Genomic DNA, 60,948 nt, shown 5'->3' on the forward strand with positions numbered 1-60,948 from the left:
ACAGACAGACAGACATTCATGTTTATATTATATAACATATATAGACTACTTATGTATAATTAAATACAAGCCAATTTATTTAATTGGAAACGCTTATTTTAAGCATTTATTTTTTTCAAATTTATCTTTTTATATTTCGTAATGGAATCTATGTACATATGTATGTATGAAGTTTTAAACACAAATTTCGATACTGTGTAACACAATTTATGAAATACATACGATACGTAACGCATAAACAAATGCATTAAAATCGCACAACTATTTATAATATATTTAAAATTCCCAAAATCACACTATCTAGGATAAGAAGTAAATATTAATATGAACACAGATATGAATATTGTAAATACAGATATGAATATTGTAAAATGATGAGCTTGATCTATGTATTTAGGAAAATGTTACGGGGAAAATAATTACAAAGGGATTTAAATGGAATAATGAAGGGTAACGGAGACGAAATATGTAAGATCTTATTTAACAAACACTGCATAAAAGTCTATTAAATAACATATTTAAAAGCTTAAGCACAAATAAAACTTGTCTCGCCAGAAAATAAAATTGTGTTTATTATGAGTAGTGCTCTTTCTCGAGAATTTCTCGAAAAAAATTCCAAATTGAGAATTCTCATTTCTCGAGAAATTCTATAAAAAAAATTTTATTATATATATACAAAAATATGTTTTTGTCGAATATTTTCAAAAAGTTTATTAATCACTGCCCTTTTACAGCTGCATTTGAAAGAGCGGGTTTATACCTATGTAATGTGTAAAGCCCGGACCCAGAGGGTGCCGCGTATTGTTCAAATGTTGTAAATGCATTGTTAAAGGTTTGCCGAACCTTTTTTACAAAGGATTTACAACAATGGAACAATGCGCGGCACCTTGGCTATCCTACCTCTAGTAATGTGCATACTTCTTAGAAGGTTTTAAGTAAGAGGTCTGGGAATCATGAAAAATTGTTTATAAATTTTTAACTTCTGAACGTGCCTTATCTTACATATGTATGTTCTTTTCTTATCATATTTTGACTACATTCTGAATTGATCTTTATCTCATTTTGACCTGAAAATTGCAAACGCGTCAATCCCTCAATTATCCTCTGAATAGATTTACCGTATTTTTTACCTGACTTTTTTTCTATTACTATTTATTTCTAATGGCCTATTAATATATATTTCTACACCTCTCTTGACGGTGTCATCTTTGCTTTGGAGAGTATAGACACCTTTCCGATAAGAATAAGGCGTGGGAATCGGCAGAATGCAATACAAAAATTACATTCAAATAATGCGAAAACATACATTTGTATTATTAAATCCAATTTGTATTTCGAATAAACAATATTTTACTGTGTTATATACATTTTTTAATTTATCGAAATTTCTTGAGGATTCTCGAGAAATTTAAAAAGTTAAATTGAGAATTCTTATTTCTCGAGAAATGAAAATCATCGAGAAATCAGAATCACTACATATGAGATATGAATAGTCACCGGACCCAGAAGGTGCCGCGTATTGTTCAAAGGTTGTAAATGCATTGTTAAAGGTTTGCCGAACCTTTTTTACAAAGGATTTACAACAATGGAACAATGGATAGCACTGAGACTATCCTACCTCTAGATTTGAAACGTTTCGAAATCTTTGTTTAAAATAATGATTCTCGAAATTATTAAAATATGATTTTTCTTTTCACATAAATGTGTGTGTGTGTGTATATGAATAATATTCATTACCTAATTTCATACGTATATTATTTAAGTAATTTTTCAAACACAAAACTTATGTAGTCTTCACACGAAAGCATCCTCGATGATATTTCCGAACCTTTCAACATTTCAAAGCCTTATTTGACTCACTGGTTTTCAATCCATGCCCTAATGGAATCGAAGGGTGGCCCAAGAAAAGCCTGCAACGGTCGGGCAGGGGAGGTTGAGGCACTTAAAAGTTATTGGACTATACAAAGGGGTGATTGTTAAAATGACTCGCTTTTGAGTTAAACTATACAAAAGGCCTTCTGCGTGTCGATGGTTATTGTTTTAGTAACGGGTGCGTATATCGATTTTAGTTTAATTATTTTTAAACTATCTTACACGTATAAGAAATATGTATATGTATAATGGCATTCTTCGTGGAATGAATTTTTCAGAAACCAAACACAAGTTTTAGTTTTGGAATAAATTACGTCGAATTGTATGGTATGGTATGTATTCAATAAGTGAAAAGTAATTACATAATCTGCTTTAAAATGCGAGAGAATTCCAAAAACAAGCTCAAAGTATGGTAATTAGTTTGGCTGAATTTTAGAAATAATTTTAATGTTTTATTTATTTACATTAAAAAATTTTAGCAGTTGGAATTTAGGTCTTTGTATATGTCTTTGTAAATACGTAAAATTTCCATCAATATTAAATTGTACAATTTTAAGTTTAACATTAAAACATAAATAAAAGATGGGACATATGTACAATATGGCTGTCCAGAAAGCACAAATAAATGGTACATATATGTAGATACCTATATGAAATATAGGAAACTAAGATTTATGTACCTATAATAATATTTTTTTATGACTTTCGTTATGAGAATGTTCGATTTGGATCGAGGACACGTAATATTGACAGCATCTCAAATACACTCGATTAACTGCAATTTCTGAAGCATAAGAAGGAAACAGGATAAGACTATCAATGCTAGAGTCATAAAAATGAGATGAAGCAAATATATGTACATATATGTGCGTGTACTTTCACATGTATGTGTAGGAAAAATTCGATCCGAGCAGCGGATCCATTAGTTACATATAATTCAAAGCTTTTTTGATAACTTTTGAAGTTTACGATTCGATATATTTTATACGGCCCATTAATGAAACAAACTTTCATCATTAATATATGTACATAATACGGAATCGATCGTATTCAATTTTGTATTTCCATATTTGTGGTTCGGTTTGAAACGGGTCAAACTGTGGTAATATCAAAAACAAACTTTATCTTGATTTGTCCTTCAAGGACTTCTCGAGCTATTTCTCATTATGTTATGATTCAAATTCCTAAATGAGTTTCTCATTTTGACTCTAACACCAGCGCATGCTATTTTAGACCCAATGTCCATTTTTATACGGAAATCTTTGGGTACTATGTATGTATATGTACATACATATATGTATAGGAAATCGGTGCTACTTTAGTATGCGGTTTACCTTATCATGCGATCTACCTTTGAATCGCAGTCGACTATTTTTTTTAATCTGTATCGTAGCAATGAAATGTTTATTACAATTTTTGTTTTTTCCTGCCACCGCATAATGTTATCGAAGCATTTCTATCAAAATATCGTCATCAGATACATACATATTTCTTAACCAAATCTTAAATGAATAGGGTCAACCTTAACTTAACCTAACCTATCCTGACCCTTAAATAAATAGGCGTTGGCTGCTAAGCTATGTTTTTTTTTGTGAAAATATTGATGAAATAAAACTTTAAAAAAATATATCTAATGGTGCTTACGGACTAAACCAACGACGATTTTGGGCCAACTTTTTAACCAACAGTAGCGTACAAAATATCGAAATAAAAAATTAAATTTTAAAATTGAAATTAAATATCAAAATCAAGCTAAAGAGCGAGATTGAGCTAAAATTAGATCATCGTTGATGTTTTGAATTACAACAATGTTTTGAATTACGACGATTCGCATTTAAAACCAGAGAAATATTATAATTTCTCTGCTTACGAGCGAAAAAAAATATTGTTAAAGTGGTCACGAGATGTTACTGTATTTCCACGTGGATGATCGATAAAAAAAAACAATTCATAAAAAAACGCGGTGTCGGATGTCGGTGATTTGTCAAAGGGTTTTTTTCTTTCGTCGAAATAAAATTAATAACCACACATTATCCGATAAATTTTACCTCTGAAATGATTTAATTACTTGATTTATTTCGACGAGAGAAACAATTGAAGCATAAAAAAATCCGTTTGATGTGACCGACAACACCCCGGGTTAGCAAAAATCGTTGGATCACCCATACTAATACATGATATATTCTCAGTAACTGCGCATTACGGGGAAGTAAAAATTATAATTCTTTGATTTTTTTTCGATCTTAGTGCGTATCTTCGTAAGTCAAAACATCTTCGACAAACAAAAGTCGAGGATTACCTGTATGTGATTGTTGATGATCTAATTTTAGGTCAATCTCGAAAATTTATTTAAATTGTGCATGTTCTGTTTTAACTTTCAATATTTAATTTTAATTTTAATATAATGATTATAATTTTATTTTGATACTTGAATTTAATTTTAATATAATAATAATAGTTTTAATTTTGATATTTAATTTCAATTTTTAAATTTAATTTTTATTTCGATATTTTGTACGCTACTGGTTTTAAAAGTTGGCCTGTGGGCCGTTCGTTGGCTTGGTGCGTACGCACCATTAACAGCCAACACCTATTTATTTAAGGGTCAGGATAGGTTAGGTTAAGTTAAGGCTGGCTCTATTCATTTAAGATTAGGTTGTTAGGGTCGGTATTATTCAGTCTTAGTGTCATACGCGAGAACTGAGACACTGAGACGGCATATTAAAGTAAAAAAGTGAAGGTAGATCGCATACTAAAGTAGATATGTGAAGGTAGACCGCATACTAAAGAAGCACCTAGGAAATCTATATGTACTGATGACTTTTCTTACTTTTTATAAACATCAAAACATTTAAATATTAAAATTTAACATATAAAATTTTCATAAATATTAAAACATTATTTTCTACAGGTAACTTTATGTATGTAAATCATTAATTGATGATAAACTCTATATATGTATGTATATATTTATGTGCATATGTACTCAAAGATGCCCTGCTAAATTGTTACCAATTTCCTTGCACTGAAGTTGAAAGGTGATTTAAATTGTAAATATACATGTTAATATGAATAAAAAATGCTTACAGGTAAGCAATCTCCGTGGGTTAAATGTCATTTCCTACCCTTACTGGAATCTGAAAAATTAAATATAATATTTAAAATTAAAATACAGACATTATTATATAAAGTCGTACAACATAAAAAACAATGTGAAATTCACCAGCCATATGAAGTCTCCATGGCAATAGTTTAAGCGCCTTTGCCAATCATCTTCTTCAATACACATTAAAAAAGATTGCACATTATTTAAAAAACACTGATATTTATTTTTAATACCGTTTAGATATATCTATGTTTATTTTTTTTTAATTTGAATTCATTTTATACGAAAACAAATGAATTTATTTTTCACACGCGAAAGAAAATTTCAACACGACTAATTAAATAAAATTATTAAGAAACACACGCGTTGAAATCATTTTGTATTACCATCCGTAGTAAATAGTCACTATTAATCGATGCTAATAATTATTTATCTAAATAAAATACGCGGATGCTGCGTACGAAGTACGGATTCGCATTGGATAATTTTCAATAATATTAGACACCTAAATTGCAATTAATTTTCTTGGAAACTTTAGCTTCATTTTCGAAGGATATTGTCGTGCTGATTGTTATCTTTAATGATCAATTGAAAGGTTAAATATTTACGTACAATGTTTGCCTACTGTGAGGCTCGACCGTTATTCGTCGACTGAAAATGAATGAAAATAAACAAGTGAATTAAATTTTACAAATTTGAATGTATATTTTATGTACATATGTATTTAGCATTTAAAACTTTATTGGGTTCAAAAGGGACTATAGTACCTATATATAATAGGACATACATATACATTTTATTCATAATTTAGTATTAAGCTTAAACTTCTAGATATGAAATTTCAGTTCAAAAAACTAAAAGTTTTCTGAGAAAAACATAAAAAACCTCGATTCTCTAGAGTAAAAGTACTACTTCCGGTTCAGATAATATCACGTTATAAAATTTACAATTTATATTACATGTGAAAAAATTTCACCGCTAAGCACGTCTGATTGGTTTAGCGGTTTGGGAGATACTTGAATTAAAAAACTTAAAAAAAATGACGTCTATGTATAAGGGGAGGTACCATTTGCGGTCAACTTATCAAATCAAATATTTAAAAAAAAATTTCGTCGTGTCCATAAGAATTTCAGTATCCAATACTAAGTTTCAGTTCGATAGGACTAACGGTGTTCAAAAGTTCCCTAAAATACACTGACAGACACACACATTTTTCTAGGTCATGAAAACGTGATCAGTGACCGAGTTCGAATTTTCGCATGATCATAAAACTTCATCTATTGTTACTACGTACAAAGATAAAGTATAAAATGAATAGGCCTCTGGTGTGCGTATGATGACATAAGCGATGCGCAGTCGCACATACTGGTATTTTGCCTCAAAGGCTGGCCAAAAATCAAAAATTCAAATTTTCACAAATTTAGTTTATGTTGGGATGCCAAAGCAGGTACATATGTAGATAAATATGACGTACACTGTGGAGTCCTTACCTGGGTTAAGCTCATAAGCTAAATGTAGTCGCGGTCGAATCCTGTCATTTGTGTGATACGCTTGTTTTTGTTCGCGGCATTTTGTTGTTTTAGCAACAACTTTCCTTGTGATTATTTTTATGCTAAAAGTGTTTTTGGTGGAAATAAATAGTATAGACGTTGAAGAACTAGATATATACACTAGATTAAACTAAGTTACATTCCTTTCAAAATTTTATTTTATATTTTTCGACCCGTCAACAAACTCTACTATTTTCACTTAGGGTTTCTTTACTTTTTTGTAAAAATTGATGTTTTTAAACGTATTGTGCTTATTTTAGCCGAATAAAATTTACGTGATATGAAACTTTAGGATCTTTACATTTATTCTAGCAAAACAAAGTTTGCACTAATTTGCACTTTAAAAAATAATCAATAATAATTAAGCGTACTTTTGAACTCGAATTTTTTACTTATTTTCACTCTTTATTTGTATCCCAGTTTTTGAGGATTCTGTCATCTACATGATCTTACCAGAAGAAGCACCGATAGGCTTTTAATTAAAAAAATAAAAAAAATTAGAAGAGAAAACTAGTAATTATTACAAAGTGCTCTCCTATGAAACTTGATGAATGTTGAAAAATTATCAACAATTTTAAGATTGTTTACAATCGTCAATAGCTCGCATATATTTTTTTACCAGAAAATAGCTTTCCATACACGCGACATGCGACCTATTGACGATTACAAACAATCTTAAAATTTGATAATTGTTGATAATTTTTCGAAATCGTTCAAGTTTCGCAGGAGGGCATTTTGTAACATTTAATAGATTTTTTCTTCTCAATTTTTGAATTTTTTGAATAAAAACCTTTCAATTCTTCCCCTTATTAAATCATGTAGATGTTTTCGAGTAATAGACATGACAGAATCCTCAGAAGTTGGAATATAAATCAAAGAATGAAAATAAGTAAAAAAAAATATTTCAAAATTACGCTTAATTATTATTGATAATTTTTTTAAAGTGCAAATTAGTGCAAACTTTGTTTTACTAGAATAAAATTGAAGATCCTTAATTTTCATATTACATAAATTTGATTTAATTATATTAGTTACAATACATTTAAAAATATCAATATGTACAAAAAAGTAAAGAAAACATAAGTGAAAATAGTAGGGTTTGTTGACAGGTCGAAACATGTAAAATAAAATTTTAAAATGAATGAAACTTAGTTTATTCGAGTGTACATACCTTGTTCTTCAACATATTTTATTTTATTTTATTGTTACAATCAATATACACTCGTCATTACAGATTGCTCCAATGCGACGAGTGTACGTTTTAACGGTCAGAAATAAAATATACATAGCATATAACAATTAATCATATAACAATTAATCAGTATTATTAATCATAGAGACATCTATGGATTATTTTTAGATTTTGTGTACAATTTTATATATATATAAAATACGAAATTATAGAGATGCATAATTTTTATAAATTATACACAGACAGATTTTTGTGACAACAGGAAATGATCTAATACCAATTTTTCAGAAACGATTTCAGCAATGATCAGATAAAATTGGCAAACTCTGATAGAGAAACGATCGATTTGGAGTCACAAAACCCCCAAACCTAACCAGCAGTTTGACGATGACTCGAACCTTCGGTCTCAGTGGTGCTAATTATATACGCTACCATTAAGCCGAACTTCTGGCTATAACTGCTGTATAACAACATAAGTTTTTCCACCAAAACTCATTTTTAGCATACAAATAATGATAAGGAAAATTGTTTAATAACAAAATGTCGCAAGCTTTTCGCACAAGTGACAGGATTCGACTGCGGCTACATTTGACTAGTGAGCTTAAGCCAGGTATGGACTCCACAGTGTAACTTCATATTTATCTATCTGCTTTGGGACCCCAACATAAACTCAATTTGTGAAATTTTTGATTTTTCGCCAGCTTTTGAGGCCAAATACTAGTATGTGCGTCGCCTGAACTGTACAAGCGTGAATACCGATTTCGACAATGGATATTTATATATAAAATTTATGATTTTTTGTTGACAGGTGAGAGCGGAAGCAGAATGTGAATTATGAGGTGGAAAGAGGAGACAACGGAGATGACAGTCGCGGTGAATTCCACTCTACTATGGTCGGATGAAGCCAACTGGACTGACTTGCCGTATGATTCAGGGCTGTCACCTGCGGAAGCGAACACCAGCAGCGAGTACGTGCCGTACTACACGCGCCCTGAAACGTACATAGTGCCCGTGGTGTTCGCCATCATCTTCGTGGTAGGAGTCCTCGGCAACGGGACCCTCATCATCGTATTCCTCAGACATCGCGCCATGAGAAACGTGCCGAATACGTAAGTAAAGAGACGATTATTTGCGTTGACATGACGGACGTGTGAATTATTCATGCCACAAGTCCCCTTGGCAAATTGTAATCTAACACTAGTGGTCAACTTTTTTTTATCGCCGCTTTTATTGCCTAGAGTGTGATCAAAAAATGCCGTGAATGTAGTTACTGTAAATTTATATGTATCATACATATGTTGAGCATCCTCGGTGGCAACCTTTAATATTCTAAGGTGATAGATACCCTACGGCAGCGGTTTCCAAACTTTATGCTACTACGCCTCCCTAAAAAAAATTTTTTTTTCCGCGCCTCCCTACCTTTTATTTTTTAATAGATATAATAATATTGACACGTTTTAAATAATAAACCTTTATTTAAAAATAAAATACTGAACTCTACAATAGACAGAATAATAAAAAGGTTTTGCTATAACATAAATTTATACGACCACGTACATACATATATTTATTTTTATGTTAAATTACTAATTAAACTACATCTAACACATCAAAATTGAATGCGAAGGATGTTGTTGTTTATTGGCACAAAGTTTATCAAATCTTGGGGGCAATATGGAGAGTGCCACTCGTAACTCCTTTTCGACTATTAACCTGGCTCGATATTTGGTTTTCATTGCAGCTACTGCCGAAAAGCCCGTTTCGCATAAATAAGACGTTACGAACGGTAGCAGCACTTGCATTTCTTTGCAATACAAAGATTCATACTCTCCACTAAGATTCATCCAAAATTTAATTATGGTTTCATTTTGAAACTTTTGTTTTAGTGAGCTATCGCATGATAATTCTATCAATTTTTATTTTTCGATGGTTGTCAGCTCGAATTCGTCTTCTTCATTGTAGTTAAATGGATTATGTATCCACAAAAACTTTGAGAAATCAAGGTCTTTGAAATAATTGGAAAAATGCAGCACTAAAACATCCAAGTGGTCGGTAAAAATATTTTTACTTGCTTCAAGGGCTGTGGCCCGGAAATCTTTGGAAAGTGAAAACCTATCCAACTCATTCTTTTGCAAATTTGATTTCCATAACTTTAATTTTTTAATGAAAGCTTTTACTTTGTCTTTTTGAACAAGTGGGTGTATTTGTGATCCTGCATTGATTTATTTAAACCACTCAATTTTCCAAAAATTTCAACCAAATAGGCAAGTTTAACAATAAAATTATCGTTCGTCCACAAATGTGCCTCTTCATGTTGGTTTTCTTCGAGAAAGGTTGCTATTTCTTCTTTGAGTTCAAACATCCTTTAGAATCATTTTTGCACGAGATTGCCAGCGAACTTCACAATAATACAAAAGTGAGGTATAATTAGCTTCCATATCAGCACACAGCTTTGCAAACAGCCTTGCTCTCAAAAGACTATGCTTAATGTAGTTTATAATTTTTATAACTTTTGTAAAAATGCTGTTCAGTTCCTCGCTCATATTTTTTGACAATAGAGCTGCTCTGAGAATCATACAGTGTGTCCAGATAGCATGTGATGCTTTCTTTTTGACCAATGCTTTAAGACCTGCTTTGTGTCCGGACATTGAGTGAGCTCCGTCGGTACACAGTCCAACGCAATTATTTCACTTTATGTCGTTTTCTTCAAAAAAACTGTCTATTATATTAAAAATTTCAATGGATGTGGTCTTCCCAAGAATGCGTTTGCAAAATAATATATCTTCTAATATATTATTATCCGCGACATATCGAACATATGCAATTAAATGGGCATCTTTAGCTAAAGCAGAGCGTTTGCAAAGGCGCAATTTTTAAAATCTTCTTCTCCGGATAATTTTTTATAGGAATTAAATGTATATATAAAAATGAAAGAAAAATAAAAATAAACATTCATGCATTGAATTTTCACTGTTAAGCTACGATATGAAGTTTTATTTATTTGTAGATATTATGGTATGAAAATTATTTTTTTATTAAAAAGTTTTGGCGCCTCCCCTGGCAATAGTCCGCGCCTCCCCTGGCAATAGTCCGCGCCTCCCCTGGGAGGCGCGCCTCCCGGTTTGGAAACCGCTACCCTACGGGGATAAGGATACGTTCGCGTTCATTTCACCATATCAATAGTTCAACTTTAGACATTTCCTTTTAACTGAATATATGTACATATGTACGGGTCTACGTGACGAGCCAGAATTTTAAATTACATAAAACACAAATATCGGAAGTCAAAGATCGAAAATCGAAAGATCAAAAAAAAAGGGTGCATGGTAAACGGCACATACTCACGTACATACTCACTTAATTTGCGCGAGCAGGGTACAACAGGAACAAGAGGAACAGGCTTTTTCTCACGTATTCTGCGCGCGCACATTAATACGGGAGGAAAAGCCTGTTCCTCTTGTTCCTGTTGTATCCTGCTCGCGCAAATTAAGTGAGTATGTACCGTTTACCACGCACCCTTTTTTAAATCTTTCGACTTAAGATCTTTCGATTTTCGATCTTTGCCTTCCGATATTTGTGTTTTCTGTAATTTAGCATTCTGGCTCGTCACGGAGACCGCATATGTATGTACATACATAAGCGGTTCTAGCACAATTACCCCCTGGACACATGCCCCCCGGACACATACCATATAATATAATAAAAATATATGATAAAAATTGACAGTATCTTTAATAAAAAGTCAGTATCAATGCTAATTTATTTCAGCCAGAAAAATACAGATTCAGAAATACAGATATTAATAATACATATATCAGATTCTTTATAAATAATCAATAATCAATAATAAAAATCAGTAATCAAAACGTAAACAAAAAAAGTAAATAAAAGTCCAAAATCAATTGTATTTAAATGTATTTTTCATTTCCTTTTCTCGATTTTACAAATTCCATTATGGATAGTCTAAAAATATTTAAAATATAATAACAATAATATATACTCATATTGAAATTTACTTTAAATACTACAGAACGCAAATGCTTACTGGTGACTAAAAGTCTTTTAAATTGATATTTATTTCATTTACAACAATAAATTGAAATCAAATATTGTATTTAAATTGAAATTCAATATGCTCTACCACACTTAATTTATTATTATTTATTACTTTACTTTATTATTAATTATTAATTATTTATTTTTATTTTTAAACAATTTTTATCCATGGCGGGGGGATATTTGCACGGGGGGTTAATGTCCGGGGGTTTTTGGCCGGGGGGTACATGTCCGGATCCCACAAAAGCATGTCTATAATATATGTTGTTTCATTAAGTTTTAGCTTATGACCAAGTAATATATAAAATCCAACCGGAAGTGACAGTTTACTATTGTTTACATTTTAAACGACACTTTAAATATGTGTGCTCTCCTAAAAAATCCTCGAATGAATTTCAAGTTAAAAAATAATTTACAATTTTTTTAATAAAATTATAATTATAATATAATTTATTTATACATATCTACATCATAAAAAATGTCTGCCTTGAATCTTCATATCATCATTCTTAGTGTTTTAAAAGGTTTTTATTAGCTGCACTTCGACAATTGGTCTGACGAATTTACTATATTCTTCCGATCGCTTTGAAACTTTACCATTTTGCGAGGCTTGGCCGCCAATAGAGATTTCAATAGGGTCCGCTAAGTTGATGGTGAAATGTAATCGTAATAAACACGTATAAATAAAGAATTTTGGATAAGGTGACAGCTCACCCACTGCCAATAGCCAGTAGTTTTGTTTGTTTTAATTTCCGTTACCCACTCGTTTTGTCAGATTTTAATTGTTTAAACGCCTATAGCTTTATGATTTTTTAACTATATCTTATACAATTTGCAATTAGGCTCTCTCATCATCTCGCATATATACTTTTACTTCGCCTTTATCATACTAGTTGTTTTACCCGGCTTCGCTCAGTATTTGTAATATAAACAGCTTAAACATGGCGAATGTGATAGTAAATATTCATTTGTTTTTTTATTAAATTTATTTGAATCGAAAAAATAAATATATTGAACCTTCGTCTTAGAAACTTTGATTTGTTTTCGGTGTTACCAACCAACATTATCTATATACTTACCTAGTTACAAAGTCTCTTTTGAAATTATATATTAACCAGCAGCGTGGTCTAGTGGTGAATGTTGAACCATTTCGTACTTGATGTTACGAGTTCGATTCCCCGCTAAGTCTCGCTGTTGGCCAGACCTTGATTTGTCTAGGTCGATCGTTTCTTATCAGAATTTGCCAATTTTTCTGATTTTCATTGAAACGATTCCTGTAAAATTGGCGTTTCCTTCCCAATTTTCTGTTGCGAACCTTTAGTTATTGTTATATCTCAGGTTTCGCCATATTGCTCACCATAGATGTCTCTGTGGTTGTTTATCGAATATAAAATTCGTATTGTTACATGAAAATTATTCATCGTTATTTATCGTATTAATACGATGTTTGTAATATATGTACATATACTGACCATAGATGTCAGATATTATTTAGATTGACATGTATCTATGTAATAATAATTATGTGGACCAGGAAGGTGCATTTGGGGTTTACCTGGTATATTTGTAAAATAAATAAATTATATATTATGATGTATGTATGTATGTCGTTTTCCGCCACCCAAGGTTTTAAGTATGTAATATATTTAATTTCATTAATCCTTTACGTTAATCATCTTGTATACATATTAATTTTGATTCATATAAAAAAAATTCTGTAAGATTATCATTTAAGCCGGGACTATAATTTTTATATTTTTTGTATTTATTTTTACATAACATACATTTTTTATATTTATATTTTATATATTGTTTAAACCTTGTTTTATAAAAAAAACTCTTTTTGATCACTTTTTCACAAAGATACATCTCTATTTCATTCATTTATTATTGGTAACTGTTTAAAAATATAAAATTTTGTTTATTTGATTTCTTTTACCTCACATACACTACACAAGAACTTTTCACTTGACATACTTTTCTTATTAAAAGTCTTTTTCAGGATTTCAGTGTTCTACTTCTTTTTATAAGGTTAATAAATCTCATTGTTGTGATGAAGAAATTTATGGAGCATGTTTAGTAACTTTCCCATAAAAAAATTGGCACAGAATTGAATATTTTTTTGTAAACCCCTGCGAAAATATGATATAAATATATTTGAAAGAATTGATGGAAATTTTTAAACCGATAACCTACTTAATTAATTAACTAAGTATTTTTTTAAAACATTGTATTTATATTATATGTGTTATATTATATGTGTTGTAGTTGCAGAATAAACAAATTCCTAGCATGTACAAAAAATCCATTCACTTTGGGGAATTTGTATGCAATACGTGTATGCAAAAATCAAGTCATTTTATTATTTACATACATACATATGTATGTATATATACAGAATGCATATAAATAAAAAATTACGTATGTACAAGGAAATTGTTTCATCATATCTACACATATATGGTCAAAGTCAAGCATAGTCAAAGTTTCTACAGATAAAAATAATATTTTATTTAAAAGCAAAATTTGTACATTTGATTCGGTAAAATCTTTATACACTTGGGTATATCTTAAAGGCTGTTTAAATATTTATCAAGTTTAAAATCAAAAAGATATGTATATAATTTCAGTACCTCCTATAGAAATTTTGTGCTCGAGTGTACATAGAAGCCTCAATACACACTAAATCATAAATGTATGTCGAAATATTAATTTGGAATATACATATGTATATAGGATATATCTTAGTGATAATGAAATGATGTGAATATTGTATAATGGGCTCGTTCGGATTTTCAATTAAGAACACTCCGGAAAAGTTTTCCTGTCCCTTCGATCGGAGTTTCACATTGAATCTTTACATTTTCGTCCTCTATTCATATCTACTGAGCCCATACGTCTGCTCGTAAAAGTTTTGTCACTCGTTTACAGGTCAACGTGTTCTGATCGACTCGACTCGCTGAAAATTGGATGCAAAGACTTGTCAAACGACCGCACACGAATAGAAAGATAGAAAAGTGGACGCGGAAAAGGAAATGTGACTGTAAATTGTTTTCTTTTTAAAGTCACGAGCCTGCATTTTAATCATTTTTAATTTCCTATATACATATTATATGCATGTAACTAATATCCTTTAATCATCACACTACATATGTAATTGAGACGATGTTCGGTGTATTTACTTGTGTTATAAATATAGAGATAATAATATAAAATTTAATATCTAAAATGCAATTCCGGGAGAGGTTTTGTAATTTTATAATACATTTGCAATTTCGGAATAGACTTTGTAAGGTTTAATGTAACTATATGTATGTATTTAAGGCTTTTCGATTTCGCAAAAACAAATTTTAGCATGCCAGGATGTATTATTAATTAATATTATATAATCGATTTCGATTTTGATTTTGATGGGCGGCGGCCGCGTTGGTGCCGGTAGTTTTGGAAAGGAATTTATACACGAATTAAAATAAAGTTGCATGTTATATTTAAATATTAAGTAAGGTCATGTATAGGCACGCGGGAGCGCGTAATATTAATCGTAATAAAAAGTGCGCGAATTATTATAGTTCGTAATGAAGAAGCGTGTGTGTATGTGTGTCACCTGTGACTCAGCCTAACGTCGCATATGCCTGTCGTTAAATGACGCTCCACACCCTCCCTACTCCACTTCCCTGCTACCACGCTTCCCCGTGTCTCGAATACGTTGCTCTGATTGGGTGTGTGTCCACGCGTTTGCCATTTACCCCCATAGTCACATAGTCACATACTCACACACGCCACGTCTCTTTTTATATATGTACATATATATTATAATTAATTAAAGTTATTTTATACAGTTTTTATGCAAAGAATGCATTTAATACAAGTGGAGAGTATTTTTAATTTAATAAATTACCCGAAGAGTTTGATGGAGTCAAAGCAATTTCATTACAGAATGAAAGTTTTTCACATACGGTAAATTTTATATAGCAGGTAGAATATTGCTCGACCTTTTCCATGTTAGAATTATTGAGGATGGGGTTACAAAAACAAATTAAATATACAAAAGGGTCATAAGTAAAAATTGAATCAGCTCTGGTTTTGTAAAAGGATTTTTTTTAACAGCAACGTACATACATATCATTCAATGTTATGAAAAATTAATATACCTAGCCCTACAAAAATGCGGAAATTTTTATTTTATTTTTTGAAAACAATCTTTCGTTTTTATTAAAATATTATCATTGCGTAAAGCGTAAAACTACATATGGACTTATTTTGAATTTTTTGCGGAATTAAAATACCTTGCCTTATTTAATCAAAGACGTATTCATAAAAAAGGATATAATATATATCTTTTAACATTGGAATTATTTATATAAATTTACGGTACCTTATAATCATTTATGAAACTTATTACAATTTTTTTTGCTTAATTTTTATTGCTTAAAATTTTTCATAATAATTATTATTTCTTCTCTTTTCAATTATATAAGTTTTAATTCCATTTAAAAGACAAATATCGTATTTATAATAATTTATAAGACATAAATCTTCCACCACCAATTTGTAGCCTCACATTAAATGTAGCTTTAAGACAAATGCTGAAATAAAATGATCAGTTACTGCTTTAGTATCACCTCAATTTATTTCTTAGGGTATTGAAAACCATTACAGTTATTGTCGCTTCAACAAGGCGAAGAAGATTTAAAACGTATTTACTTTATATTGCTCACCTTCGAAAGGAGATATATTGAGAATTTTCTTTCACGCGTCGTTGACTTGTTTTCCTCGACGTCGGCAGTTTTTCACCTCGTAAAGTCAATTTATAGAAGCGTTTTCCTTTAATATCCGTCGGATGTTGCATCTAAGGTTTGCCTCTCCGTATCGACGACATCTTTCAACCGAATGAACCGAATTAAAACCGATTTAAGATCTTATCGCCGGTTACGAAAATAAACTCAGTTCGATATCGAAAATTTTCGAACGAAGATAAACCGTGTGATAGATGACCGTCATTTTTCAGCGATACCATCAGAAGTCAATAAATCTCCTAGTGCAATCTTTAGGGATAATTTACGATCAGTTTTTTTTTCATTTTTACTAGCCTCCTCTTATTCATAAATTACCTGCAGTCATTCTGTATATATGTATATACATATGTTCGCTAATTACTTAAAGTACATTACTAATAAGTTAAAAAGTATTCACATATACGGGTTTAGTGCAAACGATCGAAAAGCGCCAGACAGATTGAACCACAGATTAACTGGATGGCTGCTTTAAACGCAATTCTCGACTTCACGAATGAAAAATTGCACATCAGATGACGAGTAACCTTTCGATGTGCACAGATGCAATTATTAAAATGGTAATTATTAAAATTGAGTTGGATCTTTCTGGCGAGTTTTTAATAATTTAATAAGGAAAAATTCGGAACTAAAGTATCAGAAGCACAGAACGTATACAGGGTAGGTATGTCGGGACTTCGGGTAGATTTCGCTTAGTATAGGTGCGAGCAGTGCGCACGCATAAGGTACACTTGTCGTTAATCTGTGGTTCAGTCTGTCTGGCGCTTTTCGATCGTTTGCACCGCATCGACATACATATGTATACATATGTCTGTATGTGTATGTGCTTAGTAACTTCCCAAAATTATGACCAATCCATCACTTTTGATCCTCAACTCACTTTTCACAATCACATCAAGATGGTCACTGACGTTTACTTTCGTCGACTTGGATTTGTCTTAGAATATGCTAGATTATTAAAAATATTCTCCAACCTTTCGTCTTCTCGCTTGCTTTTCAACTCGATTGTGAACAGCAAGCTAGAGTAGAATGCGATTGTGTGGAATCTAATGATTGAGAAAGTGCAAAAAGCATTTCTTCGTTTTCTATATAGGAAAGAGTATGGGTATTACTCTTATCTCTACCCTACTCATTTTGGAAATGCTTGGGTATAATTCCCTTGAACTTCTCATTAATTCGTTTTGTTCTCCAGCTTAACGTGGTAATATGTACGCCATGCAAGTCATTGCTGAAAGCGTTAAGACTTTATGGCCCTAACAATTATGTGCATGATAGACATCATTATTTGATGATTGTACCTGCTGCTCGCACAGTTTTTTATTGAATGGCTCCTATTCCAAGAGCTATCAGACTTCTCAATGAAATCGTTGCTGCTGAGCCCGAATGTCATATTTTTCACCTCAGTGAGTATTTTAACATATTTGTCCGGTAGCCTGCGCTCATCATTATTTTCATAATTGAATTTGATGCATGAGTGAAATTTTGATCTTCTCTCTACTATTTGGGCCTCGCAAGAATGTTTTGTATTTGCGGCTAGTTCTTATATATTGGTTCTGGCTATATGCGTAAGACATTCCCTCCTTTGTATTTTATATTATTTGATATTTTTACTTTATCTGCTATTATTATAATTTAATTGTTTTTTATGATTATGTATACATGTACTTTTTTCCTGTACATCTTTGTATATATTTTTGTTTTTATCATCTCTCTGTATATTTTCGACCATTGTGGCGCATTAGGGACTTATGTAATGCCACAATGGTTCAAGCTTAAACTTAAAAGCCAGCAGCATAGCTCGGTCGTCAATCTTCTGTCTAACACCGAGAGGCACCGGGTTCGATCCCATGAGCTGACCTCGATTGAAAATAATTTTTCTGAGTATATCTGTAGTGCTGCTGGTCAGACCTGGATATTTGTGACTCCGGGTCGATCGTTTCCTATCAGAGTTTGCTAATTTTATCTGATTTCATTGTTGAAACGGTTCCCGATTAAAAAATGCCTAAAATCCTTCCTACCCACTATGTCACCACTATTTGAGTATGATTAACGTACAATCAAATTTGTGTACAATTCATAGATGTCTCGTTAATTTGCGAGTTTTCAGTGTCTCGTAATTCAGCGACTTGTATAATAAAAATTCTGTATTGTTTGAAATTGGCCAGGAAGGCGCATTGGGGCTTTCCTGTAAAGCCTTCCTGGTATAAAATGTAATAAAAAAATTAATGAAAATTGCTCGACCATGCATCCCATGCACTGCATATGCATGTACGTACATTCTTGAAAAAATAAAACCACACCAAAAGCACAATCTTTTGCAGTTCAAATTTCCATAAAGATAAAATGGCATGCTATTTACCGGCTGTTCAAATGAACGATCAAATAAAGGGAAAGAGTTTTCGTTGGTTTGTTTAATTTTGAAAATCGTCACAGGCCTCGCCCTTTGCGTGCAGATACAGAATAAAGGCGGGCTTCTCTCGCGTATTTATGTACACATCTACGTCGGTTTTGCAAACTTGTGGGTGTTTTCTAATTAGTACGATTTCCCTGCACAGTCGAATGCGGGATTGAAAGCGTGATTGTTACGAAGACAAATAATGATGCGACATTACAACAACAACAAGTCTCAGCCGTAAAAGAGAACATCTAGCCCATACATGTGTCGAGTTCCTCGTAGAGTTGAAAATACGAAGCGTAGCTCGAATAATCGAGTAAAGAAACGGCGCATATATTTTGTGCGCGGAAAATTTTCCACGTTGAGTATTTTCACAATGGACTACTCTTTGTCGAAATTTGAATAACGTGTGTGTGTGTGTATATGTTCGTCTTTTATTTACGCGGAATGCTTTTGTGTAAATATATACATATATATATATATATATATATATATATATATATATATATATATATATATATATATATATATATATATATATATATATATATATATATATATATATATATATATATATATATATATATATATATATATATATATATATATATATATATATATATATATATATATATATATAGATGTATGATGCATTGATTTACGAGATATGTATATTTATCGTATACATTTTCTAACTGTTGAATGTTGTAATATGACCATCTCTATTATATAACTAGTTTTGTGCCCGATACCATCGCATGGATTATGGCATATTAATTTATTAAATAAAAAAAATTAAAAAAAATGTGCCGGTCATGTGTTGGATCCGCATCATTTTTTTCAAATAGCTTAAAAGTATAATTAATTTATTATTTATATTTTATTGTTTAATATGAAAAAATGGTTCAAAAAAGCGTTAAATCAAATTACCGTTATGTATTTTTATATGGCGTGATTTAATCAATTCTATTATAAGTCTGTTACTGAGAGTTGGCGCGAACAAATGCGCTTGTGTAGTGTCTGTGAAAAGGTAAATAGGATGCTCTCACACTGCATTCAATGATGAAAAGACTCTCCGTCTATTTCACGTGCATAGTCATGAGTAAGAGAACGCGCCAACTTTCGGTAACAGACCTGTAATATAGTGATAGACCCGATGAAAATTTCAGGGTGTATTATAAGTAAAAACTATCCACCTACATATAAACAATATAAAACACCAATAGAAAAAATAATTTTCAATAGATGGCGCTATATGTTCGTGAGAATATTTTCCTAGAGGAAATATTGGTAGCAAACAGTATATTTACATTATATGTACATCGAATTCCATTTTTTTTCATATAAATCATTATCATAATAGGGAGCAAATATATGTATATGCGTAATTCTTTCATTCAAATATTTTTTTTCCGTAAATTCCGTAAAAACATTCCATTTATGAAATCGAATTAAGCTTAAAAATTTTAATATCACAATTGGAAAATATTGTAACTTAGGTAAATTTTCAAATAAAAATTTTCAAATATATGGCAATCACACGAAAAGATTGCATATATATAAATATATATATATATATATATATATATATATATATATATATATATATATATATATATATATATATATATATATATATATATATATATATATATATATATATATATATATATATATATATATATATATATATATATATATATATATATATTTAGATTTTAAAGTTTTCATTAAAAAGGATTTTACCTCAGTATCCAAGGCATTTTGATTCATATTCATATAAAACACAAAGCAAAAACACGAATGATGCATGTTTAATGTACCGAACCTCGCGTTTCTGTTGGGTAACGTTTTCAAAAGAAAGTATACATATAAATACAGTTCAAATAATATATACAACTTTTAATTTATCACCGGAACACTGAGAATCCGACGAAACGAGAACAATGTTGAATAAATATGGGAGCCGTCATTTAAACAAATACGATTCGCTATCCTGAAGGTATTGTTTGCTCGCAAAGGAATACTTTTAAAAGGGAATGAGGGCTTTCTACATACATATATTCGTATACATATGCTTAATACTGGAAAGATGTTCGTGTTCCGTAACGGACGCAAAATATATGGTCATCCTAGCAGATTCTCATTATGTCAACTGAAAAGATCCGTCTGCTGGAGAGTAGAGAATCTTATCCTTCAAATCGGTAGACTTGTAGACGAATTAGTCCATCGAAACGGTAATTGTATTACCGAAATATCAAAACATTGACTCGGAGTCTGCTCTTGTATTTTCTTCAGTGCCTCCTCTCGAGAAATATCGAGGAATTGAATTTAAACCAAATTATTATATTACTATAACAACGCGTTCGACTATCAAACTTGAAGAGTTGTACGTGAAATTGAATTAAATCCCCCTTTTGCCGACAAAAGACGAAAATTGTTCAATTTCACAAAAGAGAAAAACATCAAACGTACGATTCGATCTACAAAAGACTTTCCATATTTTATTATATCTGCAGGCTTCACCTATACGACGTAAATAGAATATCGTAGAATGTAAGCAGGAATGATTTTTCACGATAAAAGTGAGTCTCCTTGAATGCAGTGTCATGTAATATATATAATATTACACAATATTATACATATATAAATAGTTCAAAGACTTATTTTAATTTATATATGTACATCTAAGAATGTTTGGAGGTGAACAAAATTCCACCCAATTATTGTTTTTAGTTACATACATATATTGAGTGACACCAACTATGTATTTCTCAAAGGAATACCATTTATATTTCATCAAGAGCGATGTTAAGATGATTGAAACTATTATATGTAATAAATTTCACTTAGTAAAGGACGATTTAATATGAACAATAATTAATTGAAATATTCCTTTTGATTTATTGTATACAAATATTCGTCGGTTGTTCAACATCATTCTCTCAAGGGGGAGAAAGCTAAATGAATTACGAGATAAATAGAGGGATTAATGAATTTCATCCGAATAAAATGTTAGAATATTAATCAAAATTATAATAGATTTAGATCGTCCCTTTGTATTGTATTACTTCAATCACTACTTTTGTTCATGATTAATCTTTTCGCTCAAAATATAAGGATTTTATTTAGATATGTAGGTCAAGTGTTTTTTTTTCCATATATATCGTATTTAATGAAGTGAGAAATTCAACGTTTTATCAAAGGTATTTTCTACCTTTGCTTTTTTGAATTCTTTTAAGATCGGCGACAAAGTCTTTAGGAAAATATTGCCGCTTCGGATTTTTCCGAAAAGTCTCTTAAAAATTCAACAAAAAATGTGCTCAAGAAAATAGTCGGAGGGTTTTCAAACCCACATTTAAGTGCTGCTCGATTTGCCTTTTTGGATTTTTCCTTTTTTCCTCTAAATTTTTTCAGAGGGATTTAAATATTTTGTTCGCAGACTTCAATTGTGTTTTATTACAATCAATGTGTATGTATATATTTAAATATATATTATATTCAAATTAATTTAAATTTGAATTCAAAGTAAGATGTTGTATCTCTAATAAATAAGATAAAATGATAAAACTTTAGGAAAGATGAGGAATTAAAAAATATATCAACAAATGTGTATATCTCGCCGTTTCTGTTTAACAGTCACTTAAATATCCGATATTTGCTTTTAAATAATTTATTTAATAGTTTTGTCCCATTGTGGCATTACAGGAAGAACCTAATGCGCCACAATGGCCTACATTTGAAAAAGATATAAAAACATGATATAAAAACATGATATAAAAACATGATATAAAAACATGATATAAAAACAAGTAAACTGAAAATAAAGGAAAAAAGCAAAAGCAGAAAACATGGTAAAATAAAATAATAAAAAAAAGTAACAAAAGGAAAATAATACATCATTCAGAGAGAAAAAAAATAACAAAAGTGTAAAAATTAAAAATAAAATCCATAAATCCCATTCTTTGTTTACTGAACAAAATTAAAATAGTATATAAAAATATACAAAGGAGAAAGTAAAGGAAAGGAAAATATACAAAATATAAATAAAAATAAAATCACGGTGAGGCCCAAATGGAAGAGAGTAGATTAAGATTCCACTCATTCATCAAATTCAAATTAAGAAAGTAATGATGAGCGCAGGTTACCAGATAAATATTTTAAAATAATATCCGATAATCTACGCTCCCCAAGGTGGAAAATATCACATTCAGGGACAGCAGCAACGATTTCATTGAGAAGTCGAATAGCTCTTGGAATAGGAGCCATTCTAAAAAGAGCTGTGCGAGCAGCAGGTACAACCATCAAATGATGATGTCTACCACGCACATAATTATTAGGGACATAAAGTCCCAACTGTTCCAGCAATAACGGGCATGATGTATTACCACGCAATAGCTGGAGAACGAAAGGAATTAACGAGAAGTTTCTCCGAAGTTCAAGGGAGTTATACCCAAGCATGCCCAAAAGGAAAGGAGTAGGATAGAGATATGGGTAGTACCCATACTCTTTCTTATAAAGAAAACGAAGAAATGCTTTTTGCACTTTTTCTATAATAAATAAATAGTCGTTATTTTTAAAAAATTTCTTCTCCAATTTTATTTATTCATTATTTTTATTTTCTTCTCGGGTGGCTCTTTCCACAAAAATCCTACTTTTCATTTAATAACCTTCCTACTAAAAAAATGACACATTTCTTACATTTTATCGATTATTTTTCTCCCATTAGTAAAGCTATAAATTGCATGTTTTGTTATAAGATAAATTGATCAATATCTTCTTCTTCTTAATGCCTTGTCCGCATCCGGACGTTGGCGACCACCTCGTCGATTATTTGAATATATCCGCATCGGTCTTCAGCGGCTCGGAACAGATCTTCGGCGCTCATATCGGTCCACATGCGCATGTTTCGAAGCCAAGATAACTTTTTCCTGCCAATCCATTTTTTTCCTTCTATTTTCCCCATGGTTATCAAACGGAGAAATTCGTATTTTGGACCCCGTATCATGTGTCCGAGGTACTCCATCTTTCTCCGCTTGATGACAGAAACAAGTTCCCTGATCAATATGCCATGTGTCAATTTTCTGAATATAATAACATTGAGTTGATCTTTTTAATAAAACTTTGTAATGAGTTATTCTGAGATATTTTCATATGTTTACCATATTTTTCTAATCTTAAATTAAAAACTATAGATTTTCAAACCGCACACACAAATAAACATTCACCTCTTTACCTACATATATATGTATATACGTAGTTAACAGCCATTTGATTCAACTTAAAAAAAATGTCCCAAAGAGAGTCAAAAAAAATTTTATTTTGAAATGCAATTAAGCATCGTTCGTCTATTTTAATTGCACCATATAATTGAAGGCAATTTTCCTTAGAAGGAAAGGCAAATCTTTAAATAGAATTCCACGATGAAATTTCGCCACCGAATACCAAAACATCTATAACTACGTATAGCACTCGGAAAAGGTACGCTCGAAGGTGAAATTTTCCGCAACAGAGCCTGGAAAATCGCTCTCCATCGACGCGTTTCTCAAGAGAGATACAATTAAATTCCAACACAACACGAAAACAACGAATTTCAATTATCGCCGTCGGCCCAACTAGCTAAACTTTGGCGGGAAATTCCTCAGAATTTAAATTGCTCAAAATACATCTGTCTGTATATTTTCAGATATATCCTGTCTCTGGCTCTAGCCGACTTATTGGTGATCATCACTTGCGTGCCCTTCATATCCTTGGTGTACACTTTGGAGTCCTGGCCCTGGGGCGAACCGATGTGTATAATATCGGAAACTTCGAAGGACATATCTATAGGGGTGTCTGTGTTCACCCTAACGGCCCTCTCGGCGGACAGGTTTTTCGCCATAGTCGACCCTTTGAGGAAAATGCACGCGGCAGGTAATTATAATCTATATATAAATGCTTTTAAATTTATTTGATTTAATACTTAGCATGTATTTATATATATTTTTTATTTAAAAAAGAATCACTTCACTTTGTGTGCTTCTTAAAAATATACCACAAAAGTATCATATAATGTAATGTTTGTAAAATGAATGAGTATTTATAACCCAATATGTATGTATATTGAAATGGCCCGCCTTTCTTAAAATTTTTCGACAAACTTAAAAAGTAATTTTTTCACATTATATTTTCATATTATAGTGTAGTATTTATTTTAAACTTTGGATCAACAGCGTCATTCCTAACTCAGATCGGTTTTAAAAACAATGATCTGGATGACTAAGCGTTTGATATATACATATTTTAATGAAATTCTCAGAATATAATAGAATAATTGAAAATAAAATATTACGCTTTTAGTTACCGAGAGATTAAATTCAAATATTGAGTGAACGTTTCAAAGTTTTTTTTCTTATATTGTAGATAAGTACATATATAATTATAATTAATTAATGTACCTACATACATATGTATGTACATATATGATTATAATTAATTAAAGTACATACATATAGTGCATAGAATTAGCTTAAGAAGTGAAAACAATGTGATTAATTAATTTCGATTAATTTCTTAAAAATCATATGTATTTTTTGAATCCTTGCCAAATATGGTATAATTGTGTGGTATGGTACAAACAAATAAAAAAAAAATAAGATAATTAAACTAACAAGATTTCAAAATTAAAATTTCTCTACAAACGGGCCACTTTAATATGTATAATATAATGATATAATACATTTTCAAATTGAATCATGTTAATAAAAGAGTTTCAACGTCTAAATACAAATATATTTTATAAGAAATAAATTAATTAAAAAAAATATTAGGAAACGGATGAATTTTACTACATTGAAAACATTTTTATGTAATATTTTTAAATGTTATTTAAGTACAATATTCGTCGAATTTTCCTTAGTAACATATTAAACTCATCAATTATTGCGATATGCATTGAGGATAAGAAATCCCACAAAGTAAGAATATAAAAAAAGAAATATTGAAACCCACTAATGCGACATCTAATTATCCTTACTTACGCAGAAGTCAAATTCAAGTGGGAATATATTTATTTTTATTTTCCTAATTGTCCATTGACGATTTTGAGAAAACGAGCTTTTTCGATTTTTAAGCACGTCTTACGACAGTAAAGCGTTCGATTACGTTAGCTCAATTTTATAGGCAATAAAACGGTCTGGAGGAAAACGGGGACGATCCGATCAAACCTCGCGTTAGTATTCCGCAGTCGAATTTTCCGGTCTATTCATAATAGCGAACGATTCCCAGTCCTATTTTCCCCATCCTTCTTGTCACCCACTCGTCCTTTAGCACGTCTGAAAATGGCAAACGGGATCGTTGCGTAAACAATTACCTCGTCGTTATGTGACAAGCGGTCATAACACGCAAACGTCGGAAAAACCACTTATTTCCATGCGTGAAAATTAAATTTTCCCACCGAACTTCGACGCACTTTCCATTGCATACCATAAATATTGTAAAAATGGTGTATTTAGCCTGAATTTAGAAAGGGGGGCTAATTTTATTTTTAAACGAAGCTTGCCCTTCAAAAGTGTAGATAAATAAATTCAAAGAATTCGTACAAAAATTATATTCGCGGGTATTTGAATCAGTACGTCATAAGTTTCTTTTTGCATACGGTTTCAGCCATCTGTAAACAGGCGGGGAAAAATCTGCAAATCATCCAACATAATATCTCATGCGAATGCCGTCGGCAGTATTAAAATCAGAAGACGATTCGAAAAATACGCAAATTTTTAATGGCTCGAACGTGACGATGTATAAATTTTGGAATGTACCAATATAAATTTAATAACGAGCCTGTTGCGGAATAGCACGGGGTGGGGGAGGGGGAAGGGTTTAAAAAAGGATTAACTGCGCAAAATAAACATGTCATGAAATAATATTCTCCGGCCTTAAAAACGTCAGGCTTTCCCGCGGCGCATAATACGTGGATTAGGAAAATTTCGACGAAAAACAATGAAAATATTCGGATAGCCATAAAAATAAGTATGTACATATGAATTTATATTGTAGTTAAATTATGTTTTATAAAAATTCATTTATAAGTCACCATTATCTTACATTTGCTTTGTGAAAATTATTAGAGTGAAGAATTGTTTCGTTAGTCAAAATCTAGTATTGCTGTGCTAAAATCTAGTCAAAATCTAGTATTGCTGTGCTAAAATTGAGTATTAAATGAATAGTTGGATGTTATTTTAATATTGATTGTGATTTTTCATTGCTTTTTAATACATATAACTCCGTTGTGCTCAGTATTAAATACAGTACTCAGTACTCTTAAATTCTTACTCTATTTAAATATAATTATAATGTGCAACAATATACCCAAATTTATAGTGACTTTAACGGTGACATACAAATAGTCGTGCCAAGTTTAAATAATACACATACATATACTTTCACATATAGACGTAGTTTTATCTCAAAACTTTAACGTAGGAATACAGCGATAAAATGACTAGTTATTGCTTCAGTATCACTTAAATTTATAACTCATTGAAAACCAATACACGAATTTCTTTTACTGTTGTCGTTTGCGGGGTTTTATTTAAAATTCATATGTTGATGGCATAACTTTATAACTACAAGACCTTTCAAATATTGTAGAGCATCATCTTGACCTATTCAATGATAAATACATACATATATACATATTATTATTATAATAAAGATAATTCTATATGTATTGCGTTTTTAAAGACAGCATATGTATATGTATATGTAGGTACATACATTCGTGTTATGGCTATAATTTGATAGGTTGCCACTAACTAACACGTTTAAGACCTACACAATTTTAATTTCCATTCAATTTAATTTCAAATATTACAACGACTGGAAAATTATGAATTTGAAAATTTTAATGAACGAACACTTGACTCAACTATGCGCGTTTGAAAGTTAAACGATGTAGCGAAATTGTTCCCAGGCGCCGAGTAGTTTCTGGGTATCTGAAATTAATTGAAAACCTGTCTCAACTAAGTGTTGAAGTATCTTTATTGTTAATGAGATTTTATGTTTTCAGGATGTGGAAGGAGAGCAACGCGTTTCACCATCATGGCAGCTGCACTTATTTGGGTTTTGGCGATAATTTGCGCTGCACCGGCAGCTGCTTGTTCTTACGTCAAAGTCTTCCAAATTAATCCTACGACACAAGTAAGTCTATTGTTTTAATATTGTATAAAGGACGAAGGCTTTTGTACTTGGAATGCGATGGTGAATAATAAAAATAAAATTAATACGCGTCCTTAAAGACGTGTGGCGTAACCGTCCAAATTAATTGATTGTTTCATAAATATATCATATTTTATTTTATATTATTTTATTTTATTTTTAAAAAAATCAATACCACAGAGACTTGACAGGTTGCCCCAAAGCGTCAATGTGATTATAGTACAAATAATAAAAATCATAAAAAAATAATAAAATCATAAATAAAAAAAAACCATCATAAAAAATTAATAAAAATCAAGTTAGAAATATGTACACAAAATAAAAACAAAGAAATAAGATTGAAAAATTATATCGTGCTATTTAGGATGTGTTCCACCAACTCAACATAACTGGCATCGAAGAGGTCCAAGTGATGTGCCAGTAAGTTAAGGAGTCGAACAGCTCTCGAGAGGGGGGAGTTCATGAGCACGTTTGATTTAGCCCTAATTGGCAAAAATATATCATGTTTTCGTAAAACTCTTTGATTTTCCGGGGTCCAGAAATTTAGTCTCTCCAGGATAGCGGGATTTTGAATCTCTCCTCTAAGTAATTTTACGATATGTTTCCCAAGAAATAAATCTCTTCTCTTTGCCAGGGAGTTGAAACCCAAAGATCCCAAGACAAAGGCACATGTACATCATTTGACGGGCTGAAAACCAGACTGGTACGAGTGACAATTTTAAAAAGCTGGTTTAAGTGCTTAATAATAGCATTTAAACCAGCCATTTTTTAAATGTCACTTGTACCAGTTTGGTTTTTAGCCCGTCATTTGTTATATTGAGTGTTATCTAAATTAAAAGTTGATATTTGAAGTCATATATGTATGTATGTATGTATGTATGTACTAATATGTGCATATAATACTTATTTACATACCCAAAAATTTGGATGGCATATAAAAAAAAATTATTTTCTTAAGAAATCTATATTAATCAATACACTATAAAAAATATGAATAAAAAAATATGTAGCTTGGTTACCTAGAAACTAATGAGTCGAAGTTATGGTCGTCCGTATTTCGTTCTAAATTTTACAATATTTGAATCGTCTAAAAGTGTCTGTTTCGCAAAATTTAATATAAAAACAGTGTGTGGTAAAAAAATCGGACAAAATCAATTGTGAAGTGCTTTAATTTGACTTCGAAAACTGTGACGAAAATTCTCTGAGCAAAACGATTAAGCATTGCCATTTGTTTTTTTTTTGTATAAAAATTATTTTGAAAAGATTTTCATTTTTAAATAATTTAATGGTATTCGTATTAAAAATAAGTGATGCTAAAAGGGTTACGAAGTGCGATATTTGAAGTCATTGCTTGAACATTTGTAATGTGGAATGATGACGATGTAATGTCGAAACAAGTAGGAAATCTTTTCACCAAAACCCAAAAAAATGTATGTGCAGCAGAATAGTGGTTAGCATATAATGCTTTGAACAAAGTGGTCACGGGTTTGAATCCCACTGGTTTCTGCTAGATTTCTGACTCCAGGTCGATCGTTTCCTATAAGAGTTTGCCAATTTATCTGATTTTCATTGAAGCGGTTCTAACAAATTGGCAACCTTACCCATTTTCTCGCAAATCTCGAGTTTTCAGCAATCTCTGATTTAAACCTTAAATGTCTCTGTGGATATTAATTGATGTGTATTTTACTGAATTGTTTACAATATGCTGCAAATTTACAAATTTGACCATAGATGTCTCTATGGATGTTAATTGATATGTATTTACTTTGTATAATAATACTTGTATTAAATCTACAATGTTTTTGGTCAGGAAGGCGTATTGGGGTTACCTGATATGCCTTCCTAATATAAATAAAATAAAATGAAAAAAAATATTGCTCAGCTTGGACGTAGCTCCATTTAGAATATCAATTAAAAATTATTTTGTAGTACAAAATAATGTTTTTAAACAATACAAAAAATATGAAGGTTCAAAAATAATTTCCTTTCATGTTTTCAACAAAAAAAATGTTTAAAATATTTAAATCACCATATATAGTAAGAAATTAAATCACCATATATGCTAATTTTATGGATATATGTACATATGTTATGTTACATAAATATTTCCTCAAGATTTTAACAATAGCACGATTATTTTATTTTGCAAACTGTTCAATTACACTGTTCGACGCAAAAAATGGTTCAGAGATGAGATATGACTTTTTTTTATAGATCTATGCCCAGTAAATACGAATCTGGTAATAAAAGATGTTGATTGGCTCGAGATTCGGAGATATATGTATATATGTATTTTTTAAATCGCGCGATTTGGTGTTGTTCGGTCGATGTCTCAAAATCTGTCAATTTCCTGTTCAAAATAAATATTGGAGTCTATAGTCGGGTATTTTATCGTTCATTTGTAGTACTTTTCAGCTTACAAATCTCTCTAAGTAGTCGTCCAGTTCAAATCAAAAGTCAAAAGTACGTATTTTCACTTGGGATTTTTTCCCACTGTTAATATTATTTTATATCGAGTATTTTCTATTGAAGCATGTTCATTGAGATAGTGTTCTGGCCAAACTATTTTAATTTTCATCTCGGGTTAACTGGAAGTGTGCTGAATTTTAAATCGGTAAAATTGCGAGCTAAAAACTCGTACTAGTATTTACTCGTATTTACACGAATCTGAATCGAATTATAGGTATAATATATTAAATTGTCTTTATATGAGAATTAAATAAAATTCCACTTAGAAAAATCATATTTCGACTATTCTTGTGGATTAATAACATAAATTCGTTTATTTTATCGAGGTAAGCCAGTTATCAATAGAATTTTGTTATTGGGCATATGTAGATCTATAAGAAAAGTCATATCTCGTCTCTGAACCATAAAAAAGTCGTCATTTGTCGAACAGTGTTATAAGTATGTATATAAAGATTTTAAAAGTCAACTTTTCATACTCAACTTCTATACGTAATTTCAACTTGATATAAACTCCTCAACTTTTAACGTAATTTTAAAATCAATGAAATATCGTCTAACCATAGTAGAATTTTTTTTAAATAAAAACGCACAATTTTCAACATATACGGTAAATATATTATGATATTATATATGCATTTATTTCATATTGATTTTGAAAATAATATAAATCAAAAGATTTAATCTGAATTCATACTAATCTGAACTCTCAAAATATTGTATAATTTTATATTTATATTTTTAACTGTATTAAAATATGTGTTTTTTTTTAGATTTTTCACTAGCTTGTTTGTCACGTACATGTGTTATTAACACGTGTATGTAAGTGACTCGTTAACTTTAATGAAACCCCAAGGAACGTGATGCTGTCTTAAAAGCTTAAGTGATAAATATACAACACACCTTAATAATTTACAAAGCAAAAGTTGCAAAATATGTATGTACACAGTACGTACGTATGTACATTCCCTGACAATATGTAAAACACACACTAGTAGTATATAAAATACCTAAAATACACGTATGAATGCAATCAAGTTTCTATATTCATATTTTATCAAAGCACATTGGTAGCATTTCAAAATATGTTCTTTATACAACGTATAAAATGTTCCCGACCACTGATTATATTAAATTTTTATTTATAATATGCCACTTGTAAGACTTGATGCTTCAAAAGAAGTTGTTTTTAATGAAAATTTCTCAATGGTGAGATCTTTTAAATCAAATAATACGCGTTGCCTTCGAATTGTTGATTACCTTTTGTGAAAGCCCTCACTGGAAAAGAGAACGGAAAGCGAATTTTCAACACTCGTACAAAATCGATCTAACGTCAATCTAACACAATACACGCGGGGTTACTTTTGAACCTCTCTCGAAGGCTGCAAATAAGGTCTTCAGCACGTTTTCGCATACCGGGATCACTTCAAGTAAACAATGATGTATTGTTGTGTTTGCAAAGGACTATGTATGTGGAGAGTGGTATATGGAGAATTTCGCGACAAGTGTACACATGTGGAAAACTGAAAATACGATGACATAATGCAATAAGATGGATGTAATATCGGCCGTTAAAGGTTTAGTTTGGTTATTTCTCTTGTGTAAGTGAAAGTGTTACAAAGATACGCTCGTTAAAAGTTTTCACGTCGGCGAATCGTTTGATTTGAAAAGTTTCCGGGGATTTCCTTATATACGGATCTTTATTATTAACTATGGATCGGTTCAAGGATGAATTTGCAGCTGCCAATTTAAATGCTAATGATAATATTCCCACACACGTATGTATGTATGTATAATAGGTATTATTAACGTCACTGGTTTTATGGAGGTACAAATTAATGTCGGTTTTATTATGAAAATTTATCGTGCATCATATCTGGCATAGGTACATTTATGAATTAATATCGGAAATGATATTTGCATCAGAATTTATGACTCGAGTAAATTTATTTTAATGAATTTTAATATCAGTATATAAATACATATGTACATGGTTGTTGATTACTTTTCATTACTACTAGAGTTTCGTTTTCGTTCAGATGAAAAAGTAGTCGATATTTTTGAATATACATATTTAATCTATATATATATATATATATATATATATATATATATATATATATATATATATATATATATATATATATATATATATATATATATATATATATATACATATATATATAATACCCTCTATATATGAAAAACAAAGTAATACTATTTTGTAATCTTGAGTTTGGAAGTCAGGTCAGTATGTTAGAAGCAATATTATATGTATATTATATTGGTATATTTTAGGATAATGAACATTAGTGGATTAGCACATGTCAACAATAGTAAATGTAGAGAGAACCAATATTTCATAATTCCTTATCAGTGGCATTGAAGTGCTATAAACGAAAAATCTATATATATATATAAAAATGAATGTCTGTGTGTGTGTGTGTGTCTCGTATAGGCTCCTAAACCACTAAACCGATTACGATGGAACTTTCAAGATTTGTTGTATGCATGTCTGGAAAGATTACTGCGAAAAAAAAAACGGGAAAAAATGGGAACGGAAACGGGAAAAACGGGAATGAGTGTCATTGCAACGCAATAATTTCAAATGTGTTCGCTGCTTGCGTTTTTCCGACAAACGAGAACAGGAACGAGAACGAGAACGAGAACGGGAACGGGAACGGGAACAAGAACGGGAACGGGAACGGGAATTGCATGCGTTATTGTGGCATTGGAACGCATGCCGGAGTTCAGCTAGTTTTAAATAAATAAAACTTTTAATTATAAGAGCTACATATGTATATACATAATATGTATGTATAGTATATTTGAAAATTTAAGATGTATTAATGCTTTTAAAGGCTTTTCTTGATTTTGAATTAGTAAAAGTTTTTTCTTTCAAGGATTTTAAACAAGTATTTGGTATATTTAAAAAAATATCTAAAGCTCCGAATTAAATATACCAAAAAACATCACAAACAGATAAGAAAAAAAAAGAAAATTGAAAAAATCTAAATATATGACTGGGAGCTTATCACATGTATGTATGTAGTACAAAGTTAAATACTTTAATTAAATTTACATTTTTACAAAATTACAAAAAAATAAATAAACGCTTTATAAGTCAAACAAGAAGTTAAAAAAGAAAGTCAAACAATATTAAATTATATTATATATAATATTATATAAATTATATTCTATAAGAAAAAGTAGGTAAAATTGTGGAATATATATACAAATGTGTATCTATATATGTACATATGTATGTATAAACCAGCAGCAAAGATTAGTGGTGACCATGTTATGCTTTCAAACCGAGTGGTCACGGGTTCAATCCCTCCAGTGCTATTAGCCAGATCTTGAATATGCGACTCCAGGTTAATCGTTTTTCTTACAGATTTTGCCAATTTTTCCGATATTTATTGAAAACACAAATTGGCAACCTTTACCTATTTCTCGCAAATTTCGAATTTTTTAGCACCTCGAACTTGCTGGTTTGTAAAATGCTGCAAAAATGCAAATTTATCAAACTTGTCAAAGTTATCCATTGATGTCTCAATGATGCTCTGTAAAAATTACTCTATACATTGTTTGTTGATGCATATAATTGGCCAGGAAGGTGCATTGGGGTTAAACTGTTAGGCCTTCCTGTTATATGTACATACAAGTGGCGTGTCGTCCATGGATGTTGTGGATTCTGCGCATCCTTAAAGATTTACGTCGAAATATTTTCATACCGTTTGTTTTCTGAATTTCTTAGTTTTATTACTCTTTCATTTATTTTTGATTACGTGATTATGATATATACGATCTTTTGTCTGATCCAAAATTGGGATAAACGAGCATCCCCGTTGGAAGGCCGTAGCCGTCAGTGTGACCGGTGCTTGTGTACCATCAAGCTTGTATTACCATGAATGCTAAAGTTCTCTACAAATCTTTTGCGCATGCGCACAAGTGAGCGTTCACTCTTCCGTATGCGCATGAGTGAGACGACTCTACAGTCATATTGCTCTCGCGACACTTGCTCTGGAAGCAAAATCTCCTTTTGCGTATGTATGGACTTTCGCTTGATTCGTTGGTTGATATTTCGTACGTTACGTCTTAAGTCATTTACTTTTATTATTTTATTGTAATTTATTACGTCCTAAGTTATTATTTATTATGGCCCTAAATATAAATAGCCGAAGGAATGAGGCAAGTGGATTTATCGCCGTTGTTAATAATAATTCCAATTGTTTAATTAAAAAGGACATTTGCTTCTCTACCATACAATGAAAAAGAGATTATTGTTAAGAGCCCAAAACCCACACCAATATTTAGTATTCATTCAAAAAAGAAAACATAACGAAGACATTTTAATAAATATAAATATGACAATGTTTGCAAGAATAAAATAAAATTAAAAAAAATAAGCTGATCGTGTTTTGGACAGCATCCTCAAGTTGAAAAGTTACCGCACGCCACTGGTACATATGCAAAATAAATTTAGAATATAAATTTAATGAATTCGAATGGATTTCATCCAATACTGGATATTTTGATGAAAATTAACCTAATTTTTTCATATTTTGTGTTATTCAATTGTTAAAAATTGGCAAAACTATCAGTTTTTAACGGTTAATGAATGAGTCACTTTCACTACAAATTAAACTTAATATTAATAATTAAATGTGGTAACCTTTAATTAACATAATTGATTTTTTCCATTTAGTTCTCTGCCTGCTATCCCTTCCCTGATGAATTGGGGCCAGAGTATGCACGCCTGATGGTTCTGCTTCGCTTCCTCGTATACTATGCAGTACCACTGGCTCTCATAGCAGTATTTTATGCCCTAATGGCAAGACACTTGGTTCTCAGCGCAAGAAACGTGCCTGGAGAGCTACGAGGTGCTCAAAGACAAGTAAGTAAAATCTAAACAATGTTGCTTTTGTGAAAAATGCTTACAAGTTGGCGCGAGCCTCAAAGAAAAACTATTGGACACACACCGTTTACTTTCATATGAGTTTTATGTGCGCTTTAAAGCTTCAAATGTTAGATGAATATCGGAATTCTTTTTTTTTATCTGAATTTCTGATTTATGACAGTTATATGTAGAACAAAATATCGTTTACATGGCTTCGTTTACTAGCAATCATTCGAAAGTCAAAATATTCAATAGCTTTTCGCTATAAAAGTGGATCAATGGCAAAAAATAGATGTATTTAAGCTCTTCAAGTGTTGTATGTAGATTATTGGTATATGCACTACTTTAAAAATAATGCATGTTTATTATTCCAAGAAAGTTAAATCAAATGATTTAACTCCGAAATGAATCGGTCATTCAATCAATCAAGCAATCACTCTACGAAGTATAATAAAGTAATTGTTTGTCTTAATTTTTATAAAACAACGCAGCCATATTGTAATTGACATAAATCGAACAAATAAAAAATGTATTTGAATCACTCGTTACATACATATATGTATGTACTTATACACTGACATTTTGAACAGAATGTTATCCATCTATTTAAGAAATATATTACCTTACATTAGTTGAAATGAATGGAATTTCGTTTCTTATTATGCGCAAAATACGCCAAATAACCGAGAAAATGAGAAATTTTCACGCCATCCGTGATACAAACAAGTTTTGTATTAAATGATAAAAATACTGAGTCATCTTATGAATTAACTCGCATGCTCAAATTTACTTCTAAACGGTGTATAATTATACAATTATTTTTTTAATATTTGAATATAATTTTGAAAACCTATTTAAAAACCGATAATATTTTTTTTTTATTGAATAACACACATTCTATGCTTTTTTACCAAATATTATTATAACAAACATCCATCCATAAATAATACGCTTTCGAATGTACTTTTATTCACAATATCTCTTTTTATCGAAGTTTGCTACATTTTTTTTCATTTAAAAGTAAAAGTATCTTTATTTCGCTTTATCAAAGCAAAAACGCTTTATAATTTTATATCTTCAATATACATATGTAAAAGTATCGAAACTATCACTAAATCGAAACAAAAAAGTTTCATAATTTTATATTTAAAAAAGTCTGCATATTTTTATTATTCGATAGAATGAGCAAGGAAATTTTTTTATAATTACATTTATTTTGAAAATGTTTGTATGAAAACATATGTATAATACTCAACATTTACTTTACTTAAATTCCACGCACGTATTCGCCGTTTTTCGGGAAAAAATATAAACGTCCTCAGTATTCGTAAAATAACTACCATTGTATGATTCGATTTCCTTTTATTTCGGTAAGAGTTTTCCGATGTTTCCACATTTAAGCCGATTTTCCACACCGATACGGTTCACCTGTTGAATTTTCTCTATCGTTGAAAATTTTCATTCACTCCATTCAACACGACTTTGATTTAAATCAAATCATTCAATGGCGAAAAAATAATCGTTTGGCAAACATAAGAAGGATTTACTCGGCACATTTTTCCTTCAAAGCGGAAAAAATCTGAGATTTTCCGATCGCCAAAATAAATATGAAATAACGAGGGGTCGAGTATGTTCACGGATTTGTTACGCCACTAAGCTCGGACAACTTGTTTAACGATGTGTCTATTTTTATCGTGCTCTTTGAAATCTTATATGACTTTGCCCCGATTGAAATATGTATGTATACGTAGTTGTAAATTATTTCAGTATTTGAGTAAATGTGTACTTTTTCTATTTCGTTTTAGGTGAGAGCGAGGAAAAAAGTGGCCATCACAATTTTGGCATTCGTGTTCACCTTCGCCATTTGCTTCCTACCGTATCATGTGACAATGTTGTGGTTTTACTTCAGGTAAATAGACTTAAATTTAATCATTTCTAGTTAGAATAATGTGTGTACGAATACAGTTAATCTGACCTCACTTATGTAAGTCAAAGTGGGTTGTCCAAGTTCCAAAGTTTGAACCAAAATTAGTATGTATGTACCTATATTATACATACGAGTGCTAAATAGAAATTATAGATATTATATAATACAAGTGTTGTGTCCGTTGATATTTCAACGGGTAGTTTCAGAAAATTGGATACAGGAATTAAAATAAAGTTATTTGACACCGCAATTGTAATATGACACCAATTCTGTAAATTTTTAGTCATATCTATCACTTATAAATATATATGTCGGTCATGTGTTCGATTTGCACCACGGTCGTATTTTTTTTTCAAATATCTTTAAAAAATAATGAATTAGCGGTTTTACCCGGCTTCGCTCGGTATTTTTAATATAAACCGCTTAAGCATGACTAATATAACAGTAAACGTTCATTTGTTTTTTTATTAAATTTATTTGAATTGAAAAAAAATAATGTTCAACGATGTCGATATCGTCGTTATAGAAACTTTGATTTGTTTTCGATGCTCCCACCCAAACCTTTAAACCTTACATACTTACATAAAAGTCTCTTTCGAAATTATATATTATATTTAATTGTTTGATATGAAAAAAATGATTCAAAACCCCATTAAATCAAATTACCGTTATGTTTTTTTTACATAGCATGACGCAAGCAATTTCTATTATACGAGTAGGCCTGTTACCAATAGTTGGCGCGAACAAAGCGTTTGTGTAGTGTCTATGAATAGGTGCATGCTGTCACACTGCATTCAGTAGTAAAAATACGCTCTGTCTCTTTCGTACGCATGTGCGTGAGTATGAGAACGCGCCAACTTTCGGTAAAAGACCTGTAATAAAGTGATAGACCTGATGAAAATTTCAGGGTGTAAAACCAAGTAAACTAACTAAAAATAAGTTAAAACTACCTACCTACCTACATACATATGTATAAACAATATAAAACATCAATAGAAAAATGAATTGATTAATTAAATTAATTTTAAAAAGATGGCGCTAAATGCTCGTGAGACTATTTTCTTAGACAAAATATTGGTAGCAAACGGTATACATACAGTTTTTTTCTTGATTTGTTATTATATTCGTTCATTTTGTTGGCAGTGTTATAGCTGTGACGTACATACATGTGTCGAATCAAAACGACTATTATACTAAGGCAAGCGTTATCGCAGACACACTGACACATATAATAGCGTTATTACATTTGTATATGATGATAGATTCGAGAATTTTCTTGAGTATCCATTGAAGCGTATCAAAAAAATTGCAGACCAACAATCCTTTTCCAATTTTTCTCACGCGAATTGAATACAAACAAATATCTGTTGGCAAATATCAAAATGCGATTTGTTTATCTTTCAAATACATCAATTTATCTTTTGTGTATTGATTTCGTTTGAATATTCATACATATAAAAAAATATTGTAATATTTACATATGTATTGCAAAATTTGTATTATAATAAATAACATGTCGATTAAATTTAATTGAAAGCTCTAAATTAAATTTGAAACTTAAAACCCTCACAAACAATTTACAATTTCCGTAACAGCTCGAAATGCAAGCGAATGAAGTAAAAATAATACCCCTTAAAATGTTCGCATACATACATATGTACATACATATATAACTAGAACTAAAAGAAACTTCTTCGCGAGGTTTCAAATCTCTCGAAGTTCATCAAGAATTTGTAAATTTATTTATGTACATACATATAGAGTTTTGAGGTCGACAATTGCGAGTAATAATTGAAAAGTTTTCACCGATTCGAGAACTCTATTCTATTTAACTCGATTCGACAAGTACCATATTGTTTAATACGTATATGTATACGTATATGTACATGTATTTAATAAATGGGAATATATAGTATAATTGCACTTAATTTTAAATACTACATATTGCACTTGGTACACGGAACTTATATTCCAACAGTTAGAACTAACTTTGCACTAAGATTAGAAAATTATCACAAAGATCTGAACAATTTCAATTTAATTAATTCAATGCAATTTACCGTCAGATTTCATAAACTGGTAAACGGTAAATCATTTTTCCTACTAGTGGTATACCGGTAAGTACCGGTAAATGAAAAAAAATCAGGTATTAAATAACTGTATATGGTTACTTTTCCTAACTTTAACCTAGATGGAATCGTAAATAATGAAAAATAAATCTTATTTATAAAATCATAAAATCAAATTAATTTACAAGATATATTGAATAAACGCAAAGGTTCCTTGTCAACGATGCATGAACCTTTAGGGAGTTAATTGAGAAGTTTTGTGGGTTTCGAAGAACTCATTTATACATACATTTAAACCTGGGTACGTAATACGAGTATTAATCAGGTTAAATTTCAAACGAGAATTTCAAAAACATTCTTCAAATGATCCGCCTTAAAATTAATAATTCATACGTAAGATATTTTTGGATGTACTATACGTTGTATTTAATATGTATGTCCATATATTCGTTTTCAATTTCAATATAACATTATACTTAAATGAAAAATCGAAATCAATTAGTTCAACACTACTCGACAAATGACGACTTTTTTTTGGTTCAGAGACGAGATATAACTTTTCTTATAGCTCAATGCCTAGTAATAAAAATTCTATTGATAACTGGCTTACCTCGATAAAATAAAATAATTTTTGTTATTAATCCACAAGAAGAGTCGAAATATGATTTTTCTAAGTGGAATTTTATTTAATTCTCATATAAAGACAATTTAATATATTATACCTATAATTCGATGCAGATTCGTGTAAATACGAGTAAATCTGTTATTGGACTCGGATGTTACATATATTATATATTTACTATTTGTTTTTTATACATATCTATGTACATCCTGTTGTCTGTTGATTTTTCAATAAATAAAATAAAATAAATAAATACTAGTACGAGTTTTTAGCTCGCAATTTTACCGATTTAAAATTCAGCATACTTCCAGTTTACCCTTTCAAACTAAAACAAAAAATAGTGTGGCCAGAATACTATCCCAATAAACATGTTTCAATAGAAAAAAATCCCAAGTGAAAATACGTACTTTTGACTTTTGATTTCAACTGGACATATTTTGATATTTGAAAACTGAAAAGTACTACAAATGAAAGATAAAATACCCGACTATAGATTCTAATATTCATTTTGAACAGGAAATTGACAGATTTTGAGAAATCGACCGAACAACACCCATATATAGAAAAATCGCGCGATTTAAAAAACACCCCTACATGTACATTTATCTCAGAAATTCGAGCGAATCAACATTTTTTATTACCAGATTCGTGTTTACTGGGCATAGATCTATAAGAAAAGTCATATGTCGTCTCTGAACCATTTTTCGTGTCGAACAGTGTAATTATTGAATTACAAAATAGCCTGATGTAAAAGAAATGTATACAAAATGAAAACGTTTATAAAAATTGTTTGCCTGCGGGCCCTCATTTAATCATGCGCAAAAGATTTAATTCAAAAATAACAACGACAGTGAAATGTTTTAATTAATTTTGCATTAGCAAAAATACCACAGATGGGAACATATACAATACACCCGAACAGATACACCCGAAGTGCTCAGATGTTAAAATACAAATAATATTATATATTACATACGGCCCTAGCTTAAGGTATACATACATATAATGGAAATGAAAATACTTCATTTACCGTATAATAAAAATTAATTCATTTTCTTGATTAAAATCAATGCAATCAACGATAGTTCGTTTATCAAGGTCATTTAAGGGATTTCATATACATATGTTTAGCATGATTTTGACAAAATGCTGCGACAAATATATCAATGATTTTTTTTTACAAATTCCCATTTTTGATCTATAAAAATATTTATTTATTTATTTATACAAGTATACACCCATTTATATTTTTTATTTTAATATAAAACATATGGTAAAATATTGTATGTACATAAATATTGTAAGTATTATTCAAGGCAATTAAAAACATTGATTAACATTCATAGAGATATATGTATGTTTATGGACAAATTTGAACAAGCAAAATGGAGATTCTGAAAAACTGGAATTTGGCTAGACATACGAGAGGGTTGTCAATTTTTTGGAACCATTCCAATGAAATCAGATAAATTTTCAATCTCTGATAGATAGCGATCGACCTTGGAGTCACAAATCTAAAGGATGGCTAGCAGCACAAAGCCAGGGATAGAAACCGTGACTACACGATTGAAAGCAATACATACTTACCCCTGATATGTATATGCTGCTGGTTAAATATATACATACATCAGTAATTATACATATACATATGTAAATATAATTACTGAAATTTTTGAAAATTTATTGTCTAATATTTTTTTCTGTTCACACAGATACTTGTTTTTGTTTTTATTTGATTTGAATAAACATTAAAAAAAATGATAATTGACTAACATACCACTTTTAACTTCAGCAATATTAGCAATTAACTATAAAATTTTGGTATTTTTACTAAAGATCTTGAAAAATTAAATTAAAAAAAAACATAAGACTTTCTACTGATGTATGTATGTATGTGTGGCTCAAAATGTTCTAAATTATACGATCTATCAACCCTTTAGGGCTTTGCACTTAGGTTCATAATACCCTGTTTATGTATATAATACGTATAGCAATTTTCAAAATGACATATTTTAGTATCTCTAATTAATCTACATACCATCATCTAAATTAAAATATTCACACGGTCATACGTGGGAATAAAAATACAATATAAGGATTCAGTTTAAAACGTATCTCTTTTATTTATAATAACTTAAATAAAATCACAATTAAATAAAAATAAAGAAATATTGCTAGAGATGTTGACTGAATCGTCATCATCTTTATCAACATTTTAAAAATATAATACATAATATGTACATATATCTACGATTTTCAAGCTAAAAAAGCTACGCATTGATTATTATCACTGAGCTCTAATAACTTATATCACTTATCAGATGTTCGCAGATGTGACAAAAACACGGATCGGGTCGGATTCCTAAGCTTCCAAGAGTTTGGTCGAAAGTCACGTACATTCGATTTGCTTTCGATTAACTGACTAATATTTGAATTATCCGAGGTATTAATTATACATGTATATATGTAAATGCGCACGTGTCGGTTACTAGCTCAAATTTCATACGTTTAGTGATTATTTTGTGTCCCAATTCGACGAGAGAATAATAATTAATGTAGGCTAAAGGGGGGAGGTAGTGTCCCTTATTAAACTATTGTAGAAACTTTGTACGCTAATTGTGGCTTCTATTGTATGGTAATTAGCTTGCTGATTTCGAACGCGCGAATAATTAAAATTTATTGATTGAGTTGTTATACTCAATAACAACCTGTTTCGGATTTGTACTTTGGTTTAATATTAAAGACGAAGACTCTTTTTTTTCATTTGTAATTAATATGAAGTTATCGAAGTTAAGGCAAGTTTATAGTATATGGCCCAGGGTTTCCCAAACTATGTTCCGCGTAACAACAGTGTTCCGTTGAACCCGAATAGGTGTTCCGCGACAATTTTGAAAGGTTTTATACACCGCAACACTTCATATTGATGAACTCGTTTTGTGTGCTTTCGTCAAATTGCCGTTTCACGCGTGTGATTATTTTTAATTCTTTAAATACCGACTCTATTTAAATACCACTGCTAAATCTTTAGCTGAAACTTGCTATTTTCGCTTCCCATCGTGTGTCAAATTATTTTTTTGAGGAATATACATAATTGCACGTGATCAGTTAGAATCATCCAGCGATATACATATTTAAGCTGAATATAGGGTAAACAATCTTTGGAGAGTATCGAAAAAAGTTTTTGATTTTACAGAAGTTTTCTCAGTATCACATAGTACAAGATTTAAATCGTGGAAGCATAATAGAATATAAAAGAGAATGCCAATAGATACAATTTGTTGAGTACAAATTTTTGAACTTAGAACGTAGAGAAACGTTTAGCGCTTTGATCTAAAATTTTATAGCGCCTTCGGCGCTCTAATTTTAAATTTTGAAAGGCCTTCGACGCATCAAGTGGCGCCCTAACTTACTCAGCGCCCTTAGGCTCGAGCATGCCTGATCTATGCTTGGCATCCAGGCCAAAAATCAACCCCTGGAGTGTTTTTGTGTGATTTTTTTATCCTTGTTTTGACATTGATCGATAGCGATGATTCCCATATTTGAAAAAATGTAAGAGAAAATTGTCAAAGTAATAAGATTATGTGAATAAATAATGTCCTGAACAATCGCCCCTCCCACCTGGAAACCACGAGCACGTTCATGCGGTAGGATTCAGTGAGTTTGCACCTTTAAGGTAGACACATAGAAAAGTATGTGGCACGTGTTTTTTTAATAGTTTTGCATGAAATGGATATAGACATATATGTGTACATAGTACTCTATGCTATGGCACCCTATATATCTATGCGGTCTCCGTGACGAGACAGAATGTTAAATTACAGAAAACGCAAATATCGGAAGGCAAAGATCAAAAATCGAAAGATTTTAAGTCGAAAGATCAAAAAAAAAAAAATGCTGCATGGTAAACGGTACATAATCACTTAATTTGCGCGAGCAGAATACAACAGGAACAAGAGGAACAGGCTTTTCCTCCCGTATTAATGTGCGCGCGCAGAATACGGGAGGAAAAGCATGTTCTTCTTGTTCTTGTTGTATCCTGCTCGCGCAAATTAAGTGAGTATGTACGTTAGTATGTACCGTTTAGCATGCACCATTTTTTTTTGATCTTTCGACTTAAGATCTTTCGATTTTCGATCTTTGCCTTCCGATATTTGTGTTTTCTGTAATTTAGCATTCTGTCTCGTCACGTAGACCCATATCTATGCTATGGCATCCTATGGAGTGTTTTTGGTGGCATTTCATCCTTGTATTATCATAGGATTGACAGAAATCGCCAACAATGATTCTCACTTATAAACTAAGAAACGTAGAAGAATCTTGTCAAAATAATAAAATAAGATCATTCGAATTAAGAATGACCTGAAGAAACGCCCTTCCTATTTGGAAACCACGAGCACGTCCATGCTGTACGATTCAGCTTGTTTGAGCCTTTAAGGTGCAGACACACATATGTACACGGCACGTGTTTTTTTAAGATAGTTTTGCATATGTGAACATAGGGGTATCACGCCTAATCTATGGGATGCGGTGCATCCGCTCTAAAATCGCCAGACAAATTGAACGAAAGATTAACGGACGGCTGCTTTAAATGCAATTCTCGTCTTCTCGAATGATAGATTGCACATCAGATGACGGGTAACCTTTCGATGTGCACAGATGCAATTATTAAAATTGAGTTGGAAAGATTCGTTAAGTTCCGAATCTTGCCTTATTAAACTCGCCAGAAAGATCCAACTCAATTTTAATAATTACCATTTTAATAATTTCATCTGTGCACATCGAAATGTTACTCGTCATCTGATGTGCAATCTATCATTCGAGAAAACGAGAATTACGTTTAAAGCTGCCGTTCTGTTAATCTGTCGTTCGTTTGTCTGGCGATTTTAGAGCGGATGCACCAAACCCAATCTATGGTATCGTGATCTTTGGCAAAACTCACCCCCTGAATTGTTTTCGCTGACATTTTATCATTGTATTTACATAGATTTGAATGTGATCAAAAACGGTGATTTCCACATTTGAAGGAATGTAGGAGAAATTTATCTAAATAATATGTGTACGAATTGACAATGACATGAAGATACGCCCATCACAGCTAAAAACCACGAGCACGTTCATGCTGTACGATTCAGTGTGTTTATTTTACAGCATCTAAATAAATCTGTTACCGATTTGACTTTTGGAAATTCTGAGATTTCGTTTTTTGCTTTCTTTCGCCAACACATACGTAAATACATGAAAATATTTTCCGATGATGGCTAAAACATCAAAACTTACACGTGTCTACAATTTCACACTGACTTCATATCGATAAAATAATTGCTAATAATTTTAGAGGTATGCATGTACCCACCCGTATATAATATTTTTATTCAATAATTTAATTGGAGTGCTGCAGTACCGCAGTACCTATAGATAAGTCGCACCTTTTTATTCAAAGGAACATTTTTTCGTGCTGCATTGTGTCTTCGTGTGTGTACCTTATGTCTCTGCGTTACACGTGTCTCTGTGCACGCGTTGTATCCTAATTTGTACGTAGCTTTACATATGAACAGATCATCTAGGCAGATATCCGTAATAATTTAAGCTGACCTTTAAAACATTCGAATAGTGTGTATTATATCAATTAATGGAATCAATCAATTTTGTATAATATATTTCGAAACCAAAAAGAGAGAGAGAAACAGTGTCGTAGGATTGGCTCCCGTGTATGTATATATTTATTTATTTTTTGTACGTGTTATTTTCACTTTTATGTGAAATATTTAATCGATAACGGCCCTTTATTTTGTTCCAGTTAACGTTTAAACGTGCCATTTTACGACGCGCCGTATTTCATCAATGTCTTTATAGAATGTCGTAAAATACGGTGCTTGAAATCTCGTTAAATCTCAAAAATACAGTAGAAAAATAATGAAAGTACGTTTTATTCGAAGTCGAGACGCTAAGCCGGTGTGTATTCGATTATATGCGCTATAATTTTTCTATTATTAATAACAAAATAATAAATGTACATTCTTTTACTGTATGCCATGAACGACTTTTGCTCTTTTCGCGTATCGGTTCGACTTCCAATTTGACAAATTTGGGATTTGTATCGTACGATTGCGTCTCTCTCTCTCTATCTCTGTTAGTCTCTGATAGATTGGCAAATTATGTCTGATAAAGGGGAAAGAAACCATTAATATCGTCCTAGTACAAAAAGCATGTCAGAATATAAAGCCTATCGAATACATTCATGTCGTCCGTTTTATTCATCTTTTTCTTTCGACCGTTAATTGGAATGTTGCCCTTGGGAAATTTTTCTTAATTGATACGTCAAGTTGATATATGTACACCAATCAACATACATATATAAATTTCTGAGTCAATTAAATAATGTGTATAAATTAGATTAAACATGTATGTACGTTTAGTAAAAAAAATAGGGAACGCGAGGTAGTATGTACTTATGTTAGTGTGAAATTTTTTATAATACATAAATACTAGTTTTATTTATTTTGATTATTTGAAAAAATCAATATTACTGTTATTTATACTAAAATGTTTTATAAAATAGAAAAACCGCTTATTTAATTAGAAAATAAAAAAGGCAAAATAATCAATTGAGCCGAACGTTGCGTCACTCGCTTGAAATGATTCATTCGAATTTAAACAAGGTAAATATTACACATGAAATCCGAATTCTAAATGAAAATATTATTCGTACATTATACAATAAAATTCCTCGTTAAAAATTACAAGATATGTACACACGAGTATTTTACGTAATGCAATAACAGTATTATTTTTTTTAAAACATATTTCATTTTAAAAAGCTATGTACCTTTAAATATAAACAATACAAAACAAACAACGAATAATTTTATAAACAATAAGACTCTTTACATATGTAAATTACTATGCAACATTAAACAACTAAGTTATTAAAAAGTAAATACATATGTACATATATCGCATACCGCATGTATAGAAAGCTAATGAAAAAATTCTATAGATACTTCATTTAAGGACGATCGAAATTCACAAAAAAAAAAATTACCAAATTACTCAAATTATGTATGTATTTTATTTGAGACACAACGAATTTGAGCAGCCAGATCTACTTAGCATGCTATTGAAATGTAATATGTATTATTTCACGCTGAAACAACCTGCGTGTGAAATATAATAGTAGAGAGATCAATGCGTGCGATTTCTTTCATCTGAAAATATTTCAACGGGTAAATAATAAAGCAAAATTTGCATAACCCACTCACCCACAACACATTATACAGTATTATTGGTGACAATACACCTACAAAGAAAATTGTATCTGACACTGGCCGATATCCAATCTGGTTCAGTAAATCATTGGTGAAATGTCTCAAGGAGAAAGCCAAAGTACATAAAAGGTACAAAGTCTTTGGTAATCCCGGAGATTACGACACCTTTGCATTATTAAGAACTCGCTCCAAGAGACTGTTGTCCAAATGCCATACTGACTACTTGTCATATATTGAATCCCGCATTTCATCGAACCCTAAATGCTTTTGGTCTTACACCAAGTCTAAATGCAAGGGTAATTCTTTGCCCGAAACTTTAAGATTTAATAACATTTGTGCCTCATCCGGCTTAGATATGTGTGAATTGTTTTCTGAATATTTTTCATCTGTGCATAACAATGATGATTGCTCCCTTTCATATGTGGACGCTCACATTGACAATTGCTCGTACTGCCTTGATAAAATATATGTTGAAAAAAAGGAGATTACTTATGTCCTATTAAATTTAGATGTAAATAAGGGTGCTGGACCTGACGGCATACCTCCATACTTTATTAAAACTTGTTATTTGGAACTTGTAGAACCCTTATTTATAATTTTTAACAATTCTTTATCTGCTGGTGTATTCCCTTCTAAATGGAAACTAGCCAATATTGTACCTATTTTCAAGTCTGGCGATAAATCACTTTGTAATAACTATAGACCAATAAGTATCTTATCCTGTTTTGCTAAAATTTTTGAATGTTTAACTTATAATCATATTTATTCTCATGTAGTGCCTAAAATTGCACAGGAACAACATGGATTTGTTAAAAAAAAATCAACCGTTTCTAATCTTATTGAATTCACTACCACAATTTATAAATATCTTAATACTCGTACACAAGTAGATGTTATATATACAGACTTTCAAAAGGCTTTTGACAAGGTTAATCACGGTTTGCTAATTCGTAAATTATCTAAATTTGGAATTCATGGAAATTTACTTAGATGGTTAACTTCTTATCTTAATTTGAGAAGTCAATTGGTTACAATTAAGGGTTTCTCATCTGCCCCTAAAATAATCCTTTCAGGAGTTCCTCAAGGTTCTCACCTTGGACCACTTCTGTTTATTATTTTTATTAATGACCTAATCCCCCTACTGAAGTGTCAATGCTTACTTTATGCCGATGATCTTAAGGTTTTCCATCCTATCAATAGTGAGTCGGATTGCTTAAAATTACAATCCGACATTGATATAATATCTGAATGGTGTAATGTAAACCTTATGCATCTCAATATTTCTAAATGCTTCTCAATGACACTTTCCAGAAATCGTAACCTAATTGACTTTACTTACAATATTAATAACGTAGATCTTACAGCAAAAAATTGTGCCAGAGACTTAGGTATACTTATAGATTCCAAACTATCATTTAATGAACATATTAATCATATTGTTACTAAATCTTATAAACTATTGGGATTTATTTGCCGAGTTGCGAAGCCCTTTAAGAATCCCCATACTCTGATTCTACTCTATTACAGTTTAGTTCGTAGTAATATGGAGTATGCCTCAATCATATGGTCTCCCTATTACCAAACTCACATTGAGCACTTAGAAACAATCCAGAAGCGTTTTCTGCGCCATTTATCCTATAAGACTGGTCTTAAAAAACTGTTACCATCTTATAATGACAGACTTTCTTTTTTCCATATTGCAAGTTTGTCTCAGCGTAGAAGGGTTTCTGATTCGTTAATTTTATATAAGATTGCTAATGGTATTCTTGACACGTCTGTTTTAAGCGAGATTAATTTTAACGTTAATGCCCGATTCACCAGATGCACAAATCTTTTTTATCCACCTATTTGTCAAAGCAACACCTCTTTCAATAGTGCAATCGTTCGTATATGCCGTATTTACGATAGCTTAGATGATTGTCCTGACCTCTTTAGAGACTCTTTTAGTATTTTTAGGACAAAGGTGAAGAAAATAATATGTGGTTGATTTGCTTCTTCACCCTTATAGTCTTTCTTTTTCTTTTTTACTTTATCTGTATCTTTTTCTTTATCTGTTTCTTTTCTTTTTTTTAAAATCTTGATGTTTTTGTAATTTTACTTTTTTATATCACCATGTGGTGCTCACTGTAAATGGAATATTATATTTTTATTTATGTTTATTATTATTTTTTGTCTCATTATACAACTTTCTTTTTATATTTTATTCTGTATGTGTGCCTATTTAAATAAAATAAAAATAAAATAAAGTAGAAGGGGTAAACCAAAATATCCACGAACCGTTTGTTCACTTGAAACATTCTAAACCGCCAAAGTTTAACCCCTTATCCGACAACCACCTGCTTCAAATGTACATATTAATAACAGGCAGTCTTTTGATGTGTTCCGGCATGCGGTGAACGATGGGTCCTTTGACTACCCTTTGAACTCTTCCGTATAATATCATAATACTTTAAGGATATGAATTCATATATGCTCATTGTATGTATGTGTATACTCGAGTATCACAATATGATTATTTTAATCCATTTTTTTGTACATTTCAGTCCCACGGCTCAGGAAGACTACAATGCATTCTGGCACATCTTCAGAATAGTCGGATTCTGTTTGTCGTTCATGAACAGTTGTGTCAATCCTGTCGCTCTATACTGCGTCAGTGGGACATTTAGGAAATACTTCAACAGGTAATATATATATAGGATCCAGATGTGAAGGATTCCAAGTGAAACGCAGATTAAGTCAGAACTATGTATTTATTGTACATGCTTCGGGCTTGCTCTCCAACAAGTGACCATAACAACACGCATCCGGTCTCAGTTTGACCAACCACACATACGGCTCGGCTAGTTTAAAAATCATTCCTATATTCGGTCATTCCTGACTGTCATTCGCCCTCGGATGACATTCTTCGTCTTTTATATTTTTACAGCATTTCATCTCATATTCTTTAACATTTCATCTTCTACTCTATACAATGTATCATCTTACATTCTTTTAAAACATTTCCTCTATCATCCTCAACAATGTTTCATCTCACTTTCTTTTAAAACATTTCCTCTATCATCCTCAACAATGTTTCATCTTCCATACCATAAAATCATCTTATATTCTTCTAAACATGCTTTCAATTGTCACAATTACAATTTACATCACCATTACAATCATCATCACAATTACAATCATCATCACAATTACAATCATCATCACAACTACATTTCAATACACTTATACATCAATCATTTTACAATTTACATAACAATTACAATTATAACAAATTAATCGTTACACATTTCACTACAAATCAATTTTTACATTTCAACACAATTCAATCTTCAATAAAGTTACACATCACAATTATCACAATTAAAATTTAAAATTATTTCAAGCAATACAAAACAGAAAGGTATCACAATTACAATTTAAAATTATTACAAGCAATACAAAACATTAAAATCAATACCTTTACAATGACAAGTTAAATCTTTTCATCGGAAACAATCACATTTTAAAACATTACTAGAATTAGCAATAAAACATTAAAATCAATACCTTTACAATGACAGAAGTTAAATCTTTACATCGGAAACAATCACATTTTAAAACATTACTAGAATTAGCAATAAAACATTAAAATCAATACCTTTACAATGACAAAAGTTAAATCTTTACATCGGAAACAATCACATTTTAAAACATTACTAGAATTACATTTCAATACAGTTATCTTATATTCTTCTAAGCATGTAACCAAATTAAAACATGATTCAATATACAAAGCACTTCCCAAAAAATACTAGAATAAGCAATAAAACATTACACTTTTCAATCATCAATTTACAAATAAGGCTTAACTAAAAACCCTCCAGGCATTTCACTTATTCTCTAATTCACTAACGCACACTTCACTTCCATCGGTACAACTTAAATTCTATCCAATGCCCGCGGCGATTCTCCGTGACCATCCGATGAATCTGCCGTCACCCCACAGATTTTCTGCTAGTAATTTGCCATAAATGAAGTCAACACATATTGGTTCTGGCTCACTGATACATCCATTAAGTCTTTTCTCAATCCATGGTTCTATTTTCTTTTCCATTGAAGTAACATCAATCCGACTACGACCAAGCTTGAAAGTGAATATAGTGTCCTTCGGTGTTGAAATTTTGACTGGGTCCCTTAATCCTTCTTGTGATTTAGCCATATCTTTCTCTTTGTCTTTATGTTTCTCCTTTTCTTTATTCTCATCTTCAGAATTCTTCAAATGACTATAATCCTTAGATCCCTTTCTAAATTGATCATCGGGTGGTTCATCTGTATTTGAAGATGGTATGTCTCCGTAATCCAAAAGTCTCTTTCTGTGCAAACCATCACTGTTCACACTTACATCGGCCATGTTTACATCGCCGTCAGCCATGTTCGCATCGTCCTCTTCATTATTGGAAACAATGATTTCTCTTATTTCTTCTTGTAATTTAGTCATATCTTTTTCACTCGTGTCCACACCGTCCTCTTGTGTTGGAATACTGACTGGTTCTCTTATTCGTTCTTGTAATTTAGTCATATCTTTTTCACTCGTGTCCACACCGTCCTCTTGTGTTGGAATACTGACTGGTTCTCTTATTTCTTCTTGTGATTTAGTCATATCTGTTTCACCCGTGTCTAGTCGCACTGAAGAAGCGTCTAAAGTAGTTTGAGACGGCGATGCTGCAGGCTGTGTACCATTTGACATCTTTGGTGTTTCACCGGCCCCACTTGAATCGGAGTCAATGGGCTCTGCTTGAGCAAGCATTTCTCGTTCTTCAAAGACGAGCTCTTCGTCATCCCACTGGAACTCTTCTATCAGCTTCTGCTTAAGGATAGTCCATGATCTAATTATCCCTTCTGAATCCAGGAACATTCTCGCTGTTCCTACGCAATATACTCTCCCGTAGACCAGTTGCTGCAGGGGCGTCCAGTGGAAGAACTTCGCAAATTCTTCCATGTGCTCAATCCACTGGCTGATTGGCACACCGCCGATCCCCTTAAACCGTGGCGCGTAAGTCTCGAATTTGTCTCTGTCATAATATGGCACTTCGTCTTCTTCTTCCTCTTCATCCTCGTCGTCATCATCTTCGTCTAAGTCCGCGAACCTCTGCATCTCCACGACAGTTAGCCGACGTACAACTGACGCTGACAATGGCGTTATCGTCTTGGATATCATCATTGTTGTGTGGCGTGTTCGCTGTCGTGACGTCACCCACGTCACGGGCTTCGCCTTTATGCTCGTACGCGTTCTCGTCATCGCGCGCGCGTCCTTAACCTCAACTGTCAAAACTCCGCGTCGTCGTCTGACCGCACCTGGCTGTCACTGGAATGTCTTCGGGCATCCCGGACAAAGCCCCCAAATATAGGATCCGGATGTGAAGGATTCCAAGTGAAACGCAGATTAAGTCAGAACTATGTATTTATTGTACATGTCTTCGGGCTTGCTCTCCAACAAGTGACCATAACAACACGCATCCGGTCTCAGTTTGACCAACCACACATACGGCTCGGCTAGTTTAAAAATCATTCCTATATATATATTATATAATTTTAGCTATAGTGAAAAATTCTATTTATTTTTAAATCAATGAAAAAAGTTTAAAATCAGTCAAATACAGTGTATATACACTCATGTAAGTAACGGTAAATTGACTTTTTTTTCTTTAATTTAATTAATAAGATTACTCCCACCGCATCCAGAAGGAAAATATTTGATATTTGAAATCATTTAAAATTAAATTTGAAAACAAATAACTTTTATTCACATTTGAAAATTGGCGAAGACTGAAGAATATACATTCAACATGTGAAATCATTTGCCGTTAAAAATTTATAACAAACTTTACATAGATTGGAATACGTCAAAAACTATCAACTTTCAATAATGTACAATACATTCTGTTTGAATTAATGCACAATAAAAAAATGTGCATTAAGTCAAATAGAAATAGTGGTTTTGGAACTGAAAATTGGACTTCTTTCACTTTCAAATATAACGGCTCATATATGCAGATACCGGGTCTACGTGACGAGACAGAATGTTAAATTACAGAAAACACAAATATCGAAAGGCAAAGATCGAAAATCGAAAGATCTTAAGTCGAAAGATCTAAAGTAAACGGTACATACTCACTTAATTTGCGCGACCAGGATACAACAGGAACAAGAGGAACATGCTTTTCCTCCCGTATTATGCGCGCGCACATTAATACGGGAGGAAAAGCCTGTTCCTCTTGTTCCTATTGTATCCTGCTCGCGCAAATTAAGTGAGTAAGTGTATTTTTTTGATCTTTCGACTTAAGATCTTTCGATTTTCTATCTTTGCCTTCCGATATTTGCGTTTTCTAAAATTTAACATTCTGTCTCATCACGGAGACCGGCAGATACCGTATGTGAAAAATAATTTAGTTGTTAAAAATTATATAATGTATTTGAATTTAATATATTATAAGTGAATTATAATCAAAAAGTATGTAAAATGAGACTTATTAAAAGTAAAAAAGGCATTTTTTCTGTACTTGAACGGTTCAAGTGTTCTTTGTTCAAATGAACAGACAATTTTATGTTGTAAGATCTACTAAAAGGAAAATAATATCATATATTGTATTTCAATTTAATTTGGTCTTTTGATATTATGAGTGCTTCTTTCAGATTTCATTTATAGGTAAACGGTTCTATTTAGTACATATGTACATATATGTATGTACAAAATAATGTCCCTCTCAAATAAAATACATTTATAGACAAATAAATAGTCCTCTGGTTGTAAATATTGTGCTTTTTTGTAGAACAAACTCTATAAAATCATCCTTTTACCGTTAACCTCTCAGGTATAGATATATAAAATATGCAATATTAAATTAATTGAAACATTCATATTGATTACCGAAAATTTACAACTTATCAAATCCAAAACAAAGTAAAAAAAAATACACATCCTACCATAATTTAATGGAATAATGTAATGGCCCGTTAACTATCAATTTTGGGTCATAAAAATGAAAAAGTTTTAATCGATACACCCCCATTTGTACGAAAACGCCTTATAATTATATTCCGCTTTTCACATTTTTTTACATTATGAAAAAAGCGATGCCTCTGAAAAAAAAATGCGTTTGAGCGTGAAAAAAGTTGAGAAAATTAATAAAAATTTCCATTTGGATCCTGTCGAGAGTTTTAAACGATAATAAATCAATTCGAAACCCTTAGTAAGCAGTCTAGAAGAGCTAATTTTCAAATTTCGAAAAAACATTAACAAGTCATTCGAATTTGTATATAAATTTAGTGCGCTTATTAAACTGAGTCGCCTCAAATGCGAAAACAATGTGATAAATAATCCAATAAAGTCGTTTTAAATACTTTGCGTCTGTTAAGAAAACTACAGCTTTTCTTTCTGGAACGATTTTTTTTATATTATATAATAATCTTCTTAAGCTTCAACATATTTTTATCCAGCGATGCTTTCCGAAAGTTTTATCCTTCAAGGCCTTAAATAAATCTGTTTTCCGGCAGATTTAGTCCATCATTTAGAGAAAATAACTTTCCGCAAAGATTTATTTTGTGGGTCGGTAATAAATGAAAGTCAAACAAATCTAAATCAGGGAAATAAGGCGGATGGGGAAGTAAATCATCTGTCAATTTGACGATTTTTGCCATTCAAACGATACATGTACATATCATATACATATGTATGTATGTATGTTCGGGCATTATCCGGTTCAAACAACTGTTTCCTTCGATAAACCTGATTTTTTTTCAAAACAGTTAACTTACATATATTCAGCTTTTATCCTCTACTAATGAACCCATATTTATATTATTGTTGATTAATATTATAAAATTTTCATTGAGGCTATAACATTTTCATCTGACAAATTTTTGACCGGAATATGAATCCAAATTTTTTTTTTTTTTTTTTTAATAATTTATCTGAATTATGAATAAATAACGAAAGCTTAGAAATGTTTGCGACGAAAGCTACTCTAACCAATGTACCCACATATGTATATACATATATATAATAAATATGTACATGCTTATGCAGATCTGAGACTTGGTGTTTCTATCTATATTTTTTTCTCATGGTGAGACTAAATTGAGGAGACGACCAACAAATTAATTACTTCAGATGCGTACATTTTATTAGTTTGAAGAACATATGTACATATATGTATATTCAACATGAAATATTAAAAATATATCAGCCAACTATGTACATAAGCCTGAATTTATTTATACACCAGAGACATTTGAAAATTACTCCATTGGTCACATTAGTTGGTAACTTTATGTAGCTGAAAATGGTATTTTTTTTTACTAGCCTCTTCGTATTTTCAACTTATGAAGTATTCATAGATAAAATATTTTTAGTATTTTTGAATTTGTTTCTAATGAGTTATCACCGAATTTAATTTATAAATTTTATCTACATACAATAAAAATACACCGATATGCTTAAATATTATTTGATTGATTAATTTTGTTGTTCGACATATAATGTCGTAAAGCGGTTAATTTAATACTGAAATTCAAACATATCAGGCTCCAAGCACTTCAAATAAAATTTCTATATTTACAAACACATGTATGTATGTACATATATTGAAAATATCAAAATACACACACGCGTTTTGTAATTGAACCGTACACAAATATGTACATATATTTTCAATTCGTTCAATAGAAGGGAACTCGTAATCAACTCGATGTTTCACAGAATAGCGAATATTCATCGGTTAATAAAATAAGTTATTCTATATTGTTTACAAAACAAATACGAAATTGAAAACCACCAAATAAACAAATATCATTTGGCAACTCGATCTCGCGTAGTAAATTGAGGCAAATATGTAATGATAAATATTCCTTAAATTGTTGTTCTGTAATATATAATATTATAAACAAATTATACACACATGTATATTTTTTCACTTTGTATGTTGTTAATTTAAAATGTTCGCATCATTTAATATGAAAATTCGTTTACATTGTAGAAGATTTAACAAGCGAACTCGGTTTTTTATGTATACAATATCCCATTTGGATTGTAAAAAAATCAAATACGAAATATCATATGATATGTATTATCAATGAAAATTGGATTCAAAAACTTTGTGACGTATTTTTTTCAATAGTAGCTACTTATGATCCAAGTATGACTGTGTAAAATACGTCGAAAAGTTATTTATTAAATCTGATTTAAGCCAATTTTAAGTTAAATTTAACGAACTCGTTAAAAATTTAATAACTGCTATTCTAAATATAACTTTCTTGATTGTTTCGTTGAAATTATAATATATGTATGTATGTATGTACATACATATTTAATATTTGAATCATCTGTTTCCTCAACAGCCTAATTCTAAGTTTTATCGTAAATTTCTTTGCATATCAGGTATATGGTTCACTCTTCTAGAACTTGGCCTTTGCAAGTTGACGTTCTAAAGATTTATCCCTTTTGAAACTTGATTCAACCATTGTAACCCATATCCTCCATAATCCCTACGAAGAAAAGGTCATATTGCGTGCGTTATACGGTTTTCGCATTCATAGTTTATTTAGTGATAAAGTGAAGTTCCATTTATGACATTTTTCACTCTTTCTTAATAAAAAATTGACGTCTTTTTCGAATACATTTTTTTTAAGAACGATGAGTTTTCACTTCGCTTTTATTTTTTTTTTTTTGAAGCATCGTGTCACAGAGTCATGAAGAGCAAACACATAATTCTCGCCACGTATCAAATTGGAAGCAATAAAAAAGAGGGAAAAGGCACTAGTCGTCGACATTGAGTACGTGTTGACGTGTTATATATTAGAGAAAAGGATACAAAATTCGAGACACTACTATTGCCTAATGAAAAATACCCCAAAGTAAATAAGATATTCGTTATTTTATTTGTGGTCAGTGTAGTTTCAATTTAATAAAATTCAAACTTAAAGTTCCCTATTAATATCATCGGAATAATATGTGTTCCAGAAAGTATGCATATACATTTCTTGTGTTCTCTCGAAGAAAAAACCATTGAATTTTTCTTTATATGGAGTTTGACCTCATTTTGCCGAATATTTGTTTTTTTAATTGCCAATATTTGCAAGTCTCTTAGCAAAGGTCTCATTTTATAATTATTCTATCAAAAATGTTAAATAGGTAAACAATAAAATAAAACTAAGAAACGTTCACTAAAAGACTTGTTGAAAAATTTACGACTGCTCTAAATGAATATTTCACATATGTATATATTAAACCTAAATAAGTTATAAAAAGTATTTTCTATCAACATATTTTTATTTCAATTGATATTAAATTATATATATAATCCGAAATTTCATATTATCACAGCTTTGCCGTGATATTTTATTCATAACAATCACAGTGAATTTTCATTCATTTTAGATGAGCTATTGTAAAGCGAAGAAAGTTAAGCTTAAATAATTTGAATACATTTAAAAATTTTAAGGCATGTTTTTTATTCACTCCAAGTACTCATTTTTTTATTAAACGCCTCTAAAAGATCGCTCTTTGTTGTAAAGTTTTCGGTTCGAATAGAAATCCTTAAGAATATTGTGATTTCTCAATGCTCTTCGACAAAAAGAAAATTCGACAGCGGAGAAAAGTTTATCCTTATCGGGATAAATTTAAGTAGGGAAAAGAACTTGAAAAAGTGAAGAATTAAAATCACTACTTTCGATCTCTATTGAGATGATAACAACTCTCAATACGTTCAGAATCATTCAAGCGAAACGCGAATTAATAATACATACATATATACAACTTAAATTAAGTAAATTTTGAATTTTACTTTAGAGGTGATCGGTTCATCGTACTAAGAAGCTTAAGAGCCATTTTAAAAGGTTAGCAAAAAAGAGAAAATGAACATGTTTACGCATTTTTCATTAGAATTCGGGTCACGATCTTATCGTTAGTATTGAATCAGCCTTTGTAGACTTACATAACTTAGCACTTAAAGGGAAAAAACCTCAACGAATACGAAATGGGATATCATTATATTTCCAGGAGAGATGGTGAATAAATTATTAAATCGTGTTTTGTTTCAAAATTTCTAGGTACTTACTGTGCAAAGACACATCGTCGAGGGAAACCAGCATCGTCAGAAGGAGCACAATGGTCTCTCAAACAACATCCAGAAGAAACTTTTCGATGAGAAACTCACAAAGACGAACCATGGCCACATCGTTACGAAGGTGAAATAATTAAAAAAAAATAATTTGTTAGTATATTTTCTTATTTCAAATGCTTAAGATTCTTAAAATTGTAAAAAAATATTAAAAACATGCTTGATTAAAATTTTCTCACTCTGATTAGGCAAGGACGACGAACGATGCTTTAAATTTTTTTTAAATATTTGATCTACCGTTCAAAATCAACATTAAAAATTCGTAATTTCCGGAAAAAGGAACAAATTACTAAACCTTATTATGAATTTTGAACTGTTTTTTGCGTTTAATGAAAATTAAAAGGTTTCCATCTGAGGGTGAAAAATTTTCGCAGTTCGTGTAAATATTTGTAGAGATTTCAATTGGAAAAATTTTATTTTTATATTGACTTTCACCTGATAAACTTTTTTATTATAAGCATTTAAAATACAATCCTTTCGTATGAATTTAAAAATAGCCGGTATTTAAATATTCGATCACTAATATTTTTAATTAAATTATTTTAAATTAAATAGTCATTTTATTTTGACAGTTTATATCGTAATTTGACAAGTTAATTTCTATTAAAATCATTTTTTTGAAGCCTAAAATCTATAAATAATTTTATAATTGAATAGAATTGACATTTTTCTGAAAACGAACTGAGCGAAAGGCTTTCTAACGCAATTACCACTTGAGTTAGTACGCTTTGATAAAAAAAAATATTGAGATAGAAAACCAATCCTTATGAAAGTGGTCAAATAAAAAAAACTGGCCAAATAAACGCAAAATAGCACGGAGAAAAAATCCGTAAAAAAAAAAACATTTTTGTTTAGCTAGACAATTAATTATAAGTATTTTGAAACAAAAAAAATCACAATCAATACAAAAAACATCTGACTATTGATTCCAATACTCACTTTGAGCATATCAATATTAAATTTTGAGTTAAAGACTGAAAAAGCCAAAAAAACTATAAAAATCGCGAGGTTTTTTTAAACGCTCATATCTCGTAAACGATCACTAACCAAAAAAAATCATTATCATATTAAAATTCAGTGAGTCAAACTTAATAAAGATTGGTTAGACTCCGCTGTATTAATTTTTTTTGTTGCTCAGTGTAATTAAATAAAAATGATTTTCTTCAGCCATGTTCCCAAAATTAAGTTTTACAAATTAATACACATACAATATACATCAATACATTTATGCATGTATGCATTTATTTACTGTGTTTGCACTACGTATTGTACATAAAATAGCGAAACAATCAAGGAAAGTTTAAACTACGTCATTAATTAAATCATCGGTAGATTTTAAACCACATTCCCGAGCGGAAAACCCACTTCTGCTCGGAAAATTTACAATAAAAAATCAAACACGAATATATACGTACACACATTGGGATTGTATTGCGAGAATACAGGCTTGTAAAACTTCGTTCAAATTTTCACCGTAAAAGCATTGTTTTCTCCGGTTAACCATTGATTCGATACCACGTAACCCGTAACGAGCCGAAACACGCTCGAGCGGGTCAAAATTACCCCTCACGTCCAATACCATTCGAACATAACGAATTCGTTGCAAAATTACGAGCTTTCCCGTCACTACATATGTACATGTATGTACACACATTCCATCCTTTGCCGAAACCGACCGATAAAAGCGAATAAAGTCGATGCTAACAATCGGATCGGAAGCAATAGCCCTAAAATCATGTTGTTAATTTTTGAGTTGCCATAAAGTTTATTTTGACACAAAAGAAATACCAAGCAATCGATGAAATAAATAGACATAATCCGCCACACTGGGAATATTACCGAAGCAAATTGTGCATTTCCAATAACCCTGAACAAATGCATTATTTAGTATTATATTATTTGTATTTCCAATTACTTTCAAATTTATATCTACACGTACACTAATCCGGAACGAAAAATGTGAATTTTGGACCTATCAAGGGAACGTTAAATTAACCCTCCCTCACCGAAGTGGGGTATGCAAGTGCCCCAATTTTTATGTTTTTCGTAATAACTATGTGGTTTTCAAAGCTATAAACCCTATATTTCTTGTATTCCTAGAATGATCTACAAGAAATGTATTTTAACAGATTTTGTATTACTTAGAAAAGGAGTACATTGTAAAAAATGCATACATTTATACATTTCTACGTTCCAAAGTATGATTTAAAGGCGGTAGCAATAGGTCATATTTTTTACTGTTAGCTTGCATATTCTTATTGATCGATGAATCAATGCGAGAGAAAGAGACAGCTATATTTTCGTAAGCTATTGTTTTCGTCGCTTTTGGCGCGTGGCTATTGAGTAATGCAGTCGCCTGTTGGCCTTACCTATGTGCGTTT

General features: G+C 31.1%; 1 protein-coding gene across 1 annotated transcript; it reads left to right on the forward strand.

Moving 5' to 3' along the window:
- The first annotated feature begins 8,581 nt into the window (after positions 1-8,581).
- Positions 8,582-58,638, forward strand: CCHa1-R (CCHamide-1 receptor). Its single transcript, XM_077434230.1, has 7 exons — positions 8,582-8,829; positions 24,651-24,877; positions 28,011-28,141; positions 35,337-35,525; positions 37,334-37,437; positions 49,955-50,092; positions 58,497-58,638. Exons 1-7 carry the CDS (start codon positions 8,582-8,584, stop codon positions 58,636-58,638), a joined length of 1,179 nt encoding a protein of 392 aa, XP_077290356.1.
- Positions 58,639-60,948: the final 2,310 nt, after the last annotated feature.

Source organism: Arctopsyche grandis, chromosome 7 (assembly GCF_051622035.1).
Source record: "Arctopsyche grandis isolate Sample6627 chromosome 7, ASM5162203v2, whole genome shotgun sequence".
Lineage (NCBI taxonomy): Eukaryota > Metazoa > Arthropoda > Insecta > Trichoptera > Hydropsychidae > Arctopsyche > Arctopsyche grandis.

What these genes read in the sequence shown, in the direction of transcription:
- CCHa1-R (XM_077434230.1), top strand. Translation starts at nt 8,582, where the DNA reads ATGACAGTCGCGGTGAATTCCACTCTACTATGGTCGGATGAAGCCAAC. An exon ending in GAGGAAAATGCACGCGGCAG is followed by an intron (nt 24,878 to 28,010) that starts GTAATTATAATC and finishes TTATGTTTTCAG; the next exon opens with GATGTGGAAGGAGAGCAACG. An exon ending in TTTAGGAAATACTTCAACAG is followed by an intron (nt 50,093 to 58,496) that starts GTAATATATATA and finishes CAAAATTTCTAG; the next exon opens with GTACTTACTGTGCAAAGACA.